This window comes from Humulus lupulus, chromosome 1 (genome assembly GCF_963169125.1).
Source record: "Humulus lupulus chromosome 1, drHumLupu1.1, whole genome shotgun sequence".
In the NCBI taxonomy this organism is placed as follows: domain Eukaryota; kingdom Viridiplantae; phylum Streptophyta; class Magnoliopsida; order Rosales; family Cannabaceae; genus Humulus; species Humulus lupulus.
The window spans coordinates 208,101,277-208,173,365 of NC_084793.1; the positions used below are offsets into that span (position 1 = coordinate 208,101,277).

The following is a 72,089-nucleotide window of genomic DNA, read 5'->3' on the forward strand; positions in this document are numbered from 1 at the left end:
AATAATATAAAAAATTTAAAAACACAAAATATATAGTTTTAAAGTTTTTTTAATAATTATATAATTTTTATAAATATATATTTACATAATTGGCCCCGCCCATAATTTAGTTTATTTTTAAACTTATACTATTCATTATTTTTTTTTACAATTTTTCAGCCCAGGTATAAGGACTCGCAAAGCGAGTCCTTAAAGAGTATTAATGACTCCAAAAGTAAGTCCTTAAAATGGTTAAATAAAACACTAATTTTTTAGCCCAGATTTTGTTAGGACTCGCTTATTTTTTTAGGACTTTCAATGAGTGTCCTAAAAACTCAATAAATATTTTTAAGGACTTGCATTTATGTGTGTGTCCTAAAAAAGTGTCCCGTAAAGGGTATTTTGTAGTAGTGACTATAATTTATTACCACTGCCAGGTATATAATATTACAATCTTTTCTTTACTGGTAAAATGAACGAAACAGAGAATGTCGTTTGAGTATTTAATTCCACTTTTCAAAAAGTATTAAATTGTTGCAAATTGTGCAATTTACAATTTTGCCCAATCTCCAATGATCTAGACTCGTCGAAATTTGTGGCTGATTGCATAATATTTGTTTCATATTTCGACCAATCTCGACGAATCTAGTTTTCCATCGAAATATTTGGCAGATAGGATAATATCATACTTGAAAATTCAACCAATATCAATGTGACAAGACAGCACCCGATTTTTTAAGCAGAGTGGTTTTCTATATTACTATGTAGCCCTTAGTAGCCGATTTTAGTATATAACAAGCACACTGAGTTTGCATTAAATTTAAAAAAACTTAAATTTTACCAAACCAACTTTTCTGTCTTATTTATGGGAAAATTAAATTTAATTATTGTAGGTTAAAAAAAATGAAACCATGTAATAATATCATTAGAAGGTGAACAAATGAATAAAACTCAACGATTTAAAATTAATTTTCATTTAGGCAACCCCTATGGAATAATGTTTGAAATTATGCCTTTGTAGAGAGTCAATTAAAATTTTCATATACATTTGGATCCTACACTTTACCCCAATATATGCCCATAATTTACATGTGACTCATTGAAAACCAACAAAATTTTGACACATCAAAGTACTATCACCGGAAATTTATAATAGAGTTCCATGTAAATTATAGATATTAAAACATTCATTATACTAAATTTGGAACATATCAAGTAATCATAATTCTATTTCTTTGTGGAGAAGTCATTAGTTACAAAAAACACAAACATTATGAAGAAAGAACTGAAGCCCAAGATTAAGAATAGTAGAAATATCTTATCAGTCTTTACTGTGTTGTTGTTTGTGTTAAGTTTGTCAGTTTCCAACCTTTCAATTTTCTCCAGCATAGCAGGTATAATTTCTTTTGACCTTGGGCACATCGGTGGATCTTTCCATCTAAGAAACCCGGAACATGGATATGGTGAAGTGTTGAGCTATGAATCAGTAGAACAACTCATTATAATACGTACAAGCAGAAATGTGATCATTCTTATATGAGAAATCAATAAAAGAAGTTGACCTTATTACATACATAGTTCGTGCATCCAAAGAATCTTCTTCCAGGATTTACTGAACTCCAGCAAACTTTCAAAGCTGCTGGTGTCCCGCATTTGCACACTGGATTATCGAACTCATCAATGGCCATGTTGGAGTCAACAACCACAGTGTCAGTGTAATTTTGATCAGCACTATTATCAGTTCCAATATGACTATCGTTTGCCTTGGCGGCTTTTTGAACTCTCTTCATTTTCATGTTCATTGATTGAATCCTTTTCACTTGAGCTTTTTGTACATAACAAAATTTGATGGAGAGTTTTTCGCACTTGTTTGTGGAGGGTTAGCAAAACTAGTTAAAATAGTCTAATCAACTATGCAGGCCATGCTTGTGACGTGAGACCTAGACTGTCAAATGAGTTGATGCATCCATAGATTTAGGCCATGCTTGTGACGTGGGTGGTAAGTTTGTTTTAAGAAACACGTGTAAAAGAGAATTGCTATTATCAGGGTTTTTTTTTTCTAATATTTTTTTCCAATGATATATACTATTAGTTACGAAGTGAGTTACTTATATTTTTTTTTAAAAGGACTTGCCCATAATTGATATAAATATGTGCATGCACATATGAATGAGATTAAAAAAATTAAATACAAACATAATAATTGAAGCAAAAAAATTTTGTGTTCATACTTCTACAATTATTTCAATTATAGCTAATTCCTTTTTTTTAAAAAAAACAGATGACTGGGTATATATAAATAAAGTAAATGACACTATTTTTTTAAATTAAGTATTATAATACTTACTTATATATTAGTTGAGTAACAAACAAAACCACTTGTCAAGTTGTAAGCATGTGTCTGTAAAATTATTTGAAAAAAATTTAGTAGCACTTCTATGTGTAAGAAGTATTGTGGCCATGCGTGTGAGGTGACTCCACCTGTGAAATGGATTGATGTGACATTTGACAAGACAAGTCACAAGTGAAGTTTAATGCACAACTTCAACAGTGCAAAGACATTTGACAAGAGCATCTACAATGCTAGTACTCTCACATGTTGCCAAAAAAATTAAAATATTAATACTTTTGTATTCTCTTTCATCCACATAATCAAAAATATTTTTATTAAAATAAAAAACAAGTTGGGCAACGTTGCCAACTTTTGGCACTCTCTCTTGGCAATAATCTGATTTTGTGACCCAATTTTTTTACTTGGAACCCACAAATGACTATGGCAACCCTTCTAGCTACAGCATTGGAGTTATTATAAAGAAAAAGAAATGTTTTAGAGTTGTAAAATAAAGAAAAAAAAAAGGGCTCCACGTGCTCTGATTCATTATGTGCATTCCAACAAAAACCTATTAATAAATACGAACACATTCCAACCGATTCCCAAAAAAAAAAAATTGGTATATTTATTCATATAAAACTTATGATGTTTATTCATATATAATATACAAGTTATAATATAATTATACTTTAATTAAGATTACTTCCAAAAAACAAATAGTAGCTAATCGAATACTTAAAACATAAATTGAGAAAATTAAAAAGAAAAGCAATTTAGAAAGGTAATAGGAAAATAGTGTTAGAATAACATTTTAAAATATGATAATTTTACCCTTTTTATGTAACACCACATATGAAAATATGATGTTATGAGTTGGATATCTGTACAAAGTGGTTGATTTAGTGAATAGTTATCATACAGCATGGGGACCGTGCACTTTACATTCTTCTACACTGCAAGCTTAAGTACTATTCATTTCATTCATCTTATAGTGAGTTGTCTTGTCACTTATATACAAACAAAATATAATAATTGGACTAAATATAAAAATTATAATTGTGTAGCATTTCCTTTTGCATGTGGGGACAAGTAAAAGCAGTTTTACTCTTGTTATTTTTTATAAGAATTTAGCTTAACGAGTGTGTAAGTGTGAGCTTGGTATATTGACTATTTGTTATCCTTATTCTAGGATGTTGTTATGCTCCACATGTTGTCCATATAGAATATAAATTAAGAATGGGTTGATCATATGGTATGGACATTGTATCAGATATTTGACAGACCAATAAATCATACGCATTTATCTGATATTGAACCCAAAATTCCTACACATTTATTTTTTATATTATTAATTTTTTCATATGCTTACTTTTTTTTTAAAAAAAACATTACGACATACCACTTTAATAAACATCAAAAAACACAATTAGTGCATTTATTATTCAAACTCATATTTAGTATACTAAAAAAAATTAAAGAACAAGAAGAGATAAGTATTATCTATGATTTCTTATACTAATTGTTTTTACACTTATTGACACTTTTATATCTTTACAACTTTAACTTGATCTTAATAATTATTCTTGTAATTAATTAGTTATTAGTAATTATTTTTATAATTAGGTAAATATTTTTTAATTATCAAACTTATTTTTTGTTTTACATATCAAATATATGAGTGATGTTATTTTTAAAAAGCTTAATTTATCCATTTTTTAATTTAGAATAGTTAATTTTAAATTTATTAATAATTTGTAATAATATTATTTTCTTTTTGTTAAATTTAGTAGCTTTAAAATTGTAAAAAAAAATTTAATCAAACTAATTAGTAATAGATTTATTTTTTTAGTTTTTTTTTTCACACGTGTCGCTTCGCCATTGGCCTATCAGGGCGATTTGCTACCCTAAAATGTAGGTGGTCCCAAAATCCTAGCGGAAAAGGTGCCTAAGACTACTTCTTAGAAATGTGGTCCATCGAATCTCTGAGAATCTCGTGAGGTCGTTATGGGGACTTCTAGGGCTCTTTGAAGAGTCATTGTAAACGTTTCTTCTCTGACCCAAACTCAAAGCCGCCTAGGAGCTACACTTCAGAAATTCACGGAGGGTTCCGAGGCCTTTCCTCAGAGGTTTGGAAGATTGTAAGTCGATAACCTGTCAACTAGGTAGTTCCCCCTCAAGAACTTCTCGGGAAGTATATCGGATGCTGACATGGGTAGTGTTGACACAGTTCTTAGGCAACAGATAATTATATGAATAAAGAGACGGATTAGTGCTAAATGATGAACCGTAATATGTGAATAATCTCAAAGGGAGGTTGTAACTCGTTTACTCTTGTTTCAGGTGGTTCAAAGGTTAAAATCCCTCTAGTCCACCAGTCAATATTATTGATATATCTCTGATATTCCCTACAGGGTATTTCTTTGCAAATTAGAAGCCAACCCTTTGCAATGCCCAGGGTCTCCATATTTATAGGGAGAGGACACCTGAGTGTTGACAAAGGGGGCCATCCCGTGACCTTCTTACCCATCATGTCACTTCTGTGACATTCATGATTAATTCCTAAAACCTAACAATGAAGTGTGGTCTAATCAATAGGTAAGGGGGATAATGGGCAGCATGGCCCAAACTAGTCGTGGGGTGCCTGAACACGCACGTTTATACTGCGTGTCCGAGAATTCAGGAATGGAGTAGACACATGATGTCTGATATGTGCACGTTTACATTGCGTGGTTGACTTTATAAAGGGTCGAAGGTGTCAGCTCCAGGTCGTACCTCGAGCTTGATGTAGTCCCAGCTCGTGGTGTCCACACTGCTGACCCGATGCCTTTGAGTATTCTTACTAAAATTTTGGCTACCTCGAGCTAAAGAGGTAGAGACTCGTAACATAAGCTCTGGGTAGGTGGCTTCCACGTGGCTGATAGGGTTATGCCCTTTTCCAGCTCGCTAATAACCCGTGGATATTTAGGGCGTACAGGTAGTAGGGTGAAAAATGCATGGAACAAGCACTATTAGTGGCACTAGCCATAGTCAAATGTTCCAAATATTATACCTATTCACCTAATTAATTAATGGTTACAAACAGATTAGGTTGGAGGTTGCAATTTTTGGGTAGAATTGATGTGTTTCCTCATTATTAGGGCTCATGAGTAACGAAGTGGGTGTTTACTCAAAAATGGCTAATGATGACGTGGCAAGAATTTCTCACACGTGGTTGGCACGGGGCAGCGTCAAAGTAAAAAGGTGTTGTTCGACTATACACTAGCTCCTTCTTGCTTCATCAGATCTCGCGATTAGATGCGACCAGCTTGGTCGCATACTTTGGTTTATTTCCTTTAAAGACATGTAATCTTGTAATAACTGCATTTATTATTTCCTCTTTGTTGCCTTCATACGCTGATATTAAGGATAATTAAGGCTGAATGGTTCAGGTAACCCCCTTCAGCCTATAAATATGAATGAGAGGGCTCAAGGAAGGGACTTATGAACCTTTTTTTTTAGTAATGATAGAAAGAGCGTAAGTGTGATTATCCACCATTTTGTTGTAATTCTCCTAAGGCTTTTGAAACTCAAGAACCCTAGTTCTTTGATCACAGCATTGAGATTCAACATCAATAATAACACTAAGTGGACGTAGGTTGTTAGCTCGGAGGTTGCAAATAGTGACTATAAATGTTATTGTTCTCTTCATTACAAGGGATGTTGAGTGAGTAAATGAGATATTGGAGATGTTAGTACTATAAGTAATACTAGACACAGTCAAAATCTTTAAAATTGTGAGAAATTTGCTTGGAAGTTGCAAAATGTGAGTACAGCTGATGTGATTTCCAAATTAGTAGGCCTTTTGTAACATCCCAAATTTGCTAATCAGGCTTAGTGCTTTCAGTAGTGTTTCAGGGGGGCATAAATGGTTATTATGTGCATGTTTATGATTATATGCATAATTACATGAATTATATTATGATATGACTGTTTATGCTTGTTTAAGTGTATTAAATATGTTTGTGGGCCCGCTTCTTATTAGAATGGTATTTAGAAGACAAAAACATGATTTTTACGTGGTTGGGGCGTTAATGAGCCTTAGTCCACGAGTCAGTTGTATTACAGCTTGGAAAGTCTCTTACAATGGAGTTTTTCTCCATGTTTTGACAGAGTAACTGTATACAAGTCGAAGAGAGATCCTTTCCCCAGTGCTCTATCGCCTAAATTTATAGACTCATAGGAACACTAGGTCTGGGCCGGGCATGACCCGAGCCCATCAAAGGCGTGGATACTCTTGGCTTCTCTGGCGGAAGCCCAATACAAAGGATAAAAATACATAGGTCGAAGAATCATTAAGGCCCAATGGGGCGGCCCATGGACTATATTTCGCCAGACAAAATGGTGCTTTTGGTCTGGGAACTCCGAGTTATGAGGCAGATTCAGGGGAGAAAGCCAGTTAGTGTACTGGCAGCGCAGGTCTGAACTAGCAGCGTGCAATCCCAAGGTGGCCTTTTCCGCAGGTGAAAATGGGGACAACCACCCCACGAGTCGTGGGGCGACTTCAGGGTCATGGATGCCTTTTCCTGCCAACCTAGAGGACATGACCCAGGTTCGTTTACCTTTGTCCCTCTTCGTTTACCATAGGCCCGGACCAGTTACCAGGCTCCGAGATTGTTTTGCGTATATCGCGACCGTATCCCCAACTGGCCATACGTCTCCCGGGCGACTGTCATGGATCATCTTCCTGGACACCATCAGGGTCCGGAACCACACTTGGGCCGTCTTCCTTGATTACTCCCGTACTAAGCGGGCCTGGGCTGGGCCCATATCCAATCGCCCAGACCATGGGCCTGGACCATCGTCCCGGTCCCACGACAGGAAATGGGGATAACAGGGACATATCCAATTTTAATAATCTACAGTACTTATGTCATGTTCATTAATTAATAGTTTTAATTTTATTAAATTATTTAATTGCTCATAAAAATTGTGATGATTTTAGTTACATTTAATAATACTTCACATAATATTAAATAGTATTAAATAAATAATATAATAATAAAGATAAGTTATTTCAGTTAACTTTTGGTGGAATGGTTGGAGATGGAAAGTCAATATTACTTTTGTCTTTTAGCTATCACCCATCTCAATTTCACGATTTCCAATTCGGTCAAATTTTACAACTTCAATACTCAACAACTCAACATAAATGTATGATTATGAAAATGGTGGATGTAGTTTTTTTATGACACCTAATTTCTCTCTGCATTTATGACAACTTTTCAAAATTATTAAAATATATCAAAATAATTTTGATGGAATATTTTATTTTTTTTAAATTACGATATAAGAAGCAACAATAGTTGCCTCAACACAACTCAAGTATAAAGCACAAACTTCTTAGAATAACCCATTACTAGAGAAAACTCTGAATTGATAGGATATGAACAGGCGCAACGGAAAGGAAATCGTGGGAGAGTCGAGCGCAGCTTCGATCGATGGAACGAATCAGCGAAGTGGTAGGGATGATTATATGCACCCGATGGTCAATACTCGTTGTGATGCTTGCACAAGACTGTATGGAAATATGGTTCTTCAGTCCACTCTTCATGAGCAGATTGAGCATGTTTCCGGACAAATAATGGCAAAATATGCAGCGGCAGAAAAGGAAATGGCAGATTTGAAGAGTGCTATATCGAAACAAGAGTTAAAACAACAGAGACATGGGCACAGTGTGAACACTCTAAACAACGTTCTACGAAAGTGATGGCAAATGGGAGATATATATCATACTATGATTATGTTCTTTACGATATTTTTAGTTTTTAATTTCTGTGGTTTGTAGACTTTTGGTATTTTAAGTGTGAACTTTTTCTATTATGTGCTATGGTGAGCGCCTCTACCGTTTTAAGTACATTGTTTTTCGATTTTAAGTAATCATTCCAGTGCCAAATATATATTTATTACTTTACCTGCAAAACTAATCATCCCAAAATCTTGAAAAATTCAATTCATATTAATGTTGAAGTATCTCCTCCCTATATGCTCCGAACACATCCTTAGACTACATTTAATTGTCGTGTGTGCATGAGGTTTAATCTTATTATTATATATGTCATGACTTGACAAGACCATGGGGAGTGGTTGGGAGCATGGTAAGGACTTTGCCTATAAATACAAAAGTCCTACATTTACTTTTCAACCACAATCATCCATCTAAACATTCAACCATTCTTATTAATTCTTTTGGTAGTTATTTCCTAACGTTCATCTATGGACACCAACAACCAATGCAACCAGAACTGCCCTGATGTTCCCCATTGCCATGGGTATGTTGATGCTGAAAGATGTGTTTGCGGGGCCGCGCAAGAAGTGGAGTTTGCTTATGATCAACTGCAATTGAAGCACGAAGAAATTGAAGTTGTGGTCAATCAACTTAATGGCCAGCTCAACGAGATGCAACGTATTTTTGACTTGTTAAAAGATCGTGTATATTCTCTAGAGAGGTTGGTGGATGATATGGGGGGAGATATTATCACCCTAAACCAACTAATCAGCCAACTTTAGTGGCTCATCTAGTAATATTTATTAATATTGTTTTTTCGTTGTTTGAGAAATGAACTACATATTTCATAATATGTTTTTCAATTCCTTCTCTTTCTTTAGAATATTATTGTCATTTGTTAAGCAATGTTTTCTCTTAATGGAATCTTTGTTCTCTCTTAAATGTTTGTTATGTCGTATTTATATTAAAATATTACCCTAGATTAGCAATCAATGTGTCCTGTTGAAAAAAAATTAAACAAGTCATGAAAAAACAATCACGAAGACAAGATGATTTCATGGCTTTTGCAAAATAAATATATTAATATTATGTTTTATTCTTTTCGAAATCAAGTTAGAAAATCTATTTACTGTTAAAATGATTTACTAAAATTTGTGATTTTTTTACAATATTATAAACGTGGACCATAAATTATGTGTAATTTTTCACTCGTTTCCAACTTCTTCCCAACAACATTGCAAAAAAATAAATTATTTTAATTCTTGTTTGAACTTCACGGAAATGACTCATAGGTAATTATTTTTTAACTTGTTATTACATGGGTGATTTTGACAATTCACAACTCACATGGGTAAGTACTACAACGTGTAAGTACTTTTTATGGTGAGAATGCAACCACTGCACAAGTTAAATAATATATAATTAAATTGACCTTCATGAGATAGAAGAGGACAAATAAAATTACGTGCATGCGAGGATGACACCATTGTAAAACTTAAATAGTATAGAATGTTACTTATATTTATCATAGATGAGGAAAAACACAAATATCAAGACAAACATATAATATCATAATAATAGTACAAAATCTTGGGAATGATAGTCTTTGTTAATAGATAAGAAATAAATTTTCATATAAATAGTGGAACTGAATGACCATAGACTATTGCAATATTGCACATGGGGGGAGTTCAAGAATTATCTTTCATTTTGCATGATCACTAGTTGGTGGATCGATTTTTATTTAAAATTATGGGAATGCTGTGAATAGTATTATAGGAAAAATAATTAAAGAAGGTGTGAGATTATTGAAAAAAAAATGCATTGATATTAATTTATCTGTTTTTGTAATATTATGCTATTCCTTGTTTGATAGCATAAAATAAGTTAATTATTTATCAAATATATTAATTTTGATGATTTGGGAGGAGTGAACTTTATAGAACATGACATGGACAATAGTAGATAATAGTACCTCTGACTGAGAGAAAAAGACAAGGAAGACAATTCAATTAAACAGTAGAGACGATTGACCGTTTACTGTTTAAATAGTGCTAGCGATTGACCACTTACGATTAAAATAGTGCACTTGAATGACAACTGTACTTTTGTAATAGTGGACATGAATGACCTATCAATCACGTGTGAAAAGTTGAGAGGAATAAGCATGGGCAACAAATTAAATAAATAACCAATATTATTTTATAGATTACGAGAAGGGTTATATATTATCAATGATAACACTTTTTAGATATAACAAAAAATGTTACAATATATGAAACAATGGCATTGGAACTCATTTAGTCGGTAAAAGTCCAAACATTGGAAGTTGGCTTTTTCTACACAGGATGTTAAGTGTTTAACTCTAACTAATTTTATTTTTTGGTGTTATATTAATAATAGCCTATATTTTAGCAAAGCTATATGTGAAATAGGATGAATTTATTATTAATTTTATTTTATTTTTATACTTGTAACGTGATTGATCGCAGATTTGGTTTCTGCAATTTGTGGTTATAGTTGACCACTTCATGTCAGATCTTTTGTTTTTTTCTTGTTTTTCCACCCTTTTTTTTTTGGTATATTAAATTAACAATTGGTAATTTTGTTTCTAACCATTATATATGCATGTACTAAATCCCATGACTTTGTTTTTCCAACTTATGATTAATACCAAACGTATATTTTAAAAACCTATTACAAGTTTATATTAAATTTGAGTAATTGAATGGATCACATTTAATAGATTTAAGCCTAACCGATCAAATTCAATTATTCATTGAATATTAGATTTTTACAATTTGTGGTTATAGAAGACATTTTCATTGTTCAAACACATGTATTGATTACTAAAACTTGACTTTTTTTTAATATTTCAATTTTTGGGTATTTTTTATGTTACAATATATGAAACAATGGCATTGGAACTCATTTAATAATTTGAGTTAGTTTTAAAATTATTTGAATGACTATAATGTAAAGCATAACTTCATTCAAACAAAAATAAAATAAACAATAATAGTCAGGTAATATTTTAATTGAGTTATGCAATAATCTTTTAATTTTTATATTTGTTTATTGTGTAATTGACTTCATTATTTATATTATTTTTCTAATATAAAAATAAGTAATAATTTTAAATTTTTACTTTTGTGGAGAAAATGGATTTGTAATAGTTGGATTATTTTGAAAAAAAACTAGTTTGGATTATGTTTTATAAAAAAAAAGTAGGTCAGTTAGGTTGGATTTTGTTTTATTAAACCAACAATCGGATTATATATAAAAAAAAAACCTACATTTTTTATAAAAAATAAATTATTCGGATTTTTTGGTAATAGTTAGCAAGATATGATATGACAAGGTAAATATAACACAATCTTAGTAATAAATGATAATAAAAGACAAGTAAGACTATTTTTGTAAATAGTGCACACGAATGACTGTTTATTATTGAAATAGTGCACGTGAATGACCACTGTACTATTGGAATAGTAGACATGAATGATCGTTCAATTGGGGACATAATATTTTATTTAACACGAATGACCATTTACTATTGAAATAGTGCACTTGAATGACCACTTTACTATTAGAATAGTGGGCATGAATGACCCTTTCAATTGTGGAGATAATATATTATTTAGGTTTTGGCACTCACGTGAAAAGTGCACAGGAATAACCATGGCCAACTATTAAATAAATATCCAAAAAAAAAAATTTATAGATCACGAGTATATATATATCAATGACAACACTTTTTAGTTATAACAAAAAATTGTACAATATATGAAACAATGTCATTGGAACTCATTTAATAATTTGAGTTAGTTTTGATATTATTTGAATGACTATAATGTAAAACATAACTTCATTAAAACAAAAATAAAATAAACGATAATAGTCAGGTAATATTTTAATTGAGTTATTCAATAATCTTTTACTTTTTATATTTGTTTATTATGTAATTGACTTCATTATTTATATTACTTTTCTAATATAAAAATAAGTAATAATTTAAAAATTTTTACTTTTGTGGAGAAAATTGATTTGTAATAGTTGGATTATTTTGAAAAAAAAAAACTAGTTTGGATTATGTTTTATAAAAAAAAAAACCAGGTCAATTAGGTTGGATTTTGTTTTATTAAACTAACCTTCGGATTATATATAAAAAAAACCTACATTTTTTATAAAAAATAAATTATTCGGATTGTTTTAGTAATAGTTAGCAAGATATGATATGAAAAGGCAAATATAACACAATCTTAGTAATAAATAATAATAAAAGACAAGTAAGACTACTTTTGTAAATTATGCATACGAATGACCGTTTACTATTGAAATAGTGCTCATGAATGACCACTGTACTATTGGAATAGTGGACATGAATGACCGTTCAATTGGGGACATAATATATTATTTAACACGAACGCCCTAGACTAATACTTACAAAACATTCGCATAACATAGTTCATAAAAGAATAACATTCATTATCAAAGTTTCAGGGGGATTTGTTTAAAACCATGCAAGTTGGCACCATAATTTTTAAAATAAAACATAGATTTTTATGCAAAGTTCAAAGAAACCAAAAATTGAATAACTGAGTCCCACTGATAGTTTAGGAAAGTCTCTTAAAAACAAAACATAATTTAAATGGCGTTCTACGTTGATCGTTTTTCCGTCCATAGGATTACCCCACGCCATACACCCCATGATGAAAGAACTCCTCACGTCACCACGCGTTCCATAAAGAAATCCTATTTGCTACCTGGAAGGAAAGTAAGGGGGTGAGCTAAAAGCCCAGTAAGGAAGTACAAACAAATAAGCAAGTAAGAATACAACAAAAACAAACACTAACGTTCATCTGAAACATCATGGTATATCATAACATAATCGTAACATATCATCATATCATAACATAATCGTAACATATCATCATGTCATAACATAATCGTAACATATCATCATATCATAACATAATCGTGACATATCATCATATCACAAACATACAGCATACATGATGAGCATGGATCGCTAGTTGTCCATGTCACCCTATGAGGTAAACAGGAGATCACTGGTCCTTGAATAACCTCGGCGCGTCCGCCCTAGGAGTTACGTCTCAATGTCCTTAGTAACTCGTTCAATGTATCTGACATCGTAATCTGTTTGATGTATCTAACATCGTAATCTGTTTGATGTGTCTAACATCGTAACTGGTTTGATGTATCTAACATCGTAACTGGTTTGATGTATCTAACATCCATACACATATCACATTCAACATATCATCACGTTATGGCATTCATAATTCATAACAATTCATTCATACAACAATCTTACCATTAGAATCTATCTAACTTCCTTACCTCAGGTCCAAGCTAAGAATTTTCACAATCTTTCAACGAGCCTATATCATAATCAAAATAACATTTCTTAGGTTCATAAAATTACTATTTTGCCCTTCTACACAACTCATGTGTGTATGGGCCATGCACACATAATATCAGTTACACAAAACATGCAATTATCGCCATAAAAGAATAATGCTCGTTTTACCCATTTTACATGCATGATCGTTTTATAAAAACCACATAGTTGAATATTAAACATAATTTTGGACGTAAAAGTGGAGTTGCATGTAACATGCATACGTGGGAACATTGCGTAATAGAGACATTTTCAAAAACGATAATTCTACATTTCTTACTTTTATTATTTTAAAATCAATAGACATATTACATGCTTTATTTTTCTTAAAATTTCTAAGTTGATTAAATTTCTCAAAACTTTATTTTATTTTAGCTCAAAAATAAAATATGTGACATTTTCATTTATTAATCTCAAATTACAAAGAATTAACCAAGAAGCTTGGATTTAATTAAAATACCTATTTTAATATGTTTCTTTAGAAAAATAAATTTTATCATTGTGTTACATAAATGATGTGAAAAATATATTTTTAAGTGTGGAAAAATATATTTTTATTTAAATTATTTAAGACTTAGTTTTATGTAACAAAATCCATATGTGACAATAAAATAACAATTTTTAACCTTTTTTAAAACAAACTTTCAGCCACCATTTATTTTCTCCAAAAATCACAATTAAATAGAATCTAAATATTTTTCTCAATCAAAATAAAGGAAAAATCATAACTTATCAAAATATGCATTCATACCATTAAAAATACCCTTTTTCAATATTACCATAACTTAGGAAAAATAATTTATTCCAAAAACTCATCAAATTCATTTTAGTGAAGCTCACTTCATATATTCTTACAAAAATTTCAGCAACTATTTTTTATCATTAAAAATCACCATATTCAATTTAAAAGCTCATATTTTCTCAAAAATCAATAAAAATTCTTTAGGTAATTATTTGAGTAAAATATCATTTTAATGAGACTTAAAATCCTCTTTTTAATTTCATAAAATTAACATAACATCAAGGACATTACTTATGCATGCAAATCATCTTTTTATCAAACTTTTACCCAATTATTTACAAAAATCAGCAAGCTTAATTCCTCATGAAACTCATCTTTTATCCCAAAAATTTCACATAAAATCATGCATGTCCAAAATCTCATCATACTCTTATTATATACATGATTCTAATATTACTAACATATTCACATGAAATATTATAAAACCATCTTTTTCTATTCCATTGAATCTACACATGAAATCCAACAACAATAACCATGATGGTAACATACATTAATTCATAAGCACCATATTCACATATGCCTTTATATTAACCTAACATGTTTCTATCATTATTTTCATGCATCTTATAATTTATTCATTCACAATATAACATGCATCCTATCAAAATTTCATGGATCCAAATATCAAGATTGCCAATTATCATCTTACCCATATTACATAGGTCCTAAAACATGGATCTAATATATTGAAAATCATACAACATCAAACAAAATATCAAGATAATCCTTAGGTATGCCTAGGCCGAAACCCCATATTTGCATTCATAAATTACCACTAATCATTATACATAGAAAAATCAACATCATAACCCTTTTATACATTAAACCATGATACCCTTCATGCAAATCAAACAACTTATCATCAACAAGATATCAAGAACACAAAGTACCCATTTTTTTTTCTACCCAAAACATGAATCCCCTTTTAACCATAATCCCTCTAATAATCTATTCATCAAAACCATCACAAAATTTAGGGAGGGATTTCAATACCTTTTCTTGATAGAAAATCAAGAATCAAATCCAACCAAGAGTCCAATAATCCTCCTTGCTCAAACCCTAGGGGGTTGTATATTTTGAATAATCAAGATGGAGAAGAAGATGAACAAGGTTAGAGACAACCCAATCATAATACTAGATTAATCATAAGGAAAACAACCAAAAACCTTACCCTAGCTTGAACCCTTTATTCTTCTTCTTCTTCCTTTCTTTCTTCTTCTCCTTCTCTCTCTAGGTCACGCCCTCTCTCTTTCTCTCTTCTCTCTATAATTCGGCAGCCCCAAGAGCATAATGCTCTTCCATTTTTCCCATTTCCTCTTTATCCTAATTTTCCCATAATGACTCAATAAAAGAAAAAAGGTAACTTTCCTATTCTCTTCCAAGATTTGTCTTAATTCATATTTATCTAATTATATCACAATAGGTGGAAAAATAAAGATGATCACTTCCTTTCCCATTTAGGTTCACACGTCCAAACCTCTCCATTTCCCTTTTCTTTTTCTTTTTTTTTATAAATTAATTCAAATAAAATCTAAAATAAGGAAATATAAAGTGTGTAGAAAATCTACACATGTGTACCATGCTACCATGCACTAGCACACACTAAATCACTAGGGTGCATCACTATCTACCATGCACCTTAGTGCATTCAGCCAAATCTCACATAATTACCTCAATTGTCACACTTATCTAAAATGTAACACTAATAGTAAAATAAACATGTTACACAATTATTCACTTATTAAATTAATTAACCAAACAAACAATTAACAAATTTAAATTCAAAAGATTATACCAAACAATTATAACAATTAAATAAAATAATAAACAATCAAATAAAACAAATAATCAACCAAATAAAATAATAACACTTAAATAAAACAATTCATCACACTTAACATTTAAATAAAATAAATCACAAAAATTTAAATAATCTAAAAAAAAAAATTTGGTGCGCTACAGGCAGTGACCATAACTAGTTGAGAGATGTGACCACACACGAACATGTTGCACATTTGTTAAATGTTACAAGACCTATAGTATTTTACAAATGGTCAATTTAGAATATATAAGTAAAATGTTATGTACTAAATTAAAAATAGAATTGTGGGGTTTTTTTTTATATGTTTTAAGACCATGAAATAATTATTGATTAACTGATTTTTTTAGTGAAAATATAATGTTTTAGAGGAAATTAATTTGTATTATAAATTATAATATTATTAACAGTATACCTGAAGTTCAAATAGTAATGATCTAGTTGAATGATAGAGTAGAGGACCCATGACCTCAATAATTGTGACATTGGGTCCCTATAGAAATTCTGAAAAGATTGACTTGTCCCATCAAATCAATCAAGAAGGGTTCGCATTACTATTTTATAAATACAATATTATAATATGATAAAATTGTGCTGTATTATCTTTTTATTTTTTAAATAAAACAATATTTCATCATGTGTCATTTACGCGCACCACAATATTTCATCATGTGTCATTTACGCGCACCACAAAATCCCACTGCCCAAAAAAATTTATTTATTATTTATAACATCAACGGTCACATTTTCCCAAGAAGAAAACGTGTTTTACCTTGTGGAGGAAATATTTGAGAGGTTTAGAATTTTTTTTGGGAAATTTCAAAGACTATATAAAAAACAATACCATCCTCATATTGTCTCAATTTTTTTGAAATTTTTAGCCAAGAAAATTGAAAAATGAGGAGCCCAAATAACCCCTCTACTAATGATGAAATGTCTGTGTTCATAGGTGGAAGGGGTTCAGAGAGTTATTCTTGGTCCGACAATGGCGAGGATGAGTTTGATGATCCAATACTCTTGAATCCTTGTGAAAAATGCGACCTGTCAATTGAGGGGATCAACAAATCCAACAACATTCGGCACAAAATCATCAAATTGGCAAAACAAGTGGTAGAAAAATATAATGTTGCAGCAAACGAGATGACCACCTTATCAGCCGCCATTCAGGAGATAGAGAGGAAGCTCGACGCACTCGCTCGTATTGTAGAGGCTATCAATAATACACTGGAAGGGTGATACCTGTACTCAGGTAGTTCCACTTATGCTCCTTCAATTAGATGTCTTTCTACTTTAGTTTTTAATGTTCAAGCACCTTCGAAGTTATGTTTGTAATTTTATTTTTAATTGTTGTATTGTAAACTGCTGTTATGTTTTTTTTAATTTAACGTGTGACATTCAAAATGCATAATGGTTTTTATTGATGTCTGATATTTATGTTATTTTGTTGAACATTGAATTGAAGGGAAATTAATCGATAAATGGGGCAGAATAAGTTTTTCTATTCTAAACGTAGAAAGGAAATTAATACCCATTTCTGAGGGTAGTGTGTTAATCATTGTCTAGATAGTTGTTTCAAACCTAAAACAAATATTAAACATAACCATAACCGCCTGAAGGATTTGACTATTAAACATAACCAAGACGAAAGTGGGTAGCAAAATGTTACATTTGAAGTGACCTTTCAGAAAAAATAAAATCATTGATTTTTTTAATAGATTTCTTATACTCGAAGTGACAATTCAAGGAGGGTAGTTGTATAATTATTTTTCCTTTATAGGGTGGGTCCGTCGTGGCGTCTTATAGTGTGCATTTTGACATTTTTTTAATATATTTTTTTGTTGTGGGAGGGTACACGTGAATGAGTTGGGAAGGGAACCTGATAACTTTTATAACTTGATATTATATGTGTTTACTTAGAAATAAACTTGTTTGTAAATATGGACGAATTAATATATTTTTAAATTCACACACTTTAAATTCCCCTCTCTAAGAGCACTCCCAATGAGTGATCTACTCTATCCTTTAAAATACCTCCTCAAAACACATTTTTTTTCTATTTTACCTCTAAGTTTTACATTACACCATACATCAGATTCTCTATTTTTTTCTCTATATCATTTAAATATTATTATTTTTATGATTTTATTAATTTTAATTATTTTCTATCACTTTCAATAATATCTCTATTTCTTACAATAATATTTATATATATTTTAATACTTGCAATATTTATTTATGCATAATGTCAAATATAATAATATTTTATTTTCAATTAATCCAAATTTATAAAATAACCTAAAATATATTTTTCTTACAACATTTAAATATTTTATTTTTTATTGATTTCAAATATTTATCTAATTATTAATAATATTATTATATATCTTCATATTTACATTAATATTTATTTCAAATATTTATATAACTAAAGATATTGAAAGATTTGTTATACAAAAATATATGGTAGAGAGAAAATATATATATAAAAAAAAAATAGTTACAATTTAAATAAATTAATCATAACTAATTTTTGGGCGTGTTGCTAGTTTCAATTAATATAAAATAAATAAAGACATTTAAATAAAAAAAAATGGAAGTAGAGCTTGAAGGAGACAAGGAGAGAGAGAGAAAGTATGAGAAATTAATAAAAAATTAATTTAGAGTATGAACAGTATGTTATAAATGTAGTGTAGTACTGTAGCAAGGTTAAAACATTTATGTGATGGAGCTCTTTTTTTGACCGGTTCTCTATTGGGACTGCTCTAAATCGATGTTGTATTATAAAGATGATTTGGAGGGGTAGACTACTTGTCAAAATATAAAATGTGATTATTTACAAGTATGAGTGGTCAAGTTTCAATGTATGCATGCCGTGTAATCAAAATGAGCTCACATGTGTTGGTAATAATTACAATGAGTTGACATGTGTTTTGATTTATTTTAATTTTCTGGAAAAGCATACCTACTCCAAAACTTTTGTAAACTGCAATGTCACATTTCCTTCCCAAATGAGGTAAGGCCTATAAATGGAGCATTCATTAGCCATTTTCAACTCATATTTTCCAAGAGTCTAGAGAAATCTCTCAAACAAACGAAGAAGACAATTGTTTTAATATTCAACCAATGGACCATAATTGCACTGAAAATTTTCCAAACCAGCCACACTACCATGCCCTACCCGCCCCTTCCCATAACTGCCCTCTATGTGGAGTATCCCAGCAAGTGGCCAAGCAATATGAGGAAGTTGTCATGGTCAATGATACAGTATCCGTCTTAGCAAGCACAGTCTCGGGCTGCGATTTAGATATGGAGGCCCAATACAAAGATGTTAAGTTAATTGTGAAGAAGCTAGAGAAAAGGCTCCGTGACATGGAGACAAATATCCACACTTTGGTGGAATTATTGTCACAACTATTTAGGGGATGAACTAGACAATCATTCCTTCATTATGTTTAGTTGTTTTTATAATATGTTTTAGACTTTTAAATTGTAGATGTTTCAAGCTTTATTTATATTTTCTGAACTTTGTTTTTTTTTTTTTTGGTTATTTTTATGTTTTGTTTAGTGGAATTTGAAGATTGTGGGAAAAATAAAAGTTGTTCTACATGAACTTATTTCTTATATAGTTAAAAAGTTACAGTGTTACAAAAATATTAGAATATATTAAATAACTACCACAATTAATGTTCAGTTAACAAATAAGAAAATCGTTCTTTCTAGGAGGGTAGAAAGGTAAAAATTTTGTTTATCATATTTTTATAATCCAGTGATGTAGATTGTTGGAACTATGCAGGTGGGTGGCAATCTCTACCTCATTTGTTGGTTATCCGTGTGATCCTACTATTTCACCTTTTTAGAATGTATGATAGTTCCATGACTCAATCATATTAATGGAGCTAAAAAAATTAAAATAATATTAAGAGTTTTGTATTTAATTTTATTTTGTGAAAAATTTCCACGTCGACAATGGACACAAACGAAATTTTTTTTGGGTTCTACCAGACACGATATGTGTACTTTTAGGGTGTACCAGTTGTGGGAAAGACACATAAATGGTAACATTCCATAAAAGTATGACCTGTCCCATTTACATTGGTAGTGGCCCATTTATGTCTGTCGCCTACCCTAAAGTTGGGTGACGAGGTGGGGCCAACGACCCAAGACCACTGCGTATGCGTATGGTGGGATCCACTGCCCCAACACCTTCTCTTCTTCCTCTTCTGACTGTTCCTTCTTGCTCTGCCTCTGGTCTCACTCACAATCACAATCCCAATCCCACTATAGAAAAATAAAATCATGGCCCCACCAAATCGGCTTAGCTCATTCAAGGGGCAACACCTCCTTCCTTCTCATTGGTCCTTGCAACAGGTTGCAAATAAGATTGCATAAAGTTCTAAATTATAGTTAAATATTTATATAATTGTTAATTTCAACCATAATACCATCATAGGAAAAAAATAATTAGTTATTGAATATATAATTAAGCATAACTATTTAATAACTCTTTGGCAATAAATATATCGTTTAATTTATTGAAAATATGACTAAAAATTATTTTTTATAAATTAGAATATATCAAAATTTTAGCCGTTATAAAATAATTTTTAATTATTAGTAGTGAATAATAAGGACCACAATAGAAAATAATTATTTTTATTAAAAGTTGTTATGAATGTATCTAAAAATAAAATGTTAATTCAGATTGTCATGTCAATGAATGAGGACAAAATCTTTTACACTAAACTCAGTTTGGTGGTTCTTATATTTGGTGGGTCCACAGAATTCAATGTCCAATGGACTGTCATGCCACCTAATTTACAATGGACAAAATCTCATTCATGTCAATGAATGAGGACAATATCTTTTACACTATACTCAGTTTGGTGGTTCTTATATTTGGTGGGTCCACAGAATTCAATGTCGAATGGACTGTCATGCCACCTAATTTACTATTGAAACTATTGGCAGAATAGTTTGTGAACAGTACTTTCTATGTCGTGGCCTTACATTTTCAGGGTCCACTTAATTTAATGTGGCATGACAGACACATTTTACTATTGAAAGTATGGGTCAAATAGTATGTGAATAATACTTGGTGACTAATAAAAATCAGACTACACGAAATGAACACCTATATAATGGATGGTTGGTATAGTGCATTTATTGGTTAGAGATTTATGCATAAACCACCAAGAAGACAACTTTTCCCCCTGGAATTAACTATGTCATCTGGAGAATGTGGTACTCCAAACAGTGCATGCCCAATGCATTGCGGGAGCCCGGGATCGTCAAGGATGAAGGCTTCATCAATCTCGACTAAATCCAAACGTGTTTCTGTTAAGTCTGTTAATTGTTCTAATTGCATTACTCTTAAGGATAAGTTGTATGAAGAGAGGAGGCCGAGGAATAAGGCCTATAGACTTTCTAAGGAAGCAAGAGACCTCCTGCTTGATTTGTCATATTTGATCTACAAATTAACAAAGACAACCAATCTTGCAAATGAGCACATGAAAGGTATTGAAACGGTGGTCGAGAATATGAACAATCACTTGAGTATGGCCGCATGTTTGAACTTGGACAATGTTGATTGATCTGACAACTATTACCAGACAATGAAGCCCACATCAACCCATTTTCACTATGTGAAGTATTTTTAATGTGTATTTGCTGGAGTCTTAACTCAGATAACCTTACTTGGTCTCTTAGTTTATTTAGTGTTTCAATATGTTGTGGTTGAATTAAAAATACCATGTAGTATGGATATTAAATGATTGTGTGTACTTGTACGAAAATGTCATTATGACAAACTTTGTGGTGATGTGGTTAGTTTCTAGATTTTAGTAAATGTTGACTATTTTACATTATAAAATATGTTGAATGGATTTATTGTTTTAACTATTGTAAGTCACAAGAAACCACTAGTCCACAACACAAAGTTTACAAATTAAATCAAGTAACAACCAAAATTAGAGGATAAACATACATGACAAAATAAGGGTCAATTGTTTAATAAAATATTTTCATTAAAAACATATATTTCAGGTGGCCCAAAACATCAATTGGGCCTCGTTAAAAAAGGTGTACACTTTATTCAACATTAAATGTCCCAATAAATATGTCTACCTAATAACTTGCTTGGATAAAAACCTGTATCCCCCAACTTTAAAATTTAACCAACAACATATTTTGTGGTCACAATTGAATAGAATATAACAAAATATGGAGGATATGCCAAGTTCACCTTCAAAAGTTTCAGTGCACGAATCTCCTTGAACAAGGTGAGCATAATCTTTATTTTATTCTCCTCTATCAAACTAAATTTATGTTGGCACTATTTTAATTTGAGTATGTCTCCTATTTTATGTGGAAATCAAATAGGGGCTATAATTAAAGTAATAGAAACTGACCATATTTTTAAACAGCAATTTCATGACTCTAAGTTTGTTCACATGCACATATGTAACTTTCAAGGTTGTCATAAACAATCACTTAGTTTAGATGTCAAATTTTAATTTAGTTAAAAAAAATCGTTTTATTATTAATTTAAATTCTCTTTTATTTTCAAAGGAAACTTGTGTTAAGTCTATTAATGCCCACATTCCCTCATCATTAGAAATTCTTCCAATATATTGACTAGCTGATTTTACTGGACCTATTGTTTAATCTCCTCAATATCAATGGAAGGCCCAAATAAATCTTACACTTGAAAATGCATTGGCCTTTATTATTTACGTTCACATTTCCTTTAATTTGGGTATGTCTCCCATTTTCTATGGGAACCAAATAAGGAAAAATTATAATAATAATAGGAATTTTCTTCTATTTTGAAAATCCAATTTCACATTTGTGTCATGTTTTTACACACCTTTGCAATATCAAGCTTTTCACCAATATCGACTGAGTTTACAGGTCAAATTGTATGTATAATGGGCTATGAAAAACATACAATAACTCTATTCATAATATATTGCCTAAAACTTGGTTTTTCTTTCCCAGATTTAACTTAAATATGGACGAGGTAGGAAGTTTGCAAGAAACATCAAATTGGGAAAATATACTACAATCTTTGGGGATTGAGAAACTCGCAAATGATATTGAGACGGAGGATGTCCAGGGAAAGGTCTTGGAGTCCCTTGAAGAGTGGGAGGATTTTTATTACACATACTCTTTATGGGTAGGCTTCAGCGTCCGCAAAGCAAATGTACGGAAAAAAAATGGGAACATCACCATGAGAAAATGGGTATGTTCAAAAGAAGGTTTCCGCAAACACATGGAAATTGACAAGGTCGGTGGGAGCAAATGAAAAACATCTATTACTAGGACTGGTTGCCAAGCTAGTTTTCGAGTCGTAATGATGGGCGATGAGGGTCCGTGAATTTGCATGGAATTCCAACCTCTACACAACCATGACAAGGTAGCATTAGATGAGTTGCGATTTCTGAGATCAAACCGTTCCGTGTCAAAAACCCTAGTTGCTCAAGTGAGGTCAATGAACCAAGTTGGGATAAGAACTTCACACATCATCTCCCACTTGGCAATGCAGTCTGGTGGATATGAAAGGATGCCTTGCCAGCTACGAGACGTTTACAACAAGGTTGCCCATGTCAAAAGAAAAGAGAAAAGATGTACAGATTCAGATGGTGCTTTGGGATATTTGGATTGTCTGTCAAAGAGGGATCCAAATTTCTTCATTCAATATCAATGTGATGTGGACAAAAGATTGGGGAACCTATTCTGGGCGGACGAATATTCTCGACGGGATTTCGTCGCATTCGGTGAGGTTATTGGATTTGACACAACATATATGACAAACAAATATAATAAACCCCTGACAATTATTTTGGGCGTCAATCATCATTTCAAGACCTGCATATTTGGAATGGCACTACTTAACTCCAAGGATGAGCAAACTTACTTTTGGTTGCTTGAAAAATTTATTGAATGCCACAATCATGTAACACCAAAGGTTGTGGTGACAGATGGAGATGGAGCTATCAAAAATGTTGTCTTGAAGTACTTCCCAAATGCAACTCATCGGTTGTGTGCGTGGCACCTGTGTACCAACGCTTTAAAAATTTCAAAAGACCCCCGATTCTTACAAGGATTTCAAGATGTCATGTACAACTATTACACAATAGAGGAATTCATGCAAAAATGGGGGGAATTAATACACAATTTTGACCTCCATTCTAGCCAATGGTGCACCAACACTTATCACAGTCGTCGTTCATGGGCAGAGACATACCTAAGAGGGAAATTTGTCACCGGAATGCGGACCAACCAAAGATGTGAGTCCATGAATTCAAGTATTAAAAAATTCCTACATGCAAGTTATAGTCTCTGTGAATTCGTTACCTCGATTGACGTTGCTATGACAAAGTTGAGGCACGTCGAGAGAGAAGATGATTACAATAGTCGACACAGTAGTCCTCCAATACCAGGTCCCAAAAATTCTCTTAAGACGTGCCAAATTATACACTAGAAATATGTACTATAAAGTGGCTGATCAAATCAAAGCGGAACATGCGTACTTTGTCAACAATTGTGAAGACAACGGTGAATCATTCTCCTACAGTTTGTCAAAGTTCCAACACAAGGATAGAGTGTACAACGCTCATTACCACCCACAAGAGGATACATTCACCTGTCACTGCTTTCTTTTTGAGACAGACGACTATCCGTGTAGACATATTTGGGCCGTAATGAAATACTGTCATATGAAGATAGTACCACAGTCTCTCCTACTGAAACGGTGGAGTAAGAATGCAAAAGCAGACCTCCCCCTCAAACTAAAGCAACACTCCACAGAAAAGCAACAGTTATTTGAAATGGCTAGGCAGGCATCCCTCGCTTTGGATACAAACTTGTTGAGCTATTACGCTTCCAAGTCTGAGCAATCTTACACCAAAGCGAAACAAGAAGTGGCAACACTAACTGCAATGTTCAAGGATGCAGTTCCATTGGAATCAAACACCGGTGACAACGACTCGAGACGATATCAAACCTATCAAGAAAATGAAAACATTACCAGGGACCCAACACCTTGTAGAACTAAAGGATCCGTCTATGCAAGAAACAATAAGGACAATGTTACGATAGATATGTCGGATGGAGCCGTTAAAACTAAAAGGAAGTGTTCGAACTATTATTATACAGACCACAATCGAAGAACATGCCCTCAGCTGGTCGGTCTACCGCTTCCTCACAGTCAACAACCCTCACCAAGTAAGAGAGCTTAGCATTCGGCTAAATTCGACGAATCTAGATGACCATCGAACTTTATGACAGAATGATAGTGCAATTGACTAAGTGTCTATTTTCGTAGGCTTTCTGTCCTACTTAACAATTAAAGTGTTTTGTAATGGTTTAGGTGGCTGAATTAGTATAACAATTGCATTAATGTAAGTGAATTCAAATTGTAGCTAAATAGTAGATTTGTTTCAATGGTAAAAAATTATTGATTATGGCAGTTTAATCATATTTTTAATGTTTTAGAAAGGTAGATTAATGATAATCAAATGACCAATCCTAAATATACGTTCCTTTTTTAGTGACGCTTCACTCTAATTGATAAAATTAGATAACAAATTGACTGTAATCGTTTCTTCTCTTTCTCTTCATTATATACCATGCGTATCACTATTATTGAAATTTCATTAATTGTACATTAAAGAGTAAATTAGTAAAAATAGTCATCTTCACAATTAAAATGAAGGATTACAAAATATGAAATAATTACACTTACTTAATCATATCGTGTAGATTCGAGCCTACTATCTATACTTACGAGATTTTAATAGTAAGTAACTTTGTTAGCTTTTTTAATTGATTGCTTAAAGTATATATGCTTCTCACCAAATAGGCATAAAATCATTCAAACCATGTTTAAAGCATAATATTAATATGAATTAGGTAATTAATTAGGATAAAAAAAAAAAAAAAATTCATTGTTAATGCAACTCACCAAACTTGTTTATTACTATTTCAAATTTACCAATATTATTCTATTAAGTAAACTAATAATATTGTTATCTTTATCGTTAATTAGGATAAAAAAAAAAGTGTTAATTAGTTTTGATTTTAGCAGTCCTCATTGTTTGACTAACTTTTCACTACAATATTCAATACTGCGTCTTCTGATATATTAATTGATCACTACTTTGTCTGCTGGTAACATAACAAAAGGGGAAGATATATTAAATAAAACATCTTCATTACAAAAATTTATCTTAGGTGCCCCATTCATAACTTTGGGCCTAATAAAAAAAAATCTCAATTTTAAAGTTTATTTCACTATAATAGACCCTTTTTGTTTGGACCGTGCTCATGGACTAGGACTGGCCCATCTACCTGTGTTAAATAGTATGTGTTGCGAAATCATAAACAATGTGCAAAATAGTAAGAACAATGTACTAAATGTACAGTCAATGTAAAAAAACAACAAATATGTTATGAAGCTACAAATTACCAAAAGACCAAAAGTTCAAGAAGTACAATTACCAGAAAACCACCCCCAACATGTAACTATTCACATTAAATATTATAAAATCGGTTATCTCCGGTGGCTTGCACAGTTGCATTAATTGTGCGATGGGACAAACTACACTATTTAGCCTCACTTTTTATTAGAAATAGTGTTACAATGTCAGTCCAATAGTAGTACAAATTTGGGCCCCCTTTGACTATTTTCTGACTGAACCGTTCCGTGAACGGAATATAATCCAAGGCCATATATATATGTGTTTATCAGATTTCAATTACATTATGTTTTCAACTTTGTACATAGTTAATATAGTAAATAATTAAGAAACTACACAGACTATATTAACTGTATAATGAAAACAATTATAGTCTATTTTTTTCACTGAGCATTCTTTTACCACCTTATTTCATTTTCTCAATCTATATATAATTAGCTGTAACATGAAAAAAAAATCATTATATAATAGACAATGAAAATATAAAATGAATTATTTTTTTGTTTATAATTATAATTGTCAAAATTAAAAGGTGTTTTTGTTTTTAATTTAAATTTGAATTCTTGAAAGAGAAAAGTTGAAATAAAAAAACCATATATAAGAGAAAATTAATGAATAATTAATGGGTTTGAATTAATTATTATAATAATATTTTAACCCTAATTATCAACCATATTTATTTCTTAATTCATTGATGTACGCCCTAAATATCCACACATATTGGTGAGTTAGAAAATGGCCTAATTCGATCTGACACGTGTAGATCGTCCACCCAGAGCTGTGTGTTACGGGCCTCCTTCTGTCCCGCCCGAGCTGATTAGAGAGTTAAGTGCTACATGGAGGCATCGTGTAGCAGAAATATGAGTGTCACGAGTTGGCGCCACATTAAGCTCGTGATGCAGCAGAGATCTGACACCCAAATCCTTGTAAAGTCATAAACGTGCATATATAAGACATCAAGTGTCTATTCTATTCTTGAATTCTCGGACACGCAGTATAAACATACGTGTTCAGACATCCCACGCCTGATTTGGGCCATGCGGCCCATTATCCCTCCTTACCTATTGATTAGACCACACTTCACTGCAAAGTTTAGGAATTAATCATCCGTGTCACAGATATGAAGTGAAGGATAAAGAGATCACGAGATGACCCCATTGCCAACCCAGATATCTTCTTCCTATAAATACCAAGACCCTGGGTAGTGCAAGGGGTTGGCATATTTTTGTAAAGAAACACTCTGTAAGAAATAGTCAAGAGATATCAATAATATCACCTGGTGGACTAGAGGGATTTTAACCTTCGAACCACCTAAAAAGAAAGGAGTGATCATCTATAGTTATTTTCATATTACGGTTCACCAATTAGCACTAATCCATCCCATTTATTCGTATAGTTACCTGTTGGCGAAGAACCGCGTCAACAGTTTGGTGCTTTCGTTGAGAGGATTTAGATTGGTGCTATCGCAAAAACCTGATCATGGTGGTTACTCGTTCGAGACATGGTAACGAGGCGGATCAACATGATGGGCAGAAGGCCCACCATGCCGCCATATCCGATGAACAAAACCCCGAGATCCAGCAGCGATCGGGAAAGCAGCTGATGGGCCAGGATGACACCAGGAGTTCGGCGCCCCGACCGCCAAATCCGAACCCGGGTTTCCTGACAGCGATAGAGATGGAGAACATACAGTTGAGGAGTCAGCTATCCAAAGCAAGTAAGCAAATCGAAGAAGTCTTGGCCCGGCTACCCCCTCTTACAACCGACGTTAACGTCAGAAAGAGGCAAAGTGGGACCCACAAGTCCCACAGGGATTATCGGTCCAGGCCCAGTCAATCAGTCAGAACCTCAACCCTGAGTTTTGCACCCACATCACACCACAACCAGGAAACTGTGTTTGGGGAGTTTCCCAGGGCCAATCAACAATTCAGCCGATCAGTTCGAACTGCGACTCCTAGCTCAATTCCACCATTGAACGCTCACAGAAGGGCTCGTGGCAGCTCGCGGAGGAGATCTGGGGTAGGCTCGCAAAGACAGCCTGCTCCAGCCAGCCCTCCCATGCCGCGGTCAGACCGTCGGGCGCAGGATGCTAGAGATGGTAGAGTAGAGCGGCCACGAGCTAATTTGATCCGCCCGGACGGGACTAGGATCGCGTCACCAGTTAGGCATCCCCCGTCGTCGATAAGATACCCATCTCCTCCCCGTCTAGTTCGAGACATTTCGACACACGAGAATAGCAGAAGAAATCCTCCTCCCGCTGGTCTTTCCCATCGCAACCGAACACGCGGGGAGGTCCCGGATCCTCACCGCCAGCAGCAGGCTGCAAGCTTTTCCAATGGGAGTTACTGGACTGGGAACCACCGAAGTGGAAGATCCGGTGGAGACCTGCGTAATCGCTTGAGTTCAGCGCAAAGCCCTCAGGCCACCTCGAGGGCTGACCTTCGAGATCGCCTCAACTCGCAAAGAGGAGATCCGGCTAGAAATGGAAGTCATGCTCACTGAGGGGATGGTCCTTCCAAAGTACGTGACAGTGGGAATGTCCCACCTAACCAAGCTCAAGCTTGGAGGGACAGTAACCCGCCTAAGGTGTACAATGGAACTAGAGATGTTGAACAACCCCAGAACAACCAAGAGATTAAGGACCAAACCCTAGAGCGTTTAGCTCAGATGGAGGAAATGATGAAAAAGCTCTTGTCAGAAAAAGAGAAAGACGAGTATGACTCGAGGGACGAACTCGAGCTTTTCGCCCCCAACATAGCAGCCACAACATACCCGCCAGGTTTACGGATGCCCCACCTATCTAAGTTCGATGGAGACGGAGCCCCGTCGGATCATTTGGGTATGTTCAACACCTTGATGATGGCCCATAACATCGGCCTCGAGCTGAGATGCTTGATATTCCCTTCCACCTTAACTGGGCCAACTAGGCAATGGTTCAAGTAGTGTAAAAAGCATTCCATCAGCTCGTGGAAGAATTTTTCTGCTGACTTCAAGAGGGCATTCCGAGCTTCTCAAGCTGCCCGCGTGAAAGCTTACACCCTGGTGAATGTGAAGCAACAACCCGGGGAACCTTTGAAAGCTTACCTGAGCAGGTTCGCAAATGTCACGACTCGAGCCAGGGATGCAGACGATAGTTCCAAGCTTATCGCCATGAGGACTGGAATCCTCGTTGGAGGCGGGCTATGGAAAGAGATACAGAGAAGAGGTGTTAGCTCCGTGGATGAATTCCAGAACAAGGCCCAGCAATGGATAAACCTGGAAGAGGCATGAGCGTCGGTCGCGGGAACCAGCCAAACCCTTGATCAGCCCGTTGGAGTGGAAACGGATGTCGTAAAAATGACTCAAACCATTGCACAGAATAACCAAGGGGTGGAGGTAAGAGAAAAGGGAGTAGTGAGGGCGGCCAGCACGGTCTAAAGAAGAACAAGCCCGTGGAAAAATTTAAGCCAGCCTACGCAGCTTATACCGAGCTCACAAACACTAGGGAACACATTTTCCTAGCAAACTCTGCCTGCCTCCCCTGGAAAAAGTCGGAGCCTTTGAAACACCAGAAGGCTAAGAGGGACCCTTCCAAGTTCTGTCGATTCCACAACGACATTGGCCACAACACTGACGATTGTAGGCATTTGAAGGATGAGATCGAAACACTCATCAGAGTCGGACCTTTGGCTCAATATGCGCGGAACCGAGTTCCTACCAGTCAGCCAGCTCCGGAAGCTCCGGTAAATCATCCCGGGCCCCGGATAAGTAAGGATACCCCTCCTCCTGTAATAGGAGGAGAGATATCCACAATATCCGGAGGCCCCCATTTGGCCGGCACGAGCAGAGGTGCCCAGAAGAGATATGTCAATGAGTTGAAGGCTTATAGCAGAGTGGAATTCGTCCCGGAGCAGCATCTACCCAAACAGCAGCGATTGGAGAGGCAACCAATCATTTTTACCGAGGAAGACGCTAGTCACGTCCAGTTCCCCCATAACGATCCTCTAGTCATAATTGCCCAACTCGCCAACCAGAGAGTTAGGCGAGTTAGGAGGATACTAGTCGATAATGGGAGTTCGGTGAACCTGCTGTTCCGGTCTACGCTGGAGAAAATGGGATTGTCTGTCACCAAGCTGAAGGCCACCTCCATGATGCTGTATGGTTTTTCCGGAGAAGGGTCGGTAGCGATAGGAATAATCGAGCTAGTAATAACCTTGGGAGAGGGGCCTCGAACTGTCTCTAAGATCCTCGAATTCATGGTTATCGACTGTCCCACCGCCTACAATGTTATTCTGGGCTGACCTACGTTGATGGAATTTGAGGCCATTACCTCTATCCGCCATCTCGCAATCAAATTCCCCTCCTCTATGGGGATATGTATGGTCCGAGGTGATCAGCTCGCTACTAGGGAATGTTATAGCATCTCCATGAAGGGAAAATCACGACCCGGGCAGCAGACGATGACCATTCAAAGCGGAGATGAGGAATCTCAGGAAGTAGGACCTACTCCTGAGATAGAAAAACCTCAAGAAGCCAATGGGGAGGGGTTCACCTTGAATGATGATATCGACCCCAGGATAGGCGAAGATAGATCCGAGCTCCAGGCCATCGAAGAGCTCGAAGAGGTGAGCATCGACCCGAAAGACCCCTTGAAGGTGGTGAAGCTCGGGAAAAACCTGTGTAATAAGAGGAAGACAGAGCTGCTGAATTTTCTACAGGAGAATCAAGATGTGTTCTCCTGGTCTCACGAAGACATGATAGGGATCAGCCCAAGCGTCATCATGAACACCCTCAACTTGGACAAGAACATGCCTGTGAAGTCCCAGAAACAAAGGCGCCTGGGCACGACACGAGCTGAGGCCTTAGAAGAGGAAGTAGCTCGGCTTTTAAGGTGTGGTTTTATTCGTGAGGCAAAATACTCGATCTGGGTCGCCAATCCTGTTTTGGTCCCGAAGCCCAACGGGAAGAGGTGGACCTGCATCGACTTTTCCGATCTGAATAAAGCTTGCCCTAAAGATTGCTTCCCCTTCCCGAGAATTGACCAATTGGTGGATGCCACTGCAGGGCACGAGCTCATGTCCTTTATGGATGCATACTCAGGCTATAACAAGATCGCCATGAATCCTGCGGACTAGGAACACACTAGCTTCATGACCCCAACTAACGTTTATTGTTACAAGGTCATGCCCTTCGGGCTAAAGAATGCAGGAGCTACATATTAGAGATTGGTCAACAGGATGTTTGCTAATCAGATCGGGAAAAACATGGAAGTGTATGTTGACGACATGTTGGTCAAGTCGAAAACTGCCGATAACCATGTCCCCAACCTGAAGGAGTGCTTTAAGATTTTAAGACAGTACGGCATGAGGCTGAGTCCCCAAAAATGTACATTCAGGGTTGCGTTAGGAAAATTTCTAGGTTTCATAGTCAACACCAGAGGAATAGAGGCGAACCCTGATAAAATCAGGTCGCTACTCGAAATGCCATCACCCCGGTCGTGAAAAGACGTCCAAAGTCTAACAGGAAGGGTGGCAGCCCTTAATCGGTTCATTTCCAAATCAACCGACAAGTGTTTGCCATTCTATAACCTGCTCTGGGGAAATGAAAATTTTGAGTGGACCGATGAGTGTGAGCGTGCTTTCCTCGACCTAAAAGCACACTTAGCTGAGCCACCCGTGTTATCTAAACAAACAGCAGGAGAGCCTCTTTTTCTTTACCTAGCTGTAACGGAAGATGTAGCCAGCGCCGTGCTGGTTCGTGAGGAGGACCGGTCTCATAAGCCGGTCTACTACATTAGCAAGAGGCTTCTCGGAGCTGAGTCTAGATATCCGACGATGGAAAAGATGGCGTTCTGCCTTATCACGGCCTCCGGAAGCTCAGTCTGTACTTCCAGTCCCATTAAATCCACGTCATAACCAATCAACCTTTAAGGCTGGTTTTGCAAAAACCTGAGGCATCGGGGCGTCTTTTGAAGTGGGCTATCGAGCTCAACCAATTCAAGATACTGTACGTGCCGCGTACTACGATCAAAAGCCAAGCTCTGGCTGATTTTGTAGCAGAGTGCACGGGATTCCAAGAGGAACCAATGGAAGAACTGGTACGAGCCTCGTGGGAAGTCTTTGTGGATGGTTAATCTAACGAGAACGGATCCGGAACTGGAGTCATTTTGATATCCCTGGAGGGACATCGTTTCCACTCCGCATTGCGATTCAGATTCGAAGCATCCAACAACGAGGCCGAATACGAAGCTTTATTGGTTGGGCTAAGGGTGGCTCAGGAGCTGAAGGCCAGCTCCATCCAGTGCTATAGCGATTCCCAGCTCGTGGTAAACCAGGTGTCAGGAGAATACCAAGCGCTGGGAACCAAGATGGCGGCCTACCTAGCCAAGGTAAAGACGGAGCTGTCCGCATTTGAGCACAACCTAGTTGAATAGATACCTCGGGAGCAGAATGCCAATGATGACGCCTTAGCAAAGCTCGCCACCTCCGGGGAGGCCGAAACCTTGGGCCTGGTACCGATGGAATTCTTGGAAAGGCCAAGCATAAAGGAAGCCAGGAGGGAGGTCGAAATGATCGACGCCAGGCCAACCTGGATGACTCCCATAGTCGAGTACCTCACAACAGGAAAGTTACCTAAAGAGCGAAATGACGCGAGAAGGATACTTTACCAAGCTCTGAGGTATACAATGGTAGACGGGACGTTGTGCCGACGTGGTTTTCTTTACCTCTTCTTCGGTGTGTTTTGTCAAGCGAAGCGGAAACTATTCTGCAGGAGCTCCATGAGGGATTTTGTGGAGATCACACTGGGGGCAAAACCTGGCCTTGAAGATATTAAGGCAATGATATTATTGGCTCACTCTGTCGAAAGATTCGATTTCCTATGTCCAAAAGTGCGACAAGTTCCAGCGGTTCGCCACTGGGGAATTGATTTAGTTGGTGCCCTGCCCACGGGAAAAGGAGGAGTTCGCTATGCGGTGGTGGCTATTGACTACTTCACAAAATGGGCAGAAGCGGAGCCCCTGGCGACGATTACATCAAAGAGGGTCCTCGACTTTGTGGTTAAGAATATTGTCTGCCGATTCGGGCTGCCAAAGAAGATCGTGTCGGATAACAGAACCTAGTTCGATAGCGACCTCTTCACCGAATTCTGAGAGAGGCACGACATAATTAAAAGCTTTTCCTCCGTGGCCTACCCCCAGGCTAATGGACAGGTCGCGGCTGTGAACAAGACACTAAAAGCAAGCCTTAAGAAGAGGTTGGATGAAGCCAAGGGAGTTTGGCCTGAACAGCTCCCCCAGGTGCTGTGGGCGTACCGGACCTCGCACCGAACTTCGAAGGGTCACACTCGTTTCTCCCTGACTTTTGAGAGCGAGGTCGTCCTTCCTGTCGAAACAAAGAAAGCCTCACATAGAGTCCGGGCATTTGACCAAGACCAGAGCGACAAATTGCTCAGCGCGTCCCTCGACCTAGTTGACAAAAAACGAGAAGCTTCACAGCTGCAGCTCGCGCATTATCAACAAAAGATCACTTGTTATTTCAACTCAAAGGTCAAGAGACGCATCTTTAACTTAGGCGACCTGGTGCTCCAAAGAGTCTTCTTAGCCGGTAAGGATCCCAAGGACGGAGTTTTAGGACCAAATTGGGAAGGACCCTATCAGATAATAGAGGTTGTGAAGGAAGGGACCTTTAAATTAGCTCGACCTAATGGAGAAGCAGTCCCACAGACATGGAACGCCATACACCTAAAGAAATATTATCAATAGTCGTACTTTTGTAAGGCTTAATTATGAAAGCTGCCTTGTTTTATTAAAAAATGAGAAGTACTTTTGCATATCGTTGTATGTTTCTATGTGTGGGTAGTGTTAGAAGAGTGTGTTCCAAGTAACCAAAAAAGATCTCTTATATGTCCTGGATACAACCAGGTCCTAAAAACTTAGAAGTTAGTTAAATTGACTAACCATTGTTTTTCCTAAAGAGCACGAGGTGTTGATAAAATTAACACGAACTAAGTTTAAAATCAAATATGTCCTGGATGCAACCAGGTCCTAAAAACTTAGAAGTTAGTTAAATTAACTAACCAGTGTTTTTCCTAAAGAGCACGAGGTGTCGATAAAATTAACACGAACTAAGTTTAAAATCAAATATGTCCTGGATGCAACCAGGTCCTAAAAACTTAGAAGTTAGTTAAATTGACTAACCAGTGTTTTTCCTAAAGAGCACGAGGTGTCGATAAAATTAACACGAACTAAGTTTAAAATCAAATATGTCCTGGATACAACCAGGTCCTAAAACTTAGAAGTTTATTCAAATTGATTAATCGATGTTTTTCTTAAAAAGCACGAGGTATCAATAACAATTAACGCGGACTAAGTTTTTAAAGTTAACCGTCCTAGATACATCCAGGTCCTAAAAACTTAGAAGTTTGTTAAAATTGACTGGCAATGCTTTGTAGTTTCGAAGAAAAAGTCAATAAACTGACGCAAACTAAGTTTTTACCAAACACAATATTAAAAATAGATTGAAATGAAGGTCAGGGAAATAAATTGTCTCGACGAAGAAAAACCTCGTGGTAAAAGATTACAAGTAAAAAAAAAAGAATACAAGTCCTAGGCCCCCCCAAGCCGCTCTGATGAAGTCACCCCTTCAGCCTCCTGCTCGCCAGCAGCGGAAGTCTCCCCAGCTTAGAAGGCGGCTCCTGTTGAAGGCGGGCCTTGAACTTCTCGAGGAATGGCTCCCACACCTCAGGCGCCAGGAAGGAGAAGTCGCCATCCTGGTTGAAGGCCCAGCAGTGATAGAGCATGGCCTCCATGGAGGAGCTAGAAGACGCCCTCTCTGCCACGGTGGCAGCCTCGGCCTCCAACTGCTTAGCCTTGGCCTCCTCGAGCTCGGCCTTCGCAGCAGCCAAGGTGACCTGTGCAGCCTCGGTCTCCATTTGCTTAGCCCTGGCCACCTCCAGTTCGGCCTTCGCAGCAGGCATGGCGACCTGCACGGCCTTTTCACTTTCTTTGGCAGCCGTCAGGGCAGCCTTGGCATTTTGCTCTTGCTGTTTTGCAGACGCGAGAGCGGCCTGAGCAGTCTGGAACTCACCTCTGATCTCGTCAAACCTGGCCCTGGACCGAGCTATGCTATGGTGTAGAGCCAAAGCCGCCTGCAAAGACATAGATAGTAAGGCATGTGCTGGAAAGCAAGCAAAGAAGCATGTGCTGAGAAGAAAACAAAGAAAGTTAACTAAATAAACTTACTGTGTGGGTCATCCCCAGTGAAGACTCCATAACATTCTCGGGGCTCCTCGTCTCGATCTCCCATAAGTCCCTCGGGGTGGCGTTGTAGTAATGATCCACCGTATAGCTCGCGGTCTCGTAAACCGTCCCTCGGAAGGCCTTGGGGATTTTCTCCAAGGCCTGAGTGTTAACCGGGATGCGCACGGTGGGAGTGGGAGCTGGCAGAGTTCCAGGTGGTGCCTCCTGTTCCCGAGTAGGGACCGGAGGTCGCGGGGGAGGTGGGGGCATGTTCTCTACGGCAGCTGGGACCTGGCCCCTCCCCTTAGCGGGAGACTTAGAGGTGGTCCCGGGAGGAGTCTTCTTGGTCAGCCGGGGTTTCTTGACTAGTGGCCCGGCCGATCCAGAGGAAGGGTTCCCCCCTTGGAAGATGGACCGCAGGACATTGTCACTAGGCTGGGCCATCTCTTCGCCTGAAACAAAAAAAGAAGGGAGCGTTAGTATACATGTAAGGTTACTTCATTACAAGAAAAGTCTAAAGATGTATTGCGAAGGTCCTACCCTCCGAGCTGGAGGAGGAATCTAGTGCCACGACCTCCGGCCTCGGAGCTTCTATGGGGGAGTCTAAGTCTATAACTTCACGAATGAGAGGGAGCTCTGGGTCCGGATCCGCCTCAGGACTGGACTCCTCTACATACTGCCTAAGCCCCGGAGTGACTACACCCTCTAGAAGGGAGGGCCACAACCTAAGGTTGGTCTCGTACTCCTCAAAAAAGGCCGACCTAAAAGCCAGGGTGTTGTCTACTACTACAGTTCCCCTAGGGCGGCCCATATCATGGCGCAACACTAGTTGATCTACACACTGGAGTAGGGTTATGTTAAGGTCTGGGTCATCTCGATGGCGATGTACGAGCTGGCTTGGGTTAAACCTAGCCAGCCTTAGGTCTGTGGCAGCCCTGTCTAAGTCCCTAAACAGATATGGGTTACCTTGGCCGGAGGGGTCGGCTGTTGCCCCGGACTGAATCTGATCTGCATCGATGCCCTGAGCAGCCTCGAGAGCCCGCTTTCGTCGCACGAGCGACACCTCATCTTCCTTGTCCTTCTCGTCACTGTTCGTAGCATCCCCCTCGGGGACAGGCACCAGCTCGTGAGCTACTGGGATAGCCCACGACCTCCTTAAGGCCAGAGTCTGGCCTGGAGAAATCAACTTACACACCAGCATCGTCTCATCAGATACGAGCTGGCGGTAGTCTTTTTCGCTTGGTGGGAGCCCCGCCAAGGTGTCGTATTGACCCCCAAGGGTCACCGATTTGGTCGTCCTCGCAAAAATAGTTGCACGATGATGTTCAAGTCAACATGCATGAAAATAAATAAAGCAATGTGGTGATTTTGCGAGCTGAAAATAGAGAGAACTTACGAGGACGGTTGAAGTAGTGGTATTCGCAGTTGCGAAACCCCGTCGACATGAAGAACTGGTCCTTGAAGTCGTTGGGGTGGCTGGGCAGCTCAATGACTCTGGGAGAGTTGGGAAAATGGGTCAAATAGTAGAACCTGTCACCTCGGCCCCGCTGATCCGGGCTGGCTTTGAGGCAGAAGAAGAAAAGTATGTTCACTGGGGTCGGGACCTCCCACTCATGCCTCAGGAAGAGGTACCTCAGCCCTGCTAGCAAACGGTAGGAGTTAGGGGGAAGTTGGAAGGGAGCCAGCTTCACGTAATTCAGAAAATCCGCGAAGTACTGGTCCAGAGGTAGGAAGGCCCCGACCTTGAGGTATTCGTCGCTCTAAGCCGCGAACTCCTCATCGAGGGGCGTGCAGCTCCTTTCGCCCTCGAGGGGAGGTCGGGCAACAAGAGCACCTGTCCTGATTTTGATGTTATGGGATAGTAGGATCTTGTTGACCCTCCCTTGGGTCGTAATCTTCGAGACTATCCTCTCTGCCTCGAAGAAAGCATCAGGTCCCACCTCGACCTCTTTCTCCACTGTGGGACCGAAGTGGGGGATGGGAGAATCCACAACAATCCCTTTCCCCTTGCTGGCCTGTTGGGATGACGAGCTAGCCGTGCTCTTCTTGGGTACGTTTTTCCTGGGTCCCATCTGGTCGCCTAACGAACAAGAATGAAGAAAAGTTTAAATAGGTGCCCTAAAAATAGAAAAGGGAATATAGCGCGAGAAGTGATTTTCGTACACGGGTTGAGGTAATCTTAGCCCGCGGTGCATGAGGCCACGCGATGCCATGGTCACGCGCCCACGTTTCCAACGGATCCCCGATTGCTCGGGATCTGTGTGTCAGGAGGATTAGGATAATGCTTGCCTTGGAGAGAAAGTTTTAAAAAGAAAAACCACCTAGGAAGCGTGACCCCTAAGTTACCCGGTTTTGCATCCTAGAAACCTCTCACCTTCCCCTTTTCCAAACAGGCATTCCCTAAAGCTACCTAGAAAAGTTACCCAGAAGTTATCTTGTCCTAAACATCACGTTCCTAGACATGTTCTCATACAGTCGATATACCTAGGATCAAAACCTATGCACCACAAACCAGCCAAAAACAACCTACCGTGTGCGACTAAGAAAGAGGTTTACCTAACAGAAAAACAGAAAGATCAAAACATGCAATAGGCAGAGGACTTACAGTGTATTTTCCGTATGGAAGTCGCAAAAAGCGTAGGAATTGGAGTCCTGGTGGAGTCTTTAAAGCTGGACTGGTGCAGAAACTCTTATGGCGAGAGCGTAGGAATCTCTGGGATGATAACCAGAAGAAGAGAAATGGTTGAGACTAAAAAGGAGAGAAAATGAGGAAAAAATTTCAAATGAAGGGTGGCTAATACGGAAGATGGCCAACCTTATACATACGTAAGAGGAATAAAGGAACGAGGACCGTTCGATCAAATTAATGCGAGATACGAGGGTCATAACTCGAGAGGCGAAACGGCGGCTGAAAGCAGGCTAGGACATTTAATGCAATTCTCGGAAACCGAACAGCCGCCAACCACGGCGCTCCACGTGTCCGGTGCCCACGCAGTGGGCGCGACATGAAGAGTCGAAAGGGATACTTAAAAGCCCCCGCTGTGAAGACCACGGATGACGTCATGGGTCACGAGCAGAGGCTTGGGGGGCAAATGTACGCCCTAAATATCCACACATATTGGCGAGCTAGAAAATGGCTTAATTCGATCTGACACGTGTAGATCGTCCACCCGGAGTTGCGTGTTACGAGCCTCCTTCTGTCCCGCCCGAGCTGATTAGAGAGTTAACTGCTACACGGAGGCATCGTGTAGCAGAAGTATGAGTGTTACGAGCTGGCGCCACATTAAGCTCGTGATGCAACAGAGATCTAACATCTGAATCCTTGTAAAGTCAACCACGCAATATAAACGTGCATATATCATACATCACGTGTCTATTCTATTCCTGAATTCTCAGACACACAGTATAAACGTGCGTGTTCAGACATCCCACACCTGATTTGGCCATGCGGCCTATTATCCCTCCTTACCTATTGATTAGACCACACTTCACTGCAAAGTTTAGGAATTAATCATCAGTGTCACAGATATGACGTAAAGGATAAAGAGATCACGGGATGACCCCATTGCCAACCCAGATATCTTCTTCCTATAAATACCAAGACCCTGGGTAGTGCAAGGGGATGGCATATATTTTGTAAAGAAACACTGTAAGAAATAGTCAAGAGATATCAATAATATCGCCTGGTGGACTAGAGGGATTTTAACCTTCGAACCACCTAAAAAGAAAGGAGTGATCATCTATAGTTATTTTCATATTACGGTTCACCAATTAGCACTAATTCATCCCATTTATTCGTATAATTACTTGTTGGCGAAGAACCGCGTCAACAATTGAAATAAGAAAATTAACCATTAAAATATATTAAATATTGTACATATTTTTATTTTTATATGGTTTGTAATATATGTAATTTATAATCAAATAAAAAATTTAAAACATAAATAAATAAATAAAATACATAATTAATAATATATTAAAAGTAAAATAATAACTTTATAATCAAATCACTTTCCATCCTTGCACTAATACTAAACAAAAAAAGAAAAAATTATATTCCATCCTTTCTGACTTGTTAAATAACATAAAGGAGTATATCTTTCCTTTCCGCTCATCTACTTTGTCCATCCTTCCTATTCTATCCATCCATCTTCATCTCCATCATTTCTGCCAAACATACACTACATAATGAATGTAAAGTAATATTTATCTCGTATCCATTTTTTGTTGTTTGACTTAAACGGAAAATGTTTTTGAATTCAAACAAAATGATCGCTTCATAAATGTATAAAGAATTAGTAAACTCACATTCAAAAACTACAGTACATATTAATCATAAAGTAATTTCAAATATAACTTTTTTATTAGTGTTTTGCAATGATGTACTTCGTGCGAGTCATTAACTTATTGTAAATTGACTTTCAATAATCGATACACTAAATAAGTATCTTGAACAAAATTCATTGTATTATTTGAAATTGAATTTCTAAAATGGTATATAAACAAAACAGAATATAATTTAAAATCGAAGTTCCAAAATAATATAAAAAACAAAACAAAGTCAAAATTGTATAAACTCTTATATCTTTTAGACTAATAAAAGCTACAATGTTTAGGGAGAAAACAAGTGCTACTAGACTATTACCATCTTAATGTGTTTAGAAGAAAAAAAATCTTAATACACATAATTTCTCTAATTTATTCTTGATTTTTCTTTTACTTTTTGTTAGTAAAAATGAATTTATTGCTATGTAACTAAAAATTCAGTTGCATGATTACTAAAATAAACTTTACAGACCAATGTTGTAATTCAGGTGAATATAATAAATTATATACAGTAATGTACCAAAGAGGAAAAAAAATATCTATATATTTATATACTTGTTCAAGTAGGGGACTAGACAAGAAAATATAAGAACTATACAATTGTGAAAAGTACTTTATAACTAATTATGTACACAATAGGTTTTTTCTATATGCTTATATTAAGAAAATTGCTCACATATAATTATGTACAAAAAGAAAATTTCGAAAGCACCAGCCGTATAAAACATTACCAAGAAAACTTGGACCAAAATGCTGTACATATTAAGTGTTTATATATACTTCAAGACTAATTGAATTCAAAACCCAGTAAAATCCCGACTGTATGTTATGTCAAACATATACCAGACTATATTTGAGACTTGGAACCTTGGCTTAAAAGCAAGTTCTTCAGCTCCCTGTATCCTTGGAGCTCTTCTAGTGCATCAGCTGTTGTCTTAGAGATAACGAGTCTCGACGACATAACACTTGAAGAAGCAGCTTGCTGAAATGGAGCATCTGAACTCTGATTGGTGTTACCCCAGTTTTCAGGACTTAATACATCTGATGAATCTACGGACTTGGAGAAATCTTGGCGGAGAGGTGGGGCTTTTCTTAACATCAAAACAAGTGCACCAACAGCAGCATCATGGGTCCTAGTTGGAAACGATCCTTCAGGATCAAGTGGCTCACAGAAAGGTCCCTTCTGCTCGAAAGATTCAGGTCTATAGCCAAACAATCCATTATAGTTCGCTAAAGATGATTAGAAGAAAATAAAAGCAAAAAAGGAAGAGAAAACTTTCCAACATTTTACAGAGATTACAGAGGTAATTGTGATTCAGATTGTCGAAGATCTTATACCTCTTTGTTGAAAAGAGAACTGCAGAAATGACTGAAGTAATTTTGTACATGTTTTCAACCCAGCTTATGATTATGTTTCACTATCAATAATAGGATGCGTCATATTATGTGCTTTTTGCATAAATAACTGCAAAAGCAATTTCCAACTTTATTGTACAATCAGTGTTTTTGACACGGTTCACATGAAAAACTACAACATAATAGACTTGAGACCTTTAGATTTTGGCAATATCCTTCAAATGTATGCTGACGCTAAATACCAGTGTGGAAAAAAGACAGTAGCAGAGTAAATTGATAGACTGTACTCTTCTAAACCACATTTTTGTTTTTCTGTAATAGCCATTTTTAGCTAAATCCCAGGCTTACTTGTCCCTCGCTGATACAGAATGAGGTTCAATTGTTGCCAATGAAATAACATCTTATTCAGCAACGAGAGCTCAAATACATAATATCTTGAAATCTTCAAAAGGCATACAACTATCTAGGTCTTTCAAATACACCCTAAACTGATTTATCAAGACTGCTAATTTTTTTTACTTAATATGCCAGCCAGACTGGTGAGCAACAATCCATGCACAGCATATCAATCGTTGCCTTTCAACTTAAAATCATACAGAACCTCAAGAATGCAATTATCACTACAAAATAGTCTTAAAATCATAGTCACTGATGCAAGTACCACAATCTCCATTACTACCTTATCACCAATCCCCATACATTTTGAGTACTTCTAAGATACAGATCATCTTACATTTACCTTGTCACCAACCCCCATAAATTTTGAGTACTTAAAAGATATAGATCATTTAATTGCACCTTGCCACCAATCTTCGTTATCGCCTTGCAAGATTTTAATCTTGTTTTTTTTAAGAAATATTAAGCAACTCTCTCATCACTATTATTAGTCCCCTCAAGAAAACTGAGATTTTCAATTGTAAAGTTGCACTTTACTACTAATGAAACAATCACAACAGCTCAATCTAGACCAAAATACTGGTGAGGATTCATAATGCCCCATGCTTGAAGGTAAAAAGTACATTCTTAACTTTCATTATTTGATCAGCCAGAAAGATACCCAACCAGGCTCAGTGTTGATTGTTGAACCTTCATATCTGATCCTAAACTACCTTAACTATTTTCTAAGAACGTACCAAAAACAAACATCTTGTACTCATTTCCTAGCTACAAATGATTCCATTTTAGTAGAACTATCATCTTTTCACAAACATATTATTCTCCAAAATAGTTTAACTGATAGAGGATAACAGTTTATAAATGTATAGATGCATGTATAAAATTGGTGAAAAAAAAAGTAAATGTCCATTTCATAATTTTAATATCTTACCTGCTACTAGGATCTGTAATATCATCCTCATCCACATCAAATGGGCAAGTGAAGTCAGGCTCATCAAAGTCCTCTGGGAATGACCGACTAGAGCTTCTGGAAAATGGCCTATTTTCCTCTTTCTTGAGTGGGAACAACTAAAAAAACACAAGAAATTAAATACAAGCAAACATATGAGAATCAAAGTTTATTCATCATGGCTATATGTACCTTCTCATTTGGTATCCCAGAATGCAGTACACCCATGCCTTTATCAGACCTATACGTACTAGATCTCAAACTTTTAAGGGGAGGGGATGGAGGCAAAGTTTGCTTGAATGCAGGGGAATTAGCAAGCTTAGCCATTGGTATGCGGACTGGAGCACTTTCCGATCGTAAAAGAGCATTTGATAGATGACTCCCAGGGATACGGATTGGAGGTGATGGGGAAGCAGAAGGTGATGATGATATAGAAAATACAGGTGACTGAAAATACTCGTCAAAAGCTGTATCTTTCTTATGAATTAAAGATGTCTCAGGCGGATGAGGAGGCAAGCTTGAAGGTGGAAAGCGACGAAAGCTTGGGTTAGAATTTAAAGCTTGAGGTTCTGAATGAGTTGGTGAAGGAGAGAATGAAGCCAAAGGCGTTGAAGTTCTATATGCATCAAAACTCCAACTATGCCGCCTAGTAAATGGGGAAGATGATGGAGAACCATGAGATGCTACTCCAGTCACAGGAATTGATGGGAACCGTCTAAGGGGGTCTGCCAATGGGCTTCCAACATAATCAGGTATAACTTGTGGGGACAATGGAGTTGATGGTTCAGAGTTTATGTCTGAGATTTCTGAACGATACAACACTGAAATGCAAAGCCTACCACAAGAGGTATCCACAGGTGTGAACACAAATCTCTGCATTTCTGCCTCTTCCCTACGAGTGAATGGCTCAACAAAAGAAGATACTCGATGAGCAAGAGTAAATGGGCGAATTTGACTAGAAGAGTTGAGATCATGATATATCTTATAAGCAGGTAACAGCCTAACAGTGGCATACAAAGACCTCAAGAGTAGGATTGTTTTCTTATACAAAGTACTATTGCTAGACCTCCTGTTCCCATGACTAGTATCTCTAGTCTTTCTACTCTCATAATGCACTACCCATCTCTCTACAATCTTTTCACTCCTTTCCAAACACCCATACTCTTCTTGATCAGAGTTCATGCAGACAGGATACCTCTCTTTCATTGAAAGATTCCTAACAAGCTCCTTCCTTGTGGAAGAATGCATTGGATCACAATCAACAGGTCTCTGGACCAAAATCACATCAACCACCATAGGTTCTAGATTGTTCTGGCGCCAGAGATCAATATTCTCCAGCGCTGCAGGGCATTCCCTTAGTGCTAAATTAAACCATTTATCCCTCGGCCTCACACTAGACGAGGACGATGATGAGGAAGATGGTGATGAAATTCCCTGTTCCCCGCTATAATTACGCGAGGACAAACAGGGAGACCTAGATTCAAGTAATATTTGAAGACTTTTGGCAAAAAATTCAGTAATTATTTGTTCCATTTTTGCTGATTCAGTGTGAGCATTACTGTTTGAAGATGCCATAGCTTAAAAAATTACTAGAATTGGGACATACCCTTTTGAAAAAAACACAACTGGCAACCTCAGAATCCACTCAAAAGCATTCACTTCACTGCAAAAACAAGAAAAGAAAAAATATTCAAAGTCCTTCCAATGGTCAAACCCAGACCCAGAAAGCAACAAAGCACCCAAAAAAAGGGGGAAACAAGGGAACCGAAATGGAAAATTATTCGTAATTAAATGAAACTAAACTTCAACTCAACATTTATCGGTGTAACAATCGAGCCAAACAGAAAACTCAGGCCATATTATATAACGATACATATATATACATAACCATATATTTATACCTCAAGCGACTATTCACTACTTCTTGTTCAGCAAGGAATCCCACAAGATTAAAAAAGTATACTTTTTAACCGCTTTACTATCTCCTTTTCATATAGTTGTTTGTTTAACTTATTCTGATTTGGTTATAGTAACGAGATCAACAAAACCGAAGATACCCAAAGAGTAGTGATTCTAGAAGAGCAAACAAAGCCACACACACACATATATATATATATATTGGGAAAAGAGCGTACGCACCAGAGTAAGGATAATTCTTCCCACAGAGAGGGAACTTTTTATCTTTATACATACGTTGTATAGAAGCTTTCTTATGTCGACATGAAATTGAAGGAATAGGATTTGAATCGGCGAAAACAGAGGGTTTGTTTATTTGATTGGGGGTGGTGGTGGTCTTATCTGCTTCAACAATCAATATCCATGAAAGAGTTTGAGTTCTTCATCGATAGGGAAAGGGCGGTGGGACCGTTGGCTTCTAAGGCATGCCCTTGGGCCCATACCCATGTGAGTCCTAGTCATTGATTTTGCCAACTAGGATAAAATAAGCAGAAATTTACCGAATATGTATTGAATTTTTTTATTTTTCTATTTCTTTTTTCTTTTCTTTTATTTATTTTAAGTGAGAAACTTCATTCAAAGGGGCCTAGGATCAGACTATAGGCCCTTATTTTTCTCCACTGTGCGCCCTCCCGATGGCAACTCCAATGCAAGAAGAAAAAGAAACAACCTGTTCCACTTTGAACAATCTTGGGCCGCTAAGGTCGATTGCATTGAGATGGCGGAAGAAGGATGGGTTCACAAGTCAGACAATTATTTGATGAATGTCATAGCTAGTGTGGCTTCTCTATGTGGTTATAGTAACGAGATCAACAAAACCGAAGATACCCAAAGAGTAGTGATTCTAGAAGAGCAAACAAAGCCAAATATATATATATATATATATATCTTAAAAAGGTTTACAGAAGGCATCGTGGGGCTATCTCCAAGTAAAAAAAAGATTTGGACTAGCTCCAATTGAGCCGAATACCATAAATTGGAGAAGGAGTTGGATATACTTAATAAGAAAGAAGAAAAATATTAGTCGGTTAGAGCAAATAATGATTTGTTGAAACTTGGGGACAACAACTCAAGCTTCTTTCACAAGTGTGCAACTAACCGTACAAAGAAAAATCTTATTAAAGGCCTCAATGACATGCATGGAAATTGGGTGGAGGGTACCGAGGACATAGTGGGAATCTTTAATGACTATTTCACTAGAATTTTCACTTCAAATCGCCCTTCAGATGAGGATATTGGCCTAGTTCTGAATGCAGTACCATGGAAAGTGACATCAGTGATGAATGACCAGCTCACTAGACCTTTCTTTGAAGAGGATATCTGGAAAGTTGTGTTTCAAATGAATCCCTGCAAAATTCCAAGGTCAGATAGTATGGGAGCGGGCTTCTACCGAAAGTTTTGGGACAGAGTGGGAGGGAATGTCTGCGAGGCGTGCCAAGATTTTCTAAATGGATCCAGTTGTCTTAAAAGTATCAATTACACACTCATCTAGCTCATTTTTAAACTAAGTGACCATATCTCTTTTTCTTAGTTTCGTCTTTGCAATGTTCTGTATAAAATTATCACTAACACTATGATTAATTGATAAGTTTAATTTTGATCATATATTTTTAATTTCTTTAAGTTTAGAAATTGTTAGCTTTTAGTTATTTTAATTATTTTAAACTTTTTTTGTATTTTATGATTTTTGGTTTAAAAATAATTTTAAGATTAAAAATACACATTTATTAATATAAAAATAAATTAAGTTTGAATTAATATTTCTAACTTTAATTAAATATATTTTTTATTTGGAAATATTTAATTTTGAATTGATTTATTTGGTTTTATAGGAAATTGTGTATTTTTATGAAAAAAATAAAGTAATAAAATGTGAACAAGAGTCTGAAAAAGAGCTGGAGCTGAAACTTTACGAACGATTTTGAGACTGTTCTAGCCATATTTAGGAAATTATTCTAGAAATAGAATTTGTAGATATTTTTCTAAGCTTTCCAAAACGTATTGAATCGTCCAAATCGGAGTTATATTAAGGGAAATGTGGCAAAAATACGATTAGCTACATGAGAAAAATCGGTTTCTTGAGGAATATGAAAATATCATATTCAAACTCTAATTTTGCAACGATAAGGAGATATTCTTACTCCAAATTCAAAAATTAGAAATATCACAATAATATTAAATGAAAATTAATATCTATTACTTTTATTTTTAGTTTAAGTTTTAAATTTTAAATTTTATTTTGATTAGCTTTTGTTAGTACGAGACTATTATAAATAGAGGTCTGTCTCTATTTGAAAACAAACTCTCTACTCTCTCTATTAAAGAGACAATGTTAACGTCGTTTTTCGTCAACTTAAATCTGAAGAGCACTAAACAATTAATTAAGAAAATAAAGAAGAACAATGAGAATTTTACGTGGTTAAGCATTTAAAATCTGCCTAGTCCACGAGTCAATAATATTGATTGGAGGTATTCTCTCAAAGCTTTTACAAAGAAATTTAGTAGAGTGTTCTCAGTACCAAATTGTGCGTATCCACAAATGAAATTCTCCAGTCTATTTAAGATTGGTTAACAAAATATCTTCCATTTATTTCGGAAAGTTACAATTCAAATTTGAAATAAAATATAATTAAATGCATTAATTATATAATATCTCATGATAATTGGAATTTAATATCAGATAATAACAAATCCCTAAGGAATAGGGATTTCCTAACAACAATCGTGTTCAAATTGCGTTACTGACCTCGAACACACAGTTTACACGCCTTCGAGATCGACCAACATCACGAGCTCGTTATTCTAGTCAGCCTTATCCTTATCCAGTGATTTCATCGAGCTCAACCTTCGGAGACCAATATCTTCGAGCTTGCAACTAGGGCTCGAATAACACACATAACTCAAAGAAGATTCATTCTTTCGAGATTTATGCTTAAGCTCGAGCCTTCTGAACTTGTGCTCGTTCGCCAATAAGAACAAGTTAGGAATCATGCAAATTATATAAGAGTTGAGCCCTTACTTGCCATTTTTGAGCTTACACTTTACGAGCCCACGTTTCGAGATTCATTTATGACGATTTCAAAATTTGGGTGTCACATTTTGCCCCCTCAAAAGTGTTGGTTCGAATCCTATGAGAAGGAAACTTTTGAACTTCATCTTTCGAAAAACGTGCCATCTACCACACTTGAGTATGGACACGTGTCACTTCCCCACCAAGAGTACTCAAGTACTCCCTATTTCTACACATGTCCTTTCCTAGGACCTTTTTGCCACCAGTGTATGCAATTGAATTTGATTCTTCGGATCCTCATTTAACCCAAATTAAGGGCCCTAATCACTTCTACCTTTGACATCCCCACAGGGGTATATATATGTGCCTTCTTCTCCACCCTCATCACTTTCGTATTCTTTTAGAAAATTACGCACCAGAGAAAACCAGAGCAAATTTTTCTTTTTGCATGTTTTCTAAACCTGAAAAACAAAGCAACCTCTCATCCTTCGACTCTGTCGGATTGTTTCTGCTTCCACTTCTTCAAACGACGGTATCCTCTTTTCCAAGATCATCTTCGTGTAAGTTCCTAATCCTTATTCTCTTACTTTTCTTTTTACGTGTGTTTCATCTGTTCGTGAGAATGTTTCTCTGGTTTTTACCAGAGTTATAAGGCCTCATTCTTGCATTAGGCAAGTTTTCTAATTAAAATAGTTTTTGCATGCTTAGAATCACGATTTAGGCTAAAAATTGTTTAGTAAAAATGTGTTAAAATGAAGTTTTTCTGGAATGGGGGATTTTTGGGTTAGAGGTTTTGTGTAGCTTAAGAAATAGGGTTTTCGTTTAGGGTTTAAATGCATGAATCCCAAAAACATCACCTTTTCAAGTAACTGCAAACTTTTTTCCCTGGAAATATGGGATTCTTCTAAATTGGTAATAACCTCCCCACTCTCGCATGGGTGCACTCTCGATGCCTGAACTTTACAATAGTTCGGGAATGACATTCGAGTTAATCTCGCCCTTTCGAGCCTTCAATCTCGATTAAGGCAGTCTCGTTATCTTGAGTACTCAAGCTCGAATTACCTGATCTGTAAAATTTGTACGCAAGTATACGTAGTTGTGTCAAGTAATAAAGTTTGTAAGAACAGAGATCGTCCCATAGAGACTATTAACCAATTACCAATAATTGTTTTTCACTTTCTATTTGGTGATTAAAATAAAGATGAATTATTCTAAACTATGAACACAATTTAAATAACTGTAAACAAAATAATAAATCAACGAATTAACAATCAATAATAAAAGGCCTAGGAATTAATTTCATCAACTTTTCATTCTATTAATTTTACTATTCAATTCTAAATCTCTTCTTCCTATTCTAATAGCAAGTTAACATAATCGATTCCTATTCTTTTTCAAGATATAAGATCTCAGCCTATATACAAGTTTTCTACATCTCTGTGATAAACTTAAACATATAGAAGACATTAAGCATTGAAACCTAATTACTACACAAGTCATACATGTACTTTCGACCAATATGAAACCTATGTCTATATAATGATAGCATATTCAATTCTCATCTTTCGACTTTTGAATCAAAACCATTAAATCAAGTAAATAGTGATCAAGTATTTACTAGCATTAAACAAACATCATATAGATTAGAATAGAGAAGAAGTATCAATAGAACATCATAATAAAATTAAATTGAAATTCAAGTGACTACATTAATCCCTAGATAAAAGATTTAGTTCATAGATAACATAATGACAATAAAATTCAAATAATTTTTCATAGAAAATAACCTAAAGAATTCAGATGAAGAAGAAATCTAGAAAGTCATAAACAAGAAACATAAACCAAATTACAGCAGTCTTTTCTAGATCTAGGGTTTATACAACTAAAAACTGCTTCCTAAATTCACAGAATAATGTCCCTTAAATAGTTTTCCAATGCTCCCAAGTGAAAAGACCATTTTTTCCTTCTAAAAGTGGCTTCAGATTTGAAAACTGCGTTGATAGCGCTGTAGCACTAGGTTTTGAGTGCTGTAGCACTACTAACAGTGCCAAATTGCCTAAAAAATTGATGTACTAGCGCTATTGACAGAAACAAAAGCTTTAAGGTCGCCTTTCTAGCGCTGTAGCGCAATTATGATAGCATTGTAGCGCTATCCACAGAAACAGTACTCGGACCTATTGCTCCTGAAAGTTTCGATTTTTTCCAAAATAACTCCATTTTCTTCCACTTTCACTTCATTCCACTCTTTTCACCATCTTAGCAACAAAAACCTGAAACATGAACAACACAAGCATAATTCTGCAATAAAATAGCCCTAAACTAATGAAAACCTTCCTAAAAACTAGACCATAAATGAGTCTAAAATTCGTTTATCAAACTCCCCCAAATTAATCCTTTACTCGCCCTTGAGTAAAGAATCTAACTAGACTTAAACCTAAACAAACCAAGTTGACATAACCAACCAATTCCAACACTCAAGACTGCTATGCATATATAATTCTCAGGAAAAACAATCATGCTATTTAAAATATTAGTCTAGATTTTCAGTCAAAATACTTCACCCCTTCACTGCAATCTATTAACGCCAAAGCTCATTTACTCATAACTCGCAAATAAAATAATTGAACCACTTTACGCACATCAAGTTCTCACCAACTAACCACATAACCAAGTTGTTTACCGAGTTTTTCGGAAACGAATAACTAACAGAATAATAAAAAGATAAGAACCGTAGAAATACTAAAATGTAACTAAACCAACAGTGTTTTTACGTGGTTCAGGCGTTAACAAGCCCTAGTCCACGAGTCGATGTTATTATACTTGGAAAAGATTACAGTAAGATGGCTGGTGCATAAGAACTTCACACACTCACAATGTTTCTCTCGGGTTCTCTTAAAGAAGATGAAGCTAGAGAGAATTTGGTAGAGTCTTTTGCTATCTGATCCCTCTCCCCCCCCTTCTTGTAAAAGGAAGGAGTCTTTATAGCTAGGGTTTCGAATTAGGGTTTTTCTCCACGTACATGAGTCTTAATTACACCAGCCATAAATAGGGGATACAATTACTATAGTCGCATGGCTACCAGACTCTATGTGGGTATATTTACGTGAAAGTATGGGGAACACACAAAGTCAGCCGTCTTTTCCAAGTTGTCAGCGGAACAGTAGGCGAAAAGGTACCCTTAGGCGTGCTGGGATGTGTGCGGCTTTGACCTGACGGGCGTGTCAGGCGGGATTCTGTGTCAGACGGATATCATTCCAAATATGCCTTCTCCCGGACTCGGCCGTTCGGTTTTGTTCTGTGCGGGGCACGGAACTGTTTCCGCGGAGACCACTCGAAGAGCCTCTCCTGGAAGGGGCCTCCCTGAGGGGTATCCTTCGGGAGTCCGGGAGAGTTGACGAGTTTCCGTGTTGTGCTTGTTTGGAAGAGTAATCCGGATACTAGACAGGAGAGGCGAAGCCTTTCTGTCCATCCGCGAGCTCTGGTCACCCTCCGTGAAAGACATCGATAATTCTGCTTCCCCGAGGTCATCAATCTAAACGCTATCCGGAAATCTGGATAACATTTACCCCCCAAGGTCGCGGAGCTTTGAGAGATCCGGGAGCTTGTACAATCGGTTTCTTAGATTAGGCGAGGGGGCACCTTCTGTGTTCCCGGAAGGGTTCCTTTTTCCCGCCTGAGTATAAGTATGAAAGAGAAAAAGGAATTTCTTTTGTTTGAGATCAAGTACTCAAGTGCGGCAAGGATCACGTGTCATTCTAGGAATGGTTCTGCGACCAAGACGTGTGCGTGAGGCGACTGGTTGAGGATGCGTGCGTCAGTCATCTGACTATTTGACGGTTTTTAATGGTACTCAGGGCCCGAGGTGGTGTAATGATGGGAAATAAATATTTTATTCCCATCCGAGGAGTCATAAATAGGATCGTCGCTTCCACTCCAGCCGTTGGATCTGACGCACATGGAATGGGAAGATCGGGACCGTCCACTCGAGGAATTCGAAACGGCTTCTTCCCTGCTATAAAAACGAGGGAAAGGACCTTTCTTCCTCTTTACGCTTTCAGATTCTCCATCTTTAGGATTTTCAGATTTCCAAACCTCCGAACTCTCAGGCTTCCCAGCTTACGTTCCTCCGAACTTGCCATTTCTTTTGGTAAGTATCTGGAAACTTTTCTTTTTGATTTGGCAGTGGGTTTATTCCCCGAAGTTCCTGGTTTGAATCGCCGTTTATCTTTGTAGCTTTTACTTCTCGCGATCGTGCTGTGTAGTGATCCAGTTACTCCTTCAACCTCTACCTACCCGAATATCAGTAAGTATTTCTACTTTGCTCTTTCCTCCCAAACCTTAGGTTGTTGGTAGTTGTTAGAGTAGAGGTTTCTGCCATTATTGCTTATGTGCATGTGTGAATAGGGCTTTGGTAGGCATGTGATTGATTGTGAGTCGATAAGTAGCCTTTTCTGCGTGTTTTGGCGATTTGCGTTTGGAAAGTCGTCCCTTGTTTTGCTGTTTTAGGGCATAAGCATGAACGCCTTTAGGGTGTCTTTCTCTGGAAAGACACTTCTTTTGGTGGGCTTAGGCTCGGGGTCTGAGTCTGGTTCCTTGCTGTCCTTCGGGTGGCATGGTGCCAATCCCTCGGCAAGCTCGGTGGGAGCCTCTCCAAGCAGTTTTCGGGGAGGGTCTCCCCGACGCCTTTGATACCACTAGGGTATGACAAGGGTGCTGACTGCTTAGAGTGTTTTCTTCTTTCTTTTCTTTTGTCCAGTGACGAACATCTCGAAGGAACAACTCCTTGCTGCGGGGGAGGCTGAATCTGCCCAAGAGAAGGGCTCTCCTATCGCTGGTGGAAAGGGGAAAGGAAAGGCGAAAGCGGTCGCGGCTAGCCCACCAACCTCCAATAGTTCCATCTGGGAGATGGACCAAAAACTGAACCTTTTTAGGAATTATGGCATGCTGGAGCTGTATTCCTCTGAGGCAGGCCTGAAGAACATCCCAGGTCTGATGTGGCACCGTCTGTCGGTGCTGGGCGAGTCAGCTAGCCAGAGCCACGAGGGCTTTGGTGCCTGGAGCTGGGCACACATAGTGTGCGGAGCGCACTTGCCCCTAAGGAGTTACTTCGCCAATTTCTGTGTGAAGGTGGGGATTGCCCCCTTCCAGTTAATTCCTCCCAGCTACAAGCTCTTAGCGGGGTGGTTCATCTTTTGCAAGTCCTGGAGACTGGAAGCTCCTACCCCGGAGGAGGTGCTGTACTTTTATGGGTTGAAGTCTCAGCCTATGAGGGGTCACTCAGACAAGGTGGGGTTTTACAGGCTAGAAAGGCACCCGGATGTGATGTGCCCCACTTGTCATACCGCGAGGGTTCCAGACCTCCGGGAATACTGGTTCCTGACGACTGGCTTCCCGCTGAAGAGGGTGCCAGCTCTATCTTTGGACTTCAAAATCCCTGGTAAGTGTTTCCTCTTTTCCTTTTCAACTTTGTTTCTTTGTATTTGATTTGCCTTTTGGGAGGATCTCTAACGCTTGTATTTGATTTTTGCAGAAGTCGTTCCGCGGACACCTCACTGCGCGGAGATGATAAGGAGGTCCAAGTTCTACGAAGGGCTTTCTGAGGAAGAGTTGAGAGTGGAGGGACTTGTGACCTCCGAATCGTTGAGGGAGTATGGGTTACTCGCCTCCTTCCAAAATATCGAGCCAGTAAGTGGTAGGGGGCAGACTCAGGTGTCGGCTGACGTCCGGGAGCAGATTGCCCTGGAGCTGTCTAAGGTGATCACCCAAGCCGCTCGGGACGAAAATACTCTATCTCCTAGTTGGGCGGAGAGGTTCCCCGACCCCCAGCCGGAGGGAGAGGAGATCGAGGCTCGCCACGCCGCGGCTTACCCTAATGAAGGGGCTCCGGGGGCTAGTTCCTCCGGGAGAGGTAAGACTAGTTTTCGATTGATCCACACCCCCAGCCTGTCGGAAGTTACCCAAACCTCTCAGATGGGGTTTGATCCTCGTTTCCTTAGGCTAGATCCGCGTAGGATACCTTTCGACAGGTACTGTGATAGGGTAGATGAGCTCCTCTGGTGTCTGAGTGATGGTAGTCTGCCAGAAGGTGTCACCATGGTTGACCCTTCTTCTCTCAGCATGTTCTTCCCGGACTTCAAGGAGTACGGGAGCTTCCTGGAGCAGGAAGCGATGTTTTGTTTTGCTCGGGGAAGGCCATCCACGTTTCTCGTGCATGGTCGTCCCTTTCAAACTTTTCTTTTTCTTGTTTCTTGTTCCCTGCTGGCGGGCTTGCTTGTACTTTTATGTTGCTGATTGTCTTGTCTTCCGCTTATCTTCTTTCTCATTTCTTGTTGGTTCGTTAACCTTGCTTTGTACGTTTCTTGCAGAGTATCCCGAAGCCAAGATGTTGGGGAGGGTTACTTTGCTTATTAAGAAGGCTGCCACCAGCCAAGACCCGCCCACGGGAAAAGGAAGGAAGACCAAGGCTGGTAGGGGAGGTAAGGCTGCTTCCCCCAAGAAGACAAGCGGCGAGGCGCAAGCGTCTCCGAGGGTAGAGAAGTCCCCTGCTGAAGGGCCTTCCGAGACTATGATGGTCTCGAGTAGCAGTAGCGACGGGGAAGGGCTTGTGTTCCCCGTGAGGACAACTGGGGTGAGCAAGCGTCCCGGAGAAGATGCTGAGGGTGCTAAGAACAAACGCCTTAGACACTCTTCTCCCGGTCGAAGGCGACAACAACAGCAACGACAGCAATCACAACTACAACAACAGCAGCAACAGGAACAAGAGACACAATCACCAACGCCGCAGCAGCAGCAACAGCAACATCCAAACCAGCAGCAGCAACAAGGGCAATTACTTCTGCTACCGCAGCAGCAAAAGCAACAGACCGGGGCCTTAATACCCCGGCTGCCTCCTCCTCCAGCCCAAAGGGGGGCCACCCTTCCGGGGTCTCCGTCTTCTCAGACAACCAATCTTCCCCTGCCTGGCCTGAAGTTCCACTTTCCGCGGAAGCCGACCAGTTTTCTCGCTGCCCTCCTGGAGGGTGTAAGACGGGCCGATAGTTTTTTGAAGAGGCGGCTAGAGGCGGAGAAGGCCGTTACTCAGGGAAGGGCAGATAACTTGTCTGCCGTGAAGAGGGCTGAGCTGGCCGAGGGGGTGAGATCTCCTCACCCGGCCGGAGCGGTTCTGGATGGTCCAGCCTTGGAGAAGAGGCTGGTGCCTAGGCTCGGACGTGCATTGGCGCCGTTCGGAGCTGAGATGATGGAGGACATGGCCCTGAGCTTATGCGAGCTCAATTCTGAGAAATGGGCCATCAGCAGCAGCAAGGATCCGCTGTTGCTGACACACGCTGTGAAGCAGCAACTGTCCGGGGTAAGCCGTCAGTTGTAGTTTTTTTTTTTTTTTTTTTTTGGGACCACCTGTCTTTTGGTCCTGCTTTAGCTCACTCTGTTGTCTTTCTTTGCAGGCCTCTATGATCGCGGAACGCTCGTTCCGGGAGGTTGGTGCAGCTCTGGTTCAGCTGGAGGAGAGCCAACTGGCTCGCCAGGCCTTGGAAGCGGAGAAACAGAAACTGACCCAACAGGCCTTGGGGGCTTCGGAGAAGATTGATCAGACCCGGCGCACGGCTGAAGAAGAGGCGGAGAAGAAATATCTTGCCAAATATCAAGAGTACCGGGCCAAGGCAGAGAATGAGTTTAGACAGCGGTCGGATGGAATTAAGACCGAAAACTCCAAGCTCCGGGAAGAGCTGTCCCAAGCCAAGGTGGAGAAAGATACCCTGGAAGCCCGCTTGCAATCAAAGAACGATCTCCTCCTTAAGCGGCAAGAGGAATATTCCACTCTTCAGAGTAAGCTGCACGACGAGGAGCAACTTCATAAGAGGAGCAGGGATCTCGTGTCTATGCTTCAGTTGGGGCTCGCCGAGAAGGATAAAGAGATCGGGGCTTTGCAATTCACTGCCAGGGGGCATGTGACCGAGAAGCAATCCGTGCTGAACCAAAATAGGGAGCAGCGCAAGGCGATTGATTCTCTTAAGGGGGAGCGGGATGCCTCCAAGGCCGAAATGGAAAAATTGAGGGCCCAACTAATTGTCGCGGAAGAACAGCTGGCAACCTCCGAGGCGGAGCGGTTGAAGGAGAAGGAGGATGCTGAGGTGATACTGAACAGAACTATTAATATATCGCATGTGGTCCTCATGCATCAACTCTGGAAAGTGAACCCGGAGGTGTTAGGCTATCTGGGAGATGATGCCGAAGCCATGAGGGAGAAGCTACTCGTGTGGGATCAGGGCCCAGAGGCGTACGTCCAAACTTATAACATTGACGAACGTGCTGAAGCTCCTGAGGCGGGAGATCCCGGAGAGGCGGGGACCTCTGAACCTTCTCATGACCAAATCCCTCCTTCCAATGAGCCGACTCCGCCAGCCTCAGCTGAAACAGATGCCCTCGAAGCTGCGGTCGTGGACGCTGTAGTTACCCCCAATGCTTGAAGGGGTTTTATCTTTAATTGTTTTTCATTTTGAGTTTTTCATTGCGGACAATTTTGCCATAATCATAGCATTCTCCTTTCTTTTTCTGCCGAGTTCTTTATTTATCTTTGCGCTTAGGGTAGACATTTATACGGTAGAAACTGTTGTAGGGGCGTATGGGGTTTTGGTTCCAACGGCCAAAACTTATGCACTTCCCAGTTGAAGCTTTAACGGATGATGTCTCTCCCCACGTAGTTTCCAGGTTACGAAGGTTTTCTGGTTCCAAAGGCCAGGCTCCTTTCACCGTACTTTATCTTTCCTGAGGCAAATAGCCAATCCCGGGACTTGTAGTTATACTGTTCGCTGGGATTGCTAAGGTGAGTCGTTCTATTGTTTGGAACGGGAGTTCTTTTGGTGAGCGTCGCTAGACTTAAGGTTAGATCTTTGCGAAGCAAAACTAACTGTTGTTGCGAACCTCATGGTGGCTGGCTTCAGGGACCTGGCATGGAGCCCTGCGAGGCTAGATCCGCGCGAAGCAGAGCTTTAGAGCGCTCGCGGATCTTGCCATCTTTTGCCTTGCGGGATCCGGAGCTGGAGCATGCGAAGCAAAGCTTTACAGCGCTCGCGGTTCTTGCCATCTTTTTTCTTGCGGGACCCGGAGCTGGAGTTTGCGAAGCAAAGCTCTTCAGCGCTCGCGGATCTTGCCATCTTTTGTCTTGCGGGACCCGGAGCTGGAGCTTGCAAAGCAAAGCTCTTCAGCGCTCGCGGATCTTGCCATCTTTTGTCTTGCGGGACCCGGAGCTGGAGCTTGCAAAGCAAAGCTCTTCAGCGCTCGCGGATCTTGCCATCTTTCGCCTTACGGGACCCGGAGCTGGAGCTTGCGAAGCAAAGCTCTACAGAGCTCGCGGAGAATTCTGCAAAGGACTTGTCAAGGAGCTGGGGGTGTTTTGGCGTAGCTCTATGAACGTGCCTCAACCCCCAGTCCTGTCCATCGCTGGGCTACACAAGAGATAATTCTCATGATACATAATGGCAGGCATTTCTGTGGCAATTTTCACTTAAGCACATAATGCACATATGACACGTAATGCAAGCATGTTCATGGCAACAAATAAACCTAAGCTTAACAATTAGAGCAAAACAATTTAAAAACTTCAAACACAATGCTAGCACATAAGTGGTGTTCTGTGTGCGTTTTGTTCAAGGGGCGTATGGCTAAGCCTTAACCATGTATACCCCCCAAGTGAGCGTGGGGTCCGGACGTCTCCGGACCGCGTGGTCACTTGTTAAAACGCAGCTTTGAACATAGGGATAAAAAGTGCGGTAAAAGCGGAGTGAATCCCTCCGTGTTTCGTTAAAATAGCCTGCTAGGCGTTAGTTTTACAACAGGGAGGATTATTTCCACATTTTTCACTTTTGTTATTTTCACCAAGGACTTCCGACTGGATGGTCCGGGGCCTACTGGTAGTAACGGCGGAGGTGCTCCGCGTTCCAGGCGCGCGGGACTTTAGATCCGTCGAGTCTCTTTAAGTGATACGTCCCATGGCCCACTTTTTCTTGGACTTCGTAGGGGCCTTCCCAGTTGGGTCCGAGGACTCCTACTCCCGGATCCTGCGTAGCAGGAAATAATCTCCGTAGGACAAGATCCCCAACTTCGAATGCACGGCTCTGGACTCTCGTGTTAAAGTGTCGGGCTATCTTGCCTTGGTACATTTTTAGTTGGACCTGCGACTGCTCCCGGAGCTCTTCGATCATGTCTAAGGACTCCTGGAGGAGGGCATGGTTCCGGGTAGGATCGTAGGTGTCTTGCCTGTGAGAGGGGATCATAGTTTCTACTGGGATGACGGCCTCGCATCCTTTCGCCTTTCGTCTGGTATTCCCCGGATATTTGGTTTACCACAAGTAGGGAGTCGCTGTACACTTCGATTTTTTGGGCTCCGACTTCTCTGGCCAGTCGTAACCCAGCTAACATGGCTTCGTGTTCTGCCTCGTTGTTGGATGCTGGGAATGCGAAACGGATGGCGCTCTGGAGCTGATGCCCTTGGGGAGATATTAGGATAACCCCCGCTCCAGCTCCTTTTTCATTTGAGGCTCCGTCTACGTAGACCTTCCAGGTGGGAAGTTCCGGGACAGGATATTCTGGGAGGTCATTCATTCCCGAGCACTCCACAATAAAGTCCGCGAGAGCTTGACCTTTTATGGAAACACGCGGTTGGTAGTGGACGTCGAACTGGCTTAGTTCCATGGCCCACTTAAGCAATCTGCCAGAAGACTCGGGCTTCTGCAAGACTTGTCGGAGAGGGTGGTTGGTGAGTACTTTGATGGTGTGCGCCTGGAAATATGGCCTCAGCTTCCGTGAAGCGATCAGCAAGCAGAGGGAGAGTTTCTCGATCATCGAATATCTGGACTCGGCGTCCAATAACCTCTTGCTTACGTAATACACAGGGAGTTGGATACGGCCATCTTCCCGGACGAGAGCGGCACTTACTGCGTGCTCAGTCACAGCTAGGTATAAGAACAACGCCTCTCCTTCGACCGGCTTAGACAGAATGGGGGCTCGGGTTAGATGTTCTTTGAGGTGTTGGAAGGCCGCTTCGCATTCGGGGGTCCACTCGAACTTCTTGTTCCCTCGCAGAACATTGAAGAAGGGGATACACTTGTCGGTGGCCTTGGATACGAAGCGACTGAGAGCAGCTATCCTTCCGGTGACGCTTTGGACATCCTTATGCTTCCGGGGGGAAGGCATGTCTATGAACGCCTTTATTTTCTCAGGGTTGGCTTCCACGCCGCGGGAGTTGACAATAAAACCGAGGAACTTCCCAGACGAGACCCCGAAAGTACATTTCTTTGGATTTAGTTTCATCCCGTACTTTCGGATCACGGCGAAAGCTTCCTCAAGGTCGTTACTGTGGTCCCCGGAGGTCTTGGACTTTACCAACATGTCGTCCACGTACACCTCCATGTTCCTCCCCAGTTGGTCCTTGAACATTCTGTTTACCAGACGCTGGTAAGTCGCCCCAGCATTCTTCAAACCGAAAGGCATGACCACGTAACAGTAGACACCCTTATCCGTGAGGAAGCTGGTGTGTTCCTGGTCCGCGACATGCATCTTGATCTGGTTGTATCCGGAGTACGCATCCATGAAGGATAAGAGTTCATACCCGGAAGTAGCGTCCACCATCTGATCGATTCGCGGGAGAGGGAAACAATCTTTCGGGCAGGCCTTGTTTAGGTCCGTGAAGTCAATGCACATTCTCCAGGACCCATCGGGTTTCGGGACCAGAACTGGGTTGGCCAACCACACGGGATAGTGCGACTCCTGGAGAAAGCCTATGGACATCAATTTGTCCACTTCAGCTTTGACGGCTTCGGCTCTCACTGGGTCCAGCGGCCTCCTCTTTTGGCGAATTGGAGTTGCAGCTGGGTCTATGTTGAGTGCGTGGCACGCAACATTGGGATTAATCCCCGTCATATCAGCGTGGCACCATGCCAGGATATCCTGATTATCCTTCACAGTGGCCACGATCTTATCTCGAACGGCCGACGGCAGGTTTTTTCCCACCTGAATGACCTTGGTGGGTTCTCCCGGATTGAGGATCACCTCTTCGACTTCCTCCATCGGCTCTATTGCTTTCTCGATTCCCACTCTTGGGTCGAGTTCGTCAAAGTATGCCTCCTGAGCATCCCTAGTTTCTGGCAATACTTCCGCCAAAGGAATGGCAGCAAACGTCTCTCGGACCGTGTAGACAGCTCGGACGGAGACGTTATAACAGCTCCGTGCACTTCTCTGGTCTCCTCGGAGGGTGCCAATACGCCCATCGTCGCAGGGAAACTTCAAGCATAAGTGACGTATCGAGGTTATGGCCCCACAATCGATCATGACCGGTCGGCCTAAGATGGCATTATACGCCGTGGGGCAGTCGACCACCACGAATGTGCTATGCTTGAAGGCACAAGCGTCGCTTTCTCCTCTGAGGGTGACCGGAAGTTGAATTTTGCCTAATGGCATGAGTGCGTCCCCATTGAAACCTTGAAGCTGGATGGGGCATGGGGCCAGGTCCGTCTCGGTCAATCCGATCGCGTGGAAGGCCGCTTTGAAGAGGATGTTCACGGAGCTTCCGTCATCGATCAAGACCCGTGAGACCTTCTTATTGGCAATCTGGGCTTCCACCACGAGGGGATCGTTGTGGGGGAAGTGCACATGTCGAGCATCGTCCTCCGTGAAGGTGATGGGAAGATCCATCATTCGGGGACGTTGAGCAGGTGTTTGGACCAAGGCGCACATCTCCTCGGTGTGCTCTAACTCCTTCAAGTACCTCTTCTGGGAATTGCGGGTGCTTCCGGCAAGGTGTGGTCCTCCGGAAATGGTGGCGACGTGTCCGTCAACGGGTGGCGGAGCAAGGCCGGGCGGATATGGGTTGCCTGGCCCTGGAGCCAACAAGGCAATGGGCGCCGGAGCAGGTGGAGGAGGAAGTGCTGGGAACTGAGACCCGGGAGCTTGGGGGTGACCGGCTCCAGGAGCGCTAACGGCCCCCCTCTGTCCCGGTGAATATGCAGCTCCGTGAACTACCCCCTGTCCGGGATAGATTATGGGTATTCTCACCCACTGACCGAGGTGTCCCGCTCTTGCCAGGGACTCGATCTCATCCTTCAGCTGAAGGCACTCATTCGTGGTGTGCCCCACGTCTCCGTGGAACTCACACCTCTTATTGGAGTCTCGCGGACGCCTTCCTCCGTGAGACACTTTCGGGGGCTTCCTGTAGTTGACCATATTACAGGTCGCCCGATAGACATTCTCTCGCGAGTCTATCAAACTGGTATATTCCGTGAACTTGGGCTCATAATCCTTTCGGGGTTTCTTTGAATGGTCTCCCCGGTTGGAGTTTCTTCCGCTTCGCTTGCTCCACGATTGGCTCAAACTTCGTTCCGGGGCTTCCGCTTGCGGCTGCGGCATGCTAGGAGCGATACTACATCCGGTTTGTACCGCTCCATACCCAGAGAAATGGGTTTGACCCGGCGTCTGAGCAGACGCGGAAGGCCCATACACACTCGGAGTGAATCGGGCTCCTGGAAGCGTGAGGACTGGTGCGGGAGCTTACGAAGCAAAGCTCGGCGCAGTCACGGAAGGGGTTGGAGCCGGGGGAACTCCAAAGGCTTGCTGGTAGGCATCCTCAAGGTTGATGATTCCCTGAGCTTTTGACATGAATTCGGACAGGGTTTCTGCCCGTCTCCTTTGCATTTCTCCCCATAGCAGGGAGCCGACAGTAAGGCCCGATTGAAGGGCGATCAGCTTCATGTCATCGCTGACCTTGGTTTTTGCAGCAGCTTCCATCATTCTCTGAATGAAAGCTTTGAGGTTCTCAGTGGGTTGCTGTTTGATGTTGGTTAGGGAACCAACCTCCATGTCGTGGTCGCGGGCAGCAATAAACTGCCTCCTAAACGCGGACTGTAGCTCCTTCCAACTGTGGATTGATCCGGGAGCTAATCTTTTCCACCAGTCCTCCGCAGACTTGGTAAGGGTGAGTGAGAAGCACATGCATTTGGCGTCCTCACTGACGCGCGCCACTTGCATCATTTTATTGTATTTAGCTAGGTGGGTACGCGGGTCTGTCCTCCCATCATATAATTCTATGTGAGGCATTTTGAAGTTATCCGGGAGGGACGTTTCCGCGATCCTCCTAATACATGGTTCCGGGTCTTCCTCCTCAGAATCTGACAGGGCCCCACTTTGCTTCCGGACCAGCTTGGTCAAGGCAGCAATCTGTTCCTCGAGCCTCTTCGTATCACTTTCCGGGAGGTCACGTCCCCGGAGCTTGTCATTAATATGATTTCGGAGGTCATCTCCGCGAGGCCGGGCTTTTTCCCCTTTGGCCTTCTCATACTTGGCCTCCAACCTTCTTCTTAGGTCCACCGTGGACCAGCTATCTTCGGAGTGCGAGTTCGCAGCCCGACCGTCCTGATTGACGGAATCACTGGGGCGGTTGTTCCTTCCCCTAGGCCTGGGTGCCTTAGCACCGGGCCCTTTAGGCACAGAGTGCCCCCTTGGGGCTGAAGGGCGTCTGGGCTTAGGAGCGCCAGAGACCTTCTGCGCGTGGGGGGGGGCAGTCGGCCTGGTGATTCACGCCTTTAGGAGGTGCAGGGGCGTTAGCGCGCACAGGCTCTCCAACTTTTTCTTTGCCCTTGTTAGGGGCGGCTTTGGATGGTCCAGCAGCGGCTGGATCCGGCATGGGGGCATCAGCACCACCCCGAACAGAGGTATCCTCGTCCGAGTCGCCTAGATCTCCGAACTTACTTTGGAGGCGTTCCATCATGCGTTGCATTCTTTCGGAGACGCGCTCCTGCTCAGCAAGCTTGGCCTTAGTGGCCACCAGTTCTTCGGCTACTTGGACCAGTTCTGGGTCCTTCTCATAGTAGCAGCCGTCCTTGTAATAACCGTCTTGGACATACTCTTCTTCATCTTCTAAGTATGTTGTATCTTCGGTACTGACCTGATCCTGGCGGGATGTCGGGTCTTCACCTTGGTAGTCTAAGGGTTCGCTCTGCACCACATCTTCCATCACGGTATCGGGGTTGACCGTAGCATTTTTGTCAACAGCGGATTTTCGCGTAGTCACCATCTCTTTAGTACGAAGTGAATACAAAAAACGTACACAGAAAAAGAGCTGACTAACAACTTCCTACAGCTCTCAATGAAAGCACCAAAATGTTTACCGAGTTTTTCGGAAACGAATAACTAACAGAATAATAAAAAGATAAGAACCGTAGAAATACTAAAATGTAACTAAACCAACAGTGTTTTTACGTGGTTCAGGCGTTAACAAGCCCTAGTCCACGAGTCGATGTTATTATACTTGGAAAAGATTACAGTAAGATGGCTGGTGCATAAGAACTTCACACACTCACAATGTTTCTCTCGGGTTCTCTTAAAGAAGATGAAGCTAGAGAGAATTTGGTAGAGTCTTTTGCTATCTGATCCCTCTCCCCCCCCTTCTTGTAAAAGGAAGGAGTCTTTATAGCTAGGGTTTCGGATTAGGGTTTTTCTCCACGTACATGAGTCTTAATTACACCAGCCATAAATAGGGGATACAATTACTATAGTCGCATGGCTACCAGACTCTATGTGGGTATATTTACGTGAAAGTATGGGGAACACACAAAGTCAGCCGTCTTTTCCAAGTTGTCAGCGGAACAGTAGGCGAAAAGGTACCCTTAGGCGTGCTGGGATGTGTGCGGCTTTGACCTGACGGGCGTGTCAGGCGGGATTCTGTGTCAGACGGATATCATTCCAAATATGCCTTCTCCCGGACTCGGCCGTTCGGTTTTGTTCTGTGCGGGGCACGGAACTGTTTCCGCGGAGACCACTCGAAGAGCCTCTCCTGGAAGGGGCCTCCCTGAGGGGTATCCTTCGGGAGTCCGGGAGAGTTGACGAGTTTCCGTGTTGTGCTTGTTTGGAAGAGTAATCCGGATACTAGACAGGAGAGGCGAAGCCTTTCTGTCCATCCGCGAGCTCTGGTCACCCTCCGTGAAAGACATCGATAATTCTGCTTCCCCGAGGTCATCAATCTAAACGCTATCCGGAAATCTGGATAACACAAGTTAATTCCATATGCCTGCACTACTTACTATTCTCCATTAATATAAACAACTGCACAAATAAGAATCAATAGGACTTTATAGGGGTTATAATAGAAGGCTTATGTACGGGTAGATAAAAAAAACATTTTTAGGCTTAAACATACCACAAGCATTCCAACTAAACAAACTTTCTTAGCAAATTTCAAACCACTCATCCCTTGTTACCTTTTTTATTTCTTTTTCATAATACACTCCCCCAGACTTTGATTTTTCAATAGATAATTGTTTGGGAGTGTAATCATTTTGCACTTTCTTTTTCTTTTCTTTCTTTAATTTTTCTCAATCACAAGGAATTTTCTAAATAACACATGATACATCACATCCCATTACACATCCACTCCCCTCTCATAATAGTTTTCATGCTCATGGTATGAGTCAAAAAGAGTAAATGGAAATCCAATTCACAGCTAGGCTCAAAAGAATGTGTTAACAAGAAAATAGTTATAAGGCTCAAAAGGGTTAACTAAAGATAAAATTTAATAGGGATAGCTTGAAAGGCACAACCAGTCCAGAAATTGCCTATATCCTTTTCCTAAATGTGCATTGTTTCAAATTTCATCTCAAATAGTAAGCAAACAAGTTCTAGAATTTTTTCAATCTTTTTCAATCCACAATCCAAATTCAACATGCATAAAATAATGCAATTATAACATTTGCAATTTATGAGCAATAGATCTTGTTGACAGTGAGAACTCGTCAACTAAGTTAAGTTAGAAAAATTACAAAGTAAAAATTATCAAAAGAAAAGCTTAAGGAATCTAAGTATCAACTCCAAGAACAATTGCAGAGGAACAATGGTGAAATTAGTTTTCATTCACTATGGTTCACTTGCTACAGTAAATTTTCCAACCCCCTTTCAGGTGGAGTTAGAGTTCATTTTATAGTAGGCTCTAATGGCCCTGGGTACATGGTGGTCCAGGGGACCAGATAGTACACGAGTACACTAACAGGAGAGTGGTTCCAGGGGTAGTGGTGTCGGCTCTGGTACATGGTCACAGTTCGTGGGAGCACCTCAACTTTTGTACCTGGTCATGACTCCACTACTTGCCTTGTACGGGTGTCAGAGACGTGTTGGTGGTGTCGACTTTGACATCTGGTTGAGTGCATGAAGGCCAGGCCCTCTCTCCTAGTGCTCCAACTACTTGTCTTGCATGAGTGCCATGGTCAGGCGTATGGGGTCTTAAAAGTCGTACCCCGTACAAGATTGTACTAACATGACCTTTCTGAATCATACTTGGGCCTTAACTTCTAGATGGTGGGGTTTCCACAGGTCTCCGTAGGAGATGCATCTCGGGGTCCTCGTGGCGCAACCGTGGCGAAGCTAGGCGAGGCCGTCTGCCGAGGGCCGTGGTGCTGGGGCTCGCGAGGTTGCTGCTGAGTGCCGTGGCGCGCGAGGCGCTGGGGCTCGCGAGGCTGCTGCTGAGTGTCGTGGCGCGCGAGGCGCTGGGGCTCGCGAGGCGCTGGGGAGGTGCGCACGCTAGGCGGTCCACGCGGGGGCGCTGGGCGCGCCGAGGGGTGGCGCGAGGCTGGGGCCTCGCGAGACGCCATGTGCGCGCGAGGCGCTGGGGAGGTGCGCATGCGAGGCAGTCCACGCGGGGACGCTGGGGAGGCGCGCATGCGAGGCGGCCCACGCGGGGGCGCTGGGCGTGCCGAGGGGTGGCGCGAGGCTAGGGGCCTCGCGAGACGCCATGCGCGCGCGAGGCGCTGGGGAGGTGCGCACGCGAGGCCGTTGCAAGAGGACGGTGGCCCGAGCGTCCTACGACTCAGACATGTATTTTGGCCTTTATGGGACCTTAGCACGCACCTTGGATCTTTTACAGGCACGGAATATTGAGCATCCACACTTGCCCCCCAGTCTAGGAGAGGACCTTTAGGTGCTCTTGTAGACTATTCTCCTTGATTCTTATAAATAGGCCTTCATGCAAGGCTTATTATTTTCACCTTACTCCCTTGGCTTAGTGGTTTTGAGAATCCTTCCTCTTTCAAGAGGTAAGGGGTTCAATCCCCCACATCCTCATTTTTGCCATAGTTTCCTTCATTTATTTTTTCACTTCATTTTTTTTTTTTACATACGAGCTAATTTTTTGGTATGTCTATTTTGAGGCTAACACATCCTTTTTGTCTATTTTTGCAGACACGTATTTTCGACCATTTGGTGCTTTTGGCCCTCAACCTCCTTTTGACCTCGACAACACTCCATTTCACCTGCTTGAGGTATATTTTCTTTTTCCCTCACGTTCATTGGGTCCAAATTAGCATTACTCGGGATAGGGTACCTTGGCCTGAGCTTGCAGTGAGTTTGCCCATTTGCATGCCCCTCTTTTTTATACCCCGTAGTGAATCATCTAGGGTGTTTGCATCTAGAGGTTTTAAGCCCATTCCTTTGTGTTTTGTAGCCATCCCCTCATTTACACGTGAACCCCTTTTTGCTTTCGGGATGAGGCCTCATGGCTAGCGATGGTTCGTTCGACACACCTCCGGGGGTTGAGTTTATTGACCTGTCCTCAGACTCAGAGTCCCCTGAGGAAAACCCTTACCAGGACTATGACTCCTTAAGGCAGGCCCGTATCCGCCATCTTGAGCACATGGCTGAACTTAGGCGTAAAATTTGGGTGGTGGAGAGCGAAATTGACTCAGTGTCGAGAGGAGACGGAGCACCTTTCCCCCCAGACCTTAGTGACCATGTAGCGAGCCTTAGGGTGACCCTTTTAGAGTTACAGAGGGAGTTGGAGTTTATGGAGGGACACCTTCCACCTGAGCCCTCCAGCCCATCCTCACATGATGACTGTCATGGGGCTGTTTTCGCTTCTCCTCAGCCCTTAGTCTCGATTTTTCCTAGCCTAGCGCTTCCGCAGTCGCTCCCCCGATGGAAGACTCTTGCTAGGAAGAAAAAATGGAGGGTCAAGTGTTCTGCCTCTTTCTTACCTTTTTCTTTTGGTTTTGCAGATATGCTGAGGGCACGACGACAGGTAGCCTCCAATGATCCGGATGACGTTCCTTTACTGGCGTCCGAACTGGTGTCGCATGTGTCCGAGAATAGACTGAGGGAAATTGTGCATCACTATCGCGTTCCCCCGGAGTACGCTCTATATACTCCTTTGGAGACATGCCGGGCCGACTGCCCTAAGATCGGTTTTGTGGCCCTTAGCGAGCACATCCTGAAAGCGGGTGGTACTATCCCGTTACACTCATTCTTCGTTGCGGTCCTTAACTACTTTGACCTGGTACCGCTTCAGCTAGCACCCAATGGCTGGCAGACTTTGAGCTGCCTTTTCATTGCGTTTATGAAACAATGTAAACGTGCTTCTACGGCGACAGAGGTGCATTTCCTCTACAACCTCATGCCCACTCCCAAGTTAAGGGGCTTTTATTATTTACAAAAAGCCAACAGCGAGGCCTCTTTGATAGAGGGCTCGGTGTCCAACCCGGGGTCCTGGAAGCAGGACTTTTTCTTCGTGCAAGCCCCCCTCTCTGTCCGCGAGGACTTTTGAGCCACTCCCAGTAAGTATCCTAAGCATCACTTTCTCTCTTTTACTTTCTTGTAACTTATTGTTTCATGACTTAAGTTCATATCGACCATGGCATGTATTATGCAGAACAATTTTCCGAACCCACAGTCGTCGGGCCGAAAGCGAGAGATTTGACGAAGTTCCTCAACGCTAACCCTAATATGAAAATGGCGATGTACTTATTCATCGTGAAGAATTTGAACCTCCATAAATTGTCCCCTGTCTCGGACCCCAAGTTGCTGTGGACCATCTCTGGGTCCAAGAAGATGAAGGGGGTATTGGCCGAGCCTTGCCCAGATGACGATGAGGCTGAGGAAGAGCCGGAGGAAGCCCCCCTTGACCGCGAGGGACCTCACCAACTGCCTCCATCTCCTGGGGGATGCCCTCCATGTGCCTCTTATGATCCGGACATAGCCCCTCATTCTCAAGACCAGCAGGCCATTCCGAGGTGTTTTGTTTACCCTGACCCTAAGGGCTATGATGCCTTCACTCAGGCTCCTCTCGACCCTGGACCATCGGGGACTTATTTCGCCGATCTTCTGGAGCCTCCCTCTGATCTACCGGGGCCTCACTTTTCCACTTTCACCGCGCCCCCTCCTGTTTCGGCGAGCGGGTCGTCTGTCCTCACCCAGCCAGGTGCCCCTAGTGCGGATGGGGAGCCCTGGGTGACTCGGATGGTGACGTCTTACGGGCAGCGATACATCCAACTTGCCTCGGGCCTCCCCGGATCTGACTGGGACGATCTTGGGAATGTTGCTCTGCCGGACCTTGGGGAAACCCTAAGGCGCACCATGGCTTGGGTGAGTTCCTGCACCTCGCGTTGGTCCTATTATGTATAGATGTACATGCATTTTTTTTTATTGTTACTTATTGTTGCTATTGTTAACTTTCTTGTGCAGGCCTATACCGTGGCTCTACGGTTTGCCGACTCGTCTAGCAACCTCTCCGCGTCTACTACTGAGAGGGACTGCCTCACGGCCCGGGTCTAGGAGCTCGAGAAAGAGCTTGAGGAAACCCAAACTGAGCTAAAGAAGGTTCGGACCAAACTTGCTGCCTCGTCGAAAAGGAAGCTAAAGGCGGTTGCCAAGGCCACGAAGCTGCAGGGCCAAGTTACCAGCCTGAAGAGCGAACTCCAGGTGACCAAGGCTATCGCGGCGGTGTCGCAGGAGAGGGTTACTTATTTAGAGTCCAAAGTCGAGGCTACCAGGGGCGAACTCCAGGCTGCTAGGGCTGATGTCGCCTCGTTGCAGGAGAGAAATGCTTCCTTGGAGGCGGAGAAGACTGCCATTGAGTACAGGTCCATAGACCGCGCCCTTTACAGCGTGTGGAGGTAGGATCCCAATTTTGATTTCTCTTATTTTGGTGAGCACGTCGTCGCTCGAGGGGCCGTGTGGAGCGCCCGTGGTAGGAGGCCCTGAAGTTGTTATTTCATAACTTTTGTCAGCTAGCCCGCCATGGGTGTACGCTCTTTTTTGAGACTTTGTAATATCATTATCGTTACCATTTTTCTTTTGTAAATCTTGTCATGTCCTCAAGACTCCTTTTTTTTAATGTATATATACATGTGTGGTTATTTATCTCTTATTTCACTGCATTTGAGGCCCTTTTGAGCCTGTATGATGGGATTTGGCGGGTTCTCCTCTTTTATTTACCAAGCTGGAGGTCCTTCGGAGCCCATGTGGAAGGGTTCAATGGGACCTCTTTTGGTGCCTCTTGATTACTTTTATAAGGATATTTTGACCCCTTGGGTCCTAGCTATCCTTTTATATATTCTTGCGCGCGCTTATTATTTTTTGCGAGAAGCGTCCTTCTCGTCGTCATTCATAGTACTATTTTTGCAAGGGTCTCTTTTAGGACCCTTTTTGGCTAGATGGCTTGGTGGTCGCTCTAGACTTATTATTGTTGTTACTATACTTTTTTTTTTTTTGTAAGACCCTTTGGCCTCCTTGATGTTCACAAGGGTAGCTAATCCTTGTAAACCCAAGGGATGCCTTGAAAGGTCCTCTCCCTGTTTTATACATATAAGGACTTCGCTTAAGGCCCTGATACCAGGGGTCCTTTTGGGATCATGGTCCCTTTTAAGGTCCTCCTGATAGAGAGTCCTTTTTAGGATTCTCCTGGTGCATAGGATCCTCCTGATAGAGGGTCCTTTTTAGGATCTTGGTGCAAGGGGTCCTTTTTAGGCTCCTCTTGTTAGAGGGTCCCCTTTTTTTTTAGGATCCTCCTGTTAGAGGGTCCGTTTTTTTTTCTTTTTTCTTTTTGCTTGCTATATGTCGTTACCTCCTATCCTGCCCCCCAAGTGTTTGGTGAAATTTATTTCGGCAGGCACTTTGGCTAAAGCTCGCATAGAGAAGAAAAATAACACGCGAAGTTGCAAACAATTTCATTCATAGCATGTGGTTTACAACGACATATTTAAAGAAGGGTTACATCTAACTGGGAGGTTACCTAGGTAGCTTTTTTGGTTCTTACTTACTATGCTAACATAATAAGGAACAAACTAAACATAGGTCCTCTTTTGCATCAAGGGCCAAAGCCCCACTGGTAACATTTCTCGAGGTGCTCTGTAACTCGTGGGTCCAACTTGTGTGGGTCGCACCTTCATACACAACCATTGCCATCAGCACCGATGGTTTTGTGGTTGTGCAGAGGGACATGTTATAGCATTCCCTTGCTTCCTTCTACTCCCCTTTCATGCATGCTACTCCCCCAAGGGTTGGGAATTTCATGGCTAGGTGATACACGAAAGTTATCGCCTTCAATTCTCTCAGAGAGGGTCTCCCCAATACCGCGTTGAAGGCTGAGGCGCAATCCACCATGACAAAGTTTGCCATTATGGTGGTTTGCTTGGGTTGTTCCCCCATGGTGAGGGCTAATTCAATTGCACCTAGGGGCTGTATCGAGTCCCCTGTGAACCCGTAAAGGGAGGAATTGTAGGGTTTCAAGCGTCGGACGCTCAGTCCCATCTTCTCTAAAGTGGGGCGATGCAAGATGTCCACAGAGCTTCCATTATCCACTAGGACTCGATGTACTCTCATGTTCGCAAGCTTGACAGTTATCACGAGGGGGTCATTATGAGGGAAATGCACCCTTTGCGCGTCTTCTTCAGTGAAAGTTATTGAGTCATTCTCGCCCTTGAAACTCTTCGGGGGACGTTGCTCCAAACTTAATACGCACGGTGGTGGACTTCGACTGGCCTCCTTTGCGTATTTGTCTCATCCCTTCCTTGAATCGCCTCCGAATCCTGGTCCTCCACATATGGTCCTGACCTCTCCCTATACTTCTGGGGCCACCTCTCGCGCCCGCAGCGAGGACGTTCCTTCTTCTGGCCTCTGGTTCTCCTTGCGCACGTACCTTCCCAAATGTCTCCTGAGAATGAGCTCCTCGATTTCCACCTTCAAATGGTTGCATTCCGCGGTGGTGTGGTCGACATCCTTGTGATACTGGCAATACCTACTGGGGTTTCTTTTGGACCGGTCTTTTTTCATTGGCGGGGGCCTTTTGAAAGGGACCTGGTTTTCGTTCGCAACAAAAATATGCTCCCTTGCATGGGCGAGGTTAGTGTAAAAGGTGTAGGGGCCCTGTAGGTACTCCTCAGAGCGTTGATGCTTCCGGGGTCGCTCATTTCTTGTTCCCTCATAAACCCCCTTCTTCTTTGCACCGCTTGGGTTTTCTCAGGCTGAAGGTTTCAGGGGCGACGGGCCTTTTCCAGCTTTGAGGTTCTCGTGACCATCCTCCACGCGAATGTATTTTTGTGCCCGCTCATAGAAATCATCCAAGTCTGTGACCTCCCTCTTGAGCATGTTATCCCATAACTTGCTTCCTGGGCGTACTCCAGCTATGATGGCCATTTTCAGCTCTCGGCGGGTCAGGCACCCTACTTTGACTGCCTCCATATTGAACCTGTGAATATAGCTCTTCAGGCTCTCATTTTCTCCTTGCTTCACATTTGCGAGACTGGTGCTTGACATCGTGTAGTCGCGCACGGCGTGGTGCTGCTGGAGGAACTCATCAGAAAGCTGTTGCCAAGATCTGATGGACCCCGGTCTAAGTCTTTTGAACCACTTGTACGCAGGTCCTTTTAAGGTGACAGCGAAGCAATGACATCTCGCCCCGCTGCCAATTCCCCTCAGCTTCATCAGGTCGTTAAATGTACCTAGATGGTATTTTGGATCTGTGTTTCCTTCGTAGGGGGTCATATGGGGCTCCTTAAAATTGGCAGGGAGCTGGATGGCTTGGATCGACCTAACGAAAGGTGACTCATGGTCGAACTCTTCCTCAGCAGCTTGACCTCCAGAGGCGGTGACGATCTTGCTTCACAGGCTCCTCATTTCTGTGTCCAGGTATTGTCTCCTCTTGCTTAGGGAGTCCCTTAAAGCAGACAGGTTAAGATCCCCCTTTCCTTTGCCTTCTTGAGGCACCATAGGGGGTGTGGTCCCTTTACCCGCCCTCTTTTTGTTGAGCTCCTCCCATAAATCTGAGGGTTCTCTCTTAGAGGTGACCTCGTCCTTGTTGTGATGGGTCGCGTTGGTCTTCGGCTCTGGTTTCTGGGTCTGCTTCGGTGGCTCAGGATGTTCGCGTTGCTTCGTTCGGGGGGTGTTACTGGTGGAGTGTCGGGTCCTCCCATCGTCTACTGGAACGGTGGTCTCTGCCCCCTCACGACCTTTCTCTTTTCTCTTGGGCAAGGTC

The 72,089-nt window shown here is 40.7% G+C and overlaps 3 protein-coding genes across 5 annotated transcripts; 1 reads left to right on the plus strand and 2 right to left on the minus strand.

Annotated features, from left to right (window-relative positions):
• Nucleotides 1-23,505: 23,505 nt before the first annotated feature.
• On the plus strand, nucleotides 23,506-24,606 carry LOC133828213 (protein FAR-RED IMPAIRED RESPONSE 1-like). The gene has a single exon (XM_062258850.1). It carries the CDS (start codon nucleotides 23,506-23,508, stop codon nucleotides 24,604-24,606), a length of 1,101 nt encoding a protein of 366 aa, XP_062114834.1.
• A 10,262-nt stretch (nucleotides 24,607-34,868) lies between these two features.
• LOC133825525 (uncharacterized) lies at nucleotides 34,869-36,262 on the minus strand. The gene is made up of 2 exons (XM_062258455.1): nucleotides 35,823-36,262; nucleotides 34,869-35,728 (listed from the first exon to the last, which is right to left on the minus strand). The coding sequence occupies exons 1-2, from the start codon at nucleotides 36,087-36,089 to the stop codon at nucleotides 35,216-35,218; spliced, it is 780 nt and encodes a 259-aa protein (XP_062114439.1). The 5' UTR covers nucleotides 36,090-36,262; the 3' UTR covers nucleotides 34,869-35,215.
• A 4,411-nt stretch (nucleotides 36,263-40,673) lies between these two features.
• On the minus strand, nucleotides 40,674-45,269 carry LOC133802913 (autophagy-related protein 13b). 3 transcript variants are annotated; one of them, XM_062241039.1, is made up of 4 exons: nucleotides 44,986-45,248; nucleotides 43,039-44,509; nucleotides 42,829-42,965; nucleotides 40,674-41,347 (listed from the first exon to the last, which is right to left on the minus strand). In XM_062241039.1, exons 2-4 carry the CDS (start codon nucleotides 44,419-44,421, stop codon nucleotides 40,993-40,995), a joined length of 1,875 nt encoding a protein of 624 aa, XP_062097023.1. In that variant the 5' UTR covers nucleotides 44,422-44,509; nucleotides 44,986-45,248; the 3' UTR covers nucleotides 40,674-40,992. The 3 variants fall into 3 exon arrangements, with proteins under 3 accessions (XP_062097023.1, XP_062097024.1, XP_062097025.1); XM_062241040.1 differs by lacking the exon at nucleotides 44,986-45,248 and adding an exon at nucleotides 44,748-44,942; XM_062241041.1 differs by having other exon boundaries at nucleotides 41,304-41,610; nucleotides 44,986-45,269.
• Nucleotides 45,270-72,089: the final 26,820 nt, after the last annotated feature.

What these genes read in the sequence shown, in the direction of transcription:
- LOC133825525 (XM_062258455.1), bottom strand. Translation starts at nt 36,089, where the DNA reads ATGCCCCCACCTCCCCCGCGACCTCCGGTCCCTACTCGGGAACAGGAG. An exon ending in CACTGGGGATGACCCACACA is followed by an intron (nt 35,729 to 35,822) that starts GTAAGTTTATTT and finishes ATGTCTTTGCAG; the next exon opens with GCGGCTTTGGCTCTACACCA.
- LOC133828213 (XM_062258850.1), top strand. Translation starts at nt 23,506, where the DNA reads ATGGAATTCCAACCTCTACACAACCATGACAAGGTAGCATTAGATGAG.
- LOC133802913 (XM_062241039.1), bottom strand. Translation starts at nt 44,421, where the DNA reads ATGGCATCTTCAAACAGTAATGCTCACACTGAATCAGCAAAAATGGAA. An exon ending in CTGGGATACCAAATGAGAAG is followed by an intron (nt 42,966 to 43,038) that starts GTACATATAGCC and finishes GTGTTTTTTTAG; the next exon opens with TTGTTCCCACTCAAGAAAGA. An exon ending in ATTACAGATCCTAGTAGCAG is followed by an intron (nt 41,348 to 42,828) that starts GTAAGATATTAA and finishes GTTTGGCTATAG; the next exon opens with ACCTGAATCTTTCGAGCAGA.